Source organism: Pistacia vera, unplaced genomic scaffold (assembly GCF_008641045.1).
Source record: "Pistacia vera cultivar Batoury unplaced genomic scaffold, PisVer_v2 Contig176, whole genome shotgun sequence".
NCBI lineage: Eukaryota > Viridiplantae > Streptophyta > Magnoliopsida > Sapindales > Anacardiaceae > Pistacia > Pistacia vera.
In genome coordinates, this window is record NW_022195855.1 from 120,952 (window position 1) to 189,641 (window position 68,690).

Consider the following 68,690-nt stretch of genomic DNA (forward strand, 5'->3'; position numbering starts at 1 on the left):
TGCCAGTTCTAAGGTCCTAGAGCACACACACACAACATTGATAAAATGCTCTAGGAAAGGCTCTATGCCTAATCATTTAATTTTATTATTATTTAAGGATGGTATATAAGTTATCATATCATTAATTTTACTTATCATATAGTTTATTTAGCATCATTCTTTTAAATTAAAGAGCAAGTTGACGTAAGATGATGAATTAACTAATTAGATGATGGGCCGACTTATTTCTTTTCAATTAGATGTTAATTAAATAAATTCCTTCTTACGGCCTTACGGGTGAAAAGGGTTTAGGTTTTGACGTTGATTCTCTCTTAATCAAAGTTTTATTTCAATAAAATACAAAATTGTGACTAATAATCAGTAATAAAATAAGAATAGGAAGAAGGAAGAAAATATCAACCACATATGTTTATTAACAAACATGGATTATGAGAGAAAATAAAATAAGTTTATAAATTGGCCGCATTAGGAAAGAATACTGAATTGTTATTTATGGATACCCTTCAATGTGATGTAGAGAAAATACTAAATTATAGACTAACATTATAAATGTGATTATGATACAATGAATTTGTAATATAATCATATCATATTGATATTAGAAAATGTTAAACAGTTTTCTGCGATATCTTATGATTGCCATAAAATTTTACAAATTTTATGTTAAATATTATATTAAATATAATATTACATTCAATTTTATATTAATATTATTTAGATTGGTCAAAATTTACAAACCTCTTATCTTATGAACTATATATTTAATATGAGACGATTTTCATTCATTTTAACATTAATATTAGAATATTAATTATTATACTCAGTAGTATGTCTCACATGTCTTAGCTTGTAACAGCCCAAACCCAACCACACTTTGGGCCTAGCCCATATAGTTTTGGATATAACCCATATAAATCTGTTAAATTGAGAAAATCGAAAACAGTCACTTATAAAATAGTGAAATTTAAATTTCATGTCATTGAAATCATTTCTTCATGATCATAGAGATCAAATCAACTAAACTAATTGGATTATATAAACCGGTTTCTTTTTTTTTTTTTTTTTTTTTTTTTTTTTTTTGCTTCCTGGATTGTGTATAAATCTAGCCAAAAATACTTTACTTTTTAGACTGGAATTGGATCTTTACATTAATTTCAATGGGTTATCTTCATTCGATTTTTTATAAAACAAACACCCTTTACAGAAGGAAAGAATATGCGAAGAGGAATAGCTTGGTATTGGAGAAAGCAACATGCTTAAACCAGAATCAAAGCAAGGTTTCACTTTCCGAGTAAGTTATTCCAATTGTCTCTTTTCATACGCTATAAAAGTTGACAGGATTGCATACGCATAGTTTTCACAAAAAACAACCAAAATTCATATTCCAATTTCTTCTCTTTGATTTGTTACTATTACCAATGGCTGATGCAATTGTTTCAATTGTCTTGGAGCAGCTGACTTCTTTTGCTGTCAAAGAAATAAAAGGTGGGGTGAGCCTTGTGGCGGGTGCTGGCAAAGCGGTTAAGAACCTACACAACACTCTCCGAACCATCCAGGCCGTGCTCAGGGATGCTGAAGAAAAGCAAGTGAAGGAAGAGGCTGTGAAACTTTGGTTAGATGAGCTCAAAGATGCAGCCTATGACATGGAAGACGTGTTGGATGAGTGGAGGACTTCAATTCTGAAACTGAAAGCTGAAGAGGCAGCTGGAAATGCTTCTATAACTGAAAATGCTTCTATTCCTAAGAGGGTACGTTCATTCTTTCTCTCCTCTGGCTTTACTTTCAGACAACTTGTTTTTCGTTATAGAATTAGTCTTGAGATTAAGGATATAAACGAAAGACTAGATGCTATTGCCAAAAAGAAAGATAGCTATAGTCTTGCTAGTAGCAGTAAGAAAGATGGGTATAGTCTTACTAGTAGGAGAATTGAACAACCTCAACGTGACCCAACTACCTCCTTTGTTGATGTTTCTGAGATTTATGGTAGAAATGAGGAGAACGCTACTTTAGTAAGCAAATTGTTGGGTGAGAGTACTAGTCGTGAGGGTAGAAGCCTCCATATCATCTCAATTGTGGGCATGGGAGGTATGGGTAAAACAACTCTAGCTCAACTTGCTTATAACAATAATGAGGTGATAAACAAATTTGAAAAAAGAATGTGGGTCTGTGTATCAGACCCTTTTGACGAGTTCAAAGTAGCCAAAGAGATCATTGAGGCTCTAACGCGTAAGCCCTCTAAATTAGATGCATTACAATTGGTCCTAGAGTCTATTAGTGAATCAATTGAGGGAAAAAAATTTCTTCTTGTCCTAGATGATGTATGGACAGAAGATTATGATAAATGGGGACCATTGTACAACTGTTTAAAGAATGGTCACCATGAAAGTAAAATTTTAATTACCACACGCAAGGAGACAGTTGCACGAGTGATGAAATCAATTGACATCATCACTATTAATGAATTGCACGAAGAGTCATGTTGGTCATTGTTTAAAAGTTTAGCGTTCTCTAATAAATCTTAGGATTTTGAGAGATAAATTATAGTTCAAGTATATATATGGGGGCTTAGACGTTAGACCAATATCGTGAGAGAATTTAAGGATTTCCATATTTGAGAGGGGCCCGGGCCCCCTTCTCTGTAACGTGGGCCCGCCATGGCACGGATGATGGTTTTTTCTCTTCTGTTGCACATGCCATTCTTATACATTAATTTGAATTAAACAAATTTTTTTGACAAATTTATATTCCAGAAAAAATCAAAATCCAGAAAAAAAAATTGAGCTTGAATAGACATAGAATAAGAATTTTTATTATTAAAATCAAAATCAAAGAAACATAGCTGAACTTGAATAGACATAAACATGAGATGCGTTGGTTTAATTGATACGAAAATTAAATTAAATGGAAGAGTGTCGAACACAAATTGAGCGACAATTGCGTTAGGATCAAGAGATTAGGTAAAATTAATTAACAGAGGATCCAAATCCTTGAACTGCCATGGTTGATGATTATTAATTAGTTATTTTTATGTCATTTTAAACCATTTAATTATGATTTATCAATAGTTATAAATCAGTGTTTCAAATTAAATAAAAAATTTAAGTTACTATAATATGACCTTTATATTAAAGTATAACCGACCAAGAGATGGACTCTACTGTTTTAAGCTATTGGACAAATTAAAACGGTGTAGATAGATATTTTATAACCCAATTTTTTATGATAAAATTTTGTTTCACTTGCGGTTGAGTAGATTGGCCAAATATCAAGTAACCAATTGCTGTCATGGACATAAAACCAACAGTTCTTAAGCCAAAGCTGAATATGGTTAGGATTTTTAAAAAAGTTGATTTATGTGTTATCCGAGGTAGAGTTGAAAATAAACAAAATTATCCTCTAAGTTTTGTAAATTTAACCAAACACCTCTATAAAAATATTAAAAATTAACAAAAACACTATCACCCACCATTAAGTCGACAACTTGCCACCATCGCCGAAAGTGGTCGAAAGTCACCGTAATGATACACAATCGATTGGATCTCCGGTCGACGCTGACATGACTTTTTTGGGGCCAAATCTACCATGGATCTAATCAAGAAATGCCAATCTATGACCAAATCTGGCTAAGTTTGGTCTTCAACGATGACTAAAGATATGACCTTCGTTGATGGTCATGACGACTAGTTATCAACGACAACCATATCCAATCGTAACACGACCAAGATCTGGCCGTCAACTTGTTGATAACGATTTAATTATTCTATGAATAAATCACATTAAAATTGATAAATTATCTAGCCATACCAAAGGCTCTAATTTTGATAAATTATTGGCACACAAACTTTGAATCATTAGCCAATTTAGGCATGTCAAATTGCATGATGCATCAACTTACGCAACCATTCATGCCTAACACTTAGTTAATTTGATGCCTAATTGTACAAGGATGTTATATAACCTATCATATCATTAATTTCACTTATCATATCCTTTCATTAATCATTATTTTAACAATTAATTAAAAGCAATATGAAGTAGATGATGAATTAATTAATTAGTTAATGTTTTAAATTTGGTGGGTGTTGATGATTTTACATCATTCTTATGCAAGAAGTCATGCGCAAGGCCAAGGCAGTGTAGTTCCATTGCATGGATGGACTAACATTCTCACACTAGTTTAGGATAATCTAGTGAGGAAATTATTTAATTATGGTTATTAATTATGTTTATGATATTCCTAATGCTATGTCTTCTAGTGTTAACTCATTTATTTTAATTGATTATGCAAAAGCATGCTTGTGTGGTGGATTGTGTGTAAATCCGTCATAAATACTTTACTTCATAGCCTGAATTGGATATTTACAGTACTTTCAATGGTTTTTTAACATCTTTACGTACAGAAGGAAGGAATATTGGAAGAGAATAGCTTGGAATTGGAGAACAACATCCAAACCAGAATCAAAGCAAGGTTTCACTTTCCCAAGTATATCCATTGTCACTATAAAGTTAAATTACTATTACGGAATATTTTTAACCGTTGATGAGAGGGTGAGTACATGATGAAAAAAAGAGAGAGCTTTCGTCCCTACATTTGGGTAAAAAATCAATTTATGTATGTTGTCATAATAGCAAATTTATAAGTGTAAGTCTAACTTGTGGATAGTGTTTAACCTAAACAATACTTGTAAAGGGATTAGCTCAAGGTAGGTTGACACTATTCACGTCACGTGTCCCAACTTTGCCAGTTCTAAGGTCCTAGAGCACACACACACACATTGATAAAATGCTCTAGGAAAGGCTCTATGCCTAATCATTTAATTTTATTATTATTTAAGGATGGTATATAATTATCATATCATTAATTTTACTTATCATATAGTTTATTTAGCATCATTCTTTTAAATTAAAGAGCAAGTTGACGTAAGATGATGAATTAACTAATTGCAATTGATAATTTATTTATTGATTAAATCTATAATTGTCTTATAGCAATGTGGATGTTAATTAATTAATTCCTTCCAAGTATAGTATAACTACAAAAAAAAAATAATGATAATAATAATAATTGAACTAGGATTATTGATCTAAAATAATTAAAATTTATTGAATGTAAAAATATTAGAACTAGAAAATAATAGATAATAATAATAATTTAACAAAATAAACTAATAAATTTGAAAGAAAAAAATACTTACTTGATTTTGAAGCAAAAAGATGGAAAGAGAATAAAATTGATTTTGTAAGATAGAAAATTTGATAAATGTTGCTGCTCAATTGTGCATCAACGTGAAGTATGTAGTGAAGTCTATGTAAGGATTTGAGAGAAGCCAAGTCAATATTTTGATGTTAAATCAAGATGAAACCTCAAAAGAAAAACCAAAGAACAAAGATGGAACAGTTTTTAAAACGATTCGGAAGCGATAAACAAATTCTACGTTCACTGTTATTGTATTTCTCTTTGTGTTTTTACACTTGTATTATGTTTACAAAGATGAACTCTCTTTCGCTTTGAGTTTTTTTTTCTCCGTGAATGGAGGCTCTCTCGTTTTTGTTCTCCCTCAGAGGGTGGTTGAGAGTTGTTTGAAGGGAAGTTTCTTATGTAAAATCCCCCAATCTAGATTTGGAGTCAAATTTCTCACTGTTGGATTGGTCATCTTGCAAGCGAAACAACTTTGCAAGGGAGTGACACGCGACATGAATCTAAGCGTTGATTGTTAGCACAGTTCGTGACAGATTTATTGCACAACAATAAATAATGATTGGGAGGAAGTAAATTTATAACAAAAAAATTGAATAAGATTATTTATTTAAAAAAAAAAATGAAACGTTAGATTAAATCTCGTGGTATGTGGGATTAGAGATGTATACGAGCCAAACCGAGCCGAGTATCTCGGTACTCGAGCTCGGCTCGTGATGAACAGTACCAAGCTCAAGCTCAAGCTCAAACTCAATCAAGCTTTAGTATTCATGTTCGAGCTCAAGCTCGGTACTATCGCTTAATAGAGCTCAAACGAGCTCGAGCCTCGAGCTCAATACAAACATATTATATTTTCTCTCTTCCCTTATTTTTTCTTTCATCCTTTCACAGGCTGTCACCTCATTTTTATTTTTTTTCTCTTTCTCCCCTCATTTTCTCTTTCTTCTTTTCACCTGTCACCTCATCTTTTTTTTTCTCTCCTTCTCCCCATCCTCTTCTCTTTCTGCCTTATTCCCTTCTCTTTTCTTACTTCTTCAAATCTTCTCCTTCATCTTTTTTTCTTTTCTTTCTCCCAATTCTCTTCTCTTTCTTCTTTCCTTCTTCCATATTCTCTTCCCTATTCTCACCTCCCCTTCTCTTTCTTCTTCTGCTCCTTCAGATTTTCTCCTTCATTATTTTTCTTTCACATTCTAAGCTTGAATGGAACCAAGGATGAATGAAGGTGAAAGAGAAGATGAATGAAGTTGGATTTTTGAAGCCGAAAGAAAAAATCCCAAATGGGTTTTAAGTTTTTGTTTGAGCTTTGAAATGGGTTTCTTGTTTTTTGTCTGGGAATGGGTCATGGGTGTTGGTTTGTAATGTTCACAACTTAAAAATAAAATTTTTAAAATCTTACAAATTGACCCCCAAAGCTTGTTTAAGCTCGCAAGCTTGACGAGCCAAGTTCAACTCGGATCGAACTCGGCTCGTTACTGTTCACGAACTGCTCGAGCCCGAGCTCGACTCGATTGGTTTCGAGTAGAACTCGAGCTTACAACGAGCTGAGCTCGAGTAGCTCGTGCGTGTCTCATCCCTATGTGGGATTAGGATTTTGAGGAGATAAATTATAGTTCAAAGTATAATATATGGGGGGCTTAGACGGTTAGACCAATTATCGGTGAGAGAATTTAAGGATTTTCATATTTGAGAAGGCGCCCGGGCCCCCTTCTCTGTAACGTGGGCCCGCCATGGCACGGATGATGGTTTTTTCTCTTCTTTTACACATGCCATTCTTATACATTAATTTGAATTAAACAAATTTTTTTGACAAATTTATATTCCAAGAAAAATCAAAATCCAAGAAAAAAAAATTGAGCTTGAATAGACATAGAATAAGAAGTTTTATATTAAAAATCAAAATCAAAGAAACATAGCTGAACTTGAATAGACATAAACATGAGATGCGTTGGTTTAATTGATACGAAAAATTGAATTGAAATTGAAGAGTGTCGAACACAAAATTGAGCGACAATTGCGTTAGGATCAGAGAGATTAGGTAAAATTAATTTAACAGAGGATCCAAATCCTTGAACTGCCATGGATTGATGATTATTAATTAGTTATTTTATATGTCATTTTAAACCATTTAATTATGATTTATCAATAGTTATAAATCAGTGTTTCAAATTAAATAAAAAATTTAAGTTACTATAATATGACCTTTATATTAAAGTATAACACCATCTAAACTTGCACCAAGAGATGGATTCTACTATTTTAAGCTATTGGACAAATTAAAACGTGCAGATTGCTATTTTTAACCCATTTTTTTTGGTAAAATTTTGTTTCACTTGCCGTTGAGTAGATTGGCTGAATATCAAGTAACCAATTGCTGTCATGGACATAAAACCAACAGTTCTTAGCCCAAGCTGATTATGCGTAGGATTTTGAAAACAATAAGCTAGGGACACCGAATTGTGTACCGGCCTACGTGTACCAGCTGCGTGAAATTTTTTTTAATTTTTTTTCTAGTGAATGGTCGTCCAAAAAATTTGGACGGCCATTCACTCACATGGACGCCCGTCCATATTATATGGACGGGGTCCATACCAGGGACGGCTCCCCATTTAAAGGACACCCGTCCATAAATAAAATATAATAAAAAATTTCAAACATTAGGGACGGTCGTCCATCCATTATGGATGGCCGTCCATTACTTTTGGACGGGCGTCCACAAATAATGGACCCCGTCCTTGACCCATATGAAAAAAAAAAAACAAAAAACTTTGGGGACGGCCGTCCATAAATTATGGACGCCGTCCCTATGTTGGACGCCGACCCTTACATTTGGATGGGCGTCCATACTGCTATTCAACCATTTTGAAGATACCACTCCAAATCTTCTTGACTCATCTTCTCCAGTTGTCGCTCCAACTCTTCTGCACTCATCTGCTTCTTACTTCTAAAGATCTTCATCTCTCCTCCTTTCAAGCATGATGTGGAAAGATTTTAGAATCCTTCGAAGAATATCTTCAGTTTTGTAATCTGGAGAGACTGAAACCCAAGCTCGATCTTGAAACTTATTTTTAGCTGTGACTGTAGTACCACTGACCAGAGGACATATATGATTTTGTAATCTGTAGTTAGATGACCATGTTGTTACCTAAACCACCCTACCAAAATAGAAATCACACCTCTCCGCGGCCCCGCCAAGATGTTTAGCCAACAATTTCTCACTCATCCTTACAGCCAATAACATGGTCATCTAGTACAAAGGAGGTGGCTTTTCTCAGTTCGTTCAATCTGTAAAAAGCATGATCCTTTCTTTCATCCTTGTTACCAATATCCTCAAGGCAGTACTGTTTGCTTTGCCGAGAAATATCATGAAGTTTCTGTCTGATATCTTCGATCTTCTTGCCTATGTTGCGTAGATGGGGAATGAAGACGAAGAAAAAGAGAGGAGATGGGGAATGAAGACGAAGAAGAATGGGTTTTTGTTTAGAATTTTTTTTTTTTATTAAAAGTATGGACGACCGTCCATTCTTAATGGACGCCCGTCCAAACGTAACGGACGATCGTCCAAAATTTTTGGACGGCCGTCCCTAAAGTTTTTGTTTTTTTTTTTTTTTTTCATATTTGGATCAAGGATGGGCGTCCATTATTGGTGGACGCCCGTCCAAAAGTAATGGACGGCCGTCCATAATGGATGGACAGCCATCCCTAATGTTTTGTAAAATTTTTTATTATATTTTATTTATGGATGAGCGTCCTTTAAATGGGGACGCCCGCCCCTGGTATATGGACCCCCGTCCATATAATATGGACGGGTGTCCATATGAGTGAACGGCCGTCCAAATTTTTTGGACGACCGTTCACTAGAAAAAAATTAAAAAAAAATTCACGCGGCTGGTACACGTAGGCCGGTACACAATTTCGGTGCAGGTTTTTCGGTGTCCCTAGCTTTATTGTTTTGAAAAAGTTGAGTTAGGTGGTTATTACGAGGTAAGAGTTAAAAATAAACAAAAACATCCTCTAAGTTTGTTAATTTAGCTAAACACCTCTACAATAATATTAAAAATTAACAAAAACACCTCCATCCACCCATTAAATGCTGGCAGTTGGCCACCGTCACCGAAGGGTGGCCGAAAGTCACCATAATGGCACACAACCGATTCAATCTAGCCGGTCGTGCGCCGATATGGTCTTTTTGGGCTCGGTTAGATCTACGGCCAAATCTGACGATGTTTGGTTGTTAACAATGACCAAAGATATGACCTTCGTTGATGGTTAACGATGGCCAAGATATCAACGACAATCATATCTTGGTCGTCAACACGACCAAAGATCTGGCCGTCAACTTGTTGATAACGATTTAATTATATTCTATGAATAAATCACATTAAAATTGATAAATTATCTAGCCATACCAAAGGGCTCTAATTTTGATAAATTATTGGCACACAAACTTTGAAACATTAGCCAATTTAGACATGTCAAATTGCATGATGCATCAACTTACGCAACCATTCATGCCTAATCACTTAATTAATTTGATGCCTAATTGTACAAGGATGTTATATAACCTATCATATCATTAATTTCACTTATCATATCCTTTAATTAATCATTATTTTAACAATTAATTAAAGATCAATATGAAGTAAGATGATGAATTAATTAATTATTAGATTAATGTTTTAAATTTGGTGGGTGTTGACGATGTTTTACATCATTCTTATGCAAGAAGTCATGCGCAAGGCCAAGGCAAGTCTAGTTCCATATGCATGGATTGACTAACATTCTACACTAGTTTAGGATAATCTAGTGAGGAAATTATTTAATTATGGTTATTAATTATGTTTATTGATATTCCTAATGCTATGGCTTCTAGAGCTTACATCATTTATTTTAATTGATTAATGCAAAAGCATGCTTGTGTGGTGGATTGTGTATTAATCCAGTCACAAATACTTTACTTTATAGCCTGGAATTGGATCTTTACAGTACTTTCAATGGGATATCTTCATTTCTTCAACCTCCACATTCGTTTTTTGTATAAAACAAACATCTTTTACGTACAGAAGGAAGGAATATTGGAAGAGGAATAGCTTGGGATTGGAGAAAGCAACATGCCTATACCAGAATCAAAGCAAGGTTTCACTTTCCCAAGTAATATATTCCCATTGTCTCTTTTCATACACTATAAAAGTTGACAGCATTGCATATGAATAGTTTTCACAAAACAACCCTTTTGATGAGTTTCGGGTCGCCAAAGCGATCATCGAAGCTTTAATTGGTAGTGCCTCTTATTTAAGTGAACTACAATTAGTTTTAGAATCTATTAGTGAATTTATTGTGGGAAAGAAATTTCTTATTGTTCTAGATGATGTGTGGACATAAGAATATGATAAATGGGGATCATTGTATAACTGTCTAAAGAATGGTCATCATGGAAATAAAATTTTAATTACTACACGCAAAGATACAGTTGCACATATGATGAAATCAATTGACATCATCACTATTAAGGAATATTTTTTAACCGTTGATGAGAGAGTGAGTGGACCATAAGACTATGATAAATGGGGACCATAAATCTTATGGACAATAGTGGTGGTGATGGTGGTGGAAGTGAGAGAGTGAGCGAAGGCATATTTTTAACCGTTGATGAGAGAGTGAGTGGATGGTTGAGATCCGGTGGTGATTGAAAAAGAATAAACTATTTTTGAGAAAAAAATAATTTAAATAAATGAAAACGTGAGTTGATTGTTACTAGAAGGTTTGGTATATGATGAAGAAGAAAGGAGAAAGTGTTCGTTTTTGTTAAGCGGTTAGGGTGTCGGTTGGGAATTTTAATAATTCTTTTCGGTGATTTTATCCTTTGACCATGAGTCGATTTAAATTTCTTTTTTTGTCTTGTTACAAAATATAATAGTATTAAGATAACAATATCATATTTTTTTATTTTTTTTATTTTAGTATTTTTTATATGTAAAATTAATCTCAACTTTATCGTTGAACTTGCTATCTACATAAGTTTAATTGACTATTTATGGCTATTTATGCAAATGACGCCTTAAAATCGTTACTTCTCGGTAATTATTTGATTCTTATCGACTCGCTGCCGTTGAACCATTGAATAGAAGCGGGAGATACACTTGACATTTGCGAGAGAAGCCATTGGAGACACGAAAGTTTGTTGAAATAACCATTTTCAGAAAGGATAATTTGCAAAAGTAACCATTTGAAAATGTAGTCACTTTTAAATTTGATCATTTTCAATAATAGCCATTTTGTAAAATGACCATTTGCATAAATAACCATTTCTTATAATAATATTTGCAAAAATAACCATTATTGAAATCTTATTATTATTATTATTATTATTTTGCAAAATCCTAATTTTTTTTTTAATAAAAACTATACCATTTTTTAAAGAATTATTTGAAAAAAAATGACCATTTCTACCATTTGTAGAATTAATTATTTACCAAAAAATTAAAGAAAAAACCATTTGCAAAATATCCATTTAGAAAAATAATCTTATTCATAAATAACCACTTCCAAAAGCAGCATTTTCTACCACATATGTTTATTAACAAACATGGATTATGAGAGAAAATAAAATAAGTTGATAAATTGGCCGCATTAGGGAAGAACACTGAATTGTTATTTGTGGATACCCTTCCATGTGATGTAGAGAAAATACTGAATTATAGACTAACATTAGAAATGTGATTATGATACAATGAATTTGTAATATAATCATATCATATTGATATTAGAAAATGTTAAACAGTTTTGTGCCATATGATTTCTATAAAATTTTACAAATTTTATGTTAAATATTATATTAAATATAATATTACGTTCAACTTTATATTAATATTATTTAGATTGGTCAAAATTTACAAACCTCTTATCTTCTGAACTATATGTTTAAAGTAAGATGATTTTCATTCATTTTAACATTAATATTAGAATATTAATTATTATATTCAATATGTCTCATATGTCTTAGCTTGTAACAGCCCACATCCAACGACACTTTGCACCTAGCCCATATAGTTTTGGGTATAATCCATATACATTTGCTAAATTGAGGAAATCGGAAAACAGTCGCCTATAAAACAATGAAATTTAAATCTCATGTTATTGAAATCATTTGTTTATGATCATAGAGATCAAATCAACGAAACTAATTGGATTATATAAACTGGTTTCTTTTTTTTTTTTTTTTTTTTTTTATTTGATTACTGGATTGTGTATAAATCTAGCCAAAAATACTTTACTTTTTAGACTGGAATGGGATCTTTACATTAATTTCAATGGGTAATCTTCATTCGATTTTTTATAAAACAAACACCCTTTACAGAAGGAAAGAATATGGGAAGAGGAATAGCTTGGTATTGGAGAAAGCAACATGCTTAAACCAGAATCAAAGCAAGGTTTCACTTTCCAAGTAATTTCTTCCAATCGTCACTTTTCATACGCTATAAAATTTGGAAGGATTGTGTACGGACTCTTATTCACAAAAAAAAAAACCAAACTTCATTACTCAATTTCTCCTCTCTGATTTATTACTATTACCAATGGCTGATGCAATTGTTTCAATTGTCTTGGAGCAGCTGGCTTCTTTTGCTGTTCAAGAAATAAAAAGTGAGGTGAGCCGTGTGGCAGGTGCTGGTAAAGCGGTTAAGAGCCTAACCAGCACTCTAGGAACCGTCCAGGCCGTGCTCAGGGATGCTGAAGAAAAGCAAGTGAAGGACAAGGCTGTGAAACTTTGGTTAGATAAGCTCAAAGATGCAGCCTATGACATGGAAGACGTGTTGGATGAGTGGAGGACTTCAATTCTGAAATTGAAAGCTGAAGAGCCAGCTGAAAATGCGTCTACAGCGGCAAATGCTTCTATTTCTAAGAAGGTACGTTCGTTCTTTCTCTCCTCTGGCTTTACTTTCAGACAACTTGTGTTTCGTTGTAGAATTAGTCTTAAGATTAAGGATATAAACGAAAGACTAGATACTATTGCCAAAGAGAAAGAAAGGTATAGTCTTACGACTAGGAGTATTGAACAACCTTCACGTGTAATAACTACCTCCTTTGATGTTTCCGAGATACATGGTAGAGATGAGGAAAACAATACTTTAGTACACAAATTGTTGTCTCATAGTATTAATCATGGCCTTGATATCATCTCACTAATAGGTATGGGAGGGATAGGTAAAACAACTCTAGCTCAATTTGCCTATAACAATAACGAAGTGAAAAACAAATTTGAAAAAAGAATATGGGTTTGTGTATCAGACCCTTTTGATGAGTTTCGGATCGCCAAAGCGATCATTGAAGCTTTAACAGGTAGTGCCTCTAACTTAAGAGAACTACAATCAATTTTAGAATCTATTAGCAACTTTATTGTGGGAAAGAAATTTCTTCTTATCCTTGATGATGTGTGGACAGAAGATTATGATAAATGGGGACGATTGTACAACTGTCTAAAGGATGGTCACCATGAAAGTAAAATTTTAATTACCACACGTAAAGAGACAGTTGCACAAGTGATGAAATCAACTGATATCATCGCAATTAAGGAATTGCATGAAGAGTCATGTTGGTTATTGTTTAAAAGTTTAGCATTGTCTCATAAGTCTCTTGATGAATATGAAAAATTAGAAGGAATTGGTAGGCAAATTGTAGGCAAATGCAAGGGTTTACCTCTTGCCGCAAAGATTATAGGGAGTCTCTTGCGTTTTAAAAAAAGTAGAGAAGAGTGGGAAAGTGTCTTACATAGTGAAATGTGGAAACTAGAAAAGTTTGAAGAAGATTTATTTCCCACTCTGTTTCTTAGTTATAACGATTTACCATCTATAGTGAAACGATGCTTTTCATATTGTGCTATCTTTCCAAAGGATTATGATATAAATAAAGATAAATTAATACAATTATGGATGGCTCAAGGTTATCTTGGTTTAGAACAAGACAAGGAGATGGAATTAATTGGTGAAGAGTATTTTGATATTCTAGTTGCACGATCTCTCTTTCAAGATCTAAAAAGGGATTATGATAATAATAATATTATAGGGTGTAAGATGCATGATATAGTACATGACTTTACGCTATTTCTTACTAAGAATGAGAAAGGTCATCATGCAATGTTGGTTGGTAATGAGGTCTCATTAGCTAAACTTGTCTCCATTTGCAATGTCAAAAAGTTACGTAGCCTCCTTGTTGAATATCAGAGGGATTTGTCTGAGCATAATGTCTCCTTTCCAAAGTTTATAGCTAAATTGACACATTTAAGGGCACTAGGTATTGGAAGGCAATTTCAACCTATCTCTATTAAAAAAGTTCCAAAAGGAATAAAAAACCTGATACATTTGAGATACCTCAGTTTAAGTGATAATTGGGTATTGGAAGAATTGCCGGAAGTAGTATGTGAATTATATAATTTATTAACCTTAGATGTCAGTAGATGTTACAATCTCATGAAACTACCTCAAAAGATGGAAAAATTAATAAACTTGAGGCATTTGATAAACAAGGGAACTATAGGATTAGAGTACATGCCAAAAGGAATGGAGAAATTAACTTGTCTTCGGACGTTACAAGAATTCGTAGTGAGTGATAATACGAAAGCATGTAGTCTTGATTGTTTACAACACCTTAGCAATCTTCATTCTCTGGGTATAAAAGGGTTGGGATATTTGAGAGACGTGGGTGAGGCGAAAAGAGCACAACTTAAGAATAACCAAAATCTCCTTTCTTTGGATTTATATTTTGAATATATAACTTACTCCCTGCGTTTTCAGAAGAGAATAAATGAGAATGATAAGGTAATTCTTGAAGCCTTACAGCCACCTCCAAATTTAAAGAAATTAAATATTCAAAACTATAGAGGTAGCACATCATTCCCCAATTGGATGGTGTCATTAACTAATCTGAGAGTGTTAAGTATTGTTGATTGCGTAAGCATTGAGCATTTGCCTTCTTTAGGGAAATTATCATCCCTTGAAGTACTCGAAATAAGGTACGTCACAAAAGTGAAAAGTGTGGGTAATGAAATTTTAGGAATTAAGAGTGATGACACATCTGCAATTGCCTTCCCCAAATTGAAATCTCTCACATTTAAAAACATGAAAAAATGGGAAGAGTGGGATTATGAGATTACAAAGAATGATGAAAAAGATATTAAAATTATGCCATGTCTGCGTTCCTTGCACATTTCTTGGTGTCATCAATTGAAAGGAATACCAAACAGTCTTCTTCAGTCAACCACACTAGAGAAATTGCAGCTCGTTCATTGCCGTATTTTACAACAGCGTTGTGAAAAGGAAACAGGTGACTATTGGGCCCAAATCTCTCACATCCCTCACATCGAAATTTCTTAATCCGCAAGTTGAATTCTCCCACCAGCATGTCAAATCATCCAACTCTGTCACTGACGATTCTTCCTAGTGGTAATTTCTTTCCCTTCTTTATTTCCTTTTAATAGATGGTACTTTTTTAGGTAATCAAAGTAATAAATCAATTTTTTAATTGATTGCATGTTGTGATATTATCTAGAACAAGCAGCAATTTTATTTTATCATTATTATTTTTAGGGAAATTATCATCCCTTTAAGTACTCAATATAAAATGGGTAAGCAAAGTGAAAAGTGTGGGTAATGAAATTTTAGGAATTAAGAGTGATGACACATCTGCAATTGCCTTCCCCAAATTGAAATCTCTCACATTGGGAAGAATGGGATTATGAGATTACAAAGAAGGATTAAAAAGATATTACAATCATGCCATGGCTGTGTTCCTTGCACATTTCTAACTGTTATGATTTGAAGGAATTACCGGAAAATCTTCTTCAGTCAGCCACACTAGAAAAATTGCGGCTCAATTACTGCCCTATTTTAGCACGGCGTTGTGAAAAGGAAACAGGTGACTATTGGGCCCAAATCTCTCGCATCCCTGACATCCAAATAGTGAAATAGGTTCCCTATCCTCCGTCTTTGTTGCTGAAGATTCGTCTAGTGGTAATTTCTTTCCCTTTTCTATTTCCTTTTAATAGATTTACTTTTTTTAAGTAATCAAAGTAATAGATCAATCAATTTTTTTAATTGATTTGCATGTTGTGATATTATCTAGAACAAACAGCAGTTTTAATTTATCATCATTATTATTTTTAATATTTATTAACTTCAGTACAAATTTCCATTCACTGTTTTATCCCTTAAATATAATATGATATATGAATATATCTCACTCTTAGTTTTATTGGTTTTCCTTTTTTTGAATGAAACAAAGAAAGCGTCATATGATGATGTGGAGAAAAACATGCCGGCAAAAAGAGGTAACTACTGGGTGTATTTTTCAGTCAATTGGCACAAATCTTATATGCTCTCTATCAGGTTTGCATTTTCTCACTTTTATAAGAAAAAATCTTGAATATAAACGCTTCTCCGCTTGCTTTTAAGCGCCGAAAAATCAAAGACTGATTACTATTTGTTACCATGCCTAATGTTAAAGGTTTGCTTAGAGAGTCTTTGTGTCTAATAAAAGTAGTCTTCAATTTAATACTTGAGGCAAGGAGTTTGAGGTGTAAACATAAAATCCCAAGTTTGTTCTATTAGCTTTTATGTGATTTAATTTTGAGCCTTTATGGTCTAGTGTAAGTAATGAAATCAAGTATAGTTATATCTTTGATTATTATCATTTTAACCAGGATTCTTTTTTTTTTTTTTTTTTTTTTAGGGTTAAGAAAGAAAATTCCTTGTGCAAATTGTAGACCGGACATCAAATTTCAAGAGGAGATCAAACTGTCATGCCTGGATGCATTGTTAAGAAAGGTAACCACAATTGAGATATGCTTGGCTACATTGTGTAAAACAGCGTTGTAAAAAAAAAAATGACTGATTTTGGGTAGAAAATGGACTCTGAATTCTCCTACACTTTTCCTGGTTATCAATCTAAGGGTAATTTCTTTTCCTTCTTCATTTCCTTTATATACAGGTTTTACTAGTAATCAAATAAATGGATAGATTTGCATTTTGTAATGTTAACTAGAATAAGCAGCAGTTTCAATTTGTTTTTAAAATATCGATAAAAGTAAACAATTTGATTGAATGTTTATCAATTTCGAGTGTGTATTAAGTAAAACTATTTAATGTTAAAATAAGTATATCTGATCCTACTTTGTTTCATTTCTAGTATGTATTAAGCAAAACAATTTAATGTTAAAAGAGATATGGTTGATTTCAGAGGGAAATGTATCTCTATTAGCTTTATTGTTTTGTGGCATGCAGAATGCGAGAAGCTAGACAACAGAGGAAGCTTCAGAATAACATTTTTTACTTTGTTCACAGTTGGAGTTTTGAAATAGTTCTTCACCTTCAATTTTCAGGTACAAAGATCCCGGATATGTAAGCATTTTGGATGATGCTTTTATTTATAATGGTAAATACATCTGCTCTGTTACCATTTCTTAGCAGAAATACCATGTCAAATGATAAAGACTTGCTTAGAGAGTCTTTGTGTCTAACAAAAGAAAGTAGTCTTGAACTTTTACAGTTTGATGCATGTAGTATCAATTGTAAAGCTAAAATCCCAAATATGTTATATTAGCTTCCATCCCATTTATACTTGAGGCTTGAGGATATATATTTTCTTATTGCACTGAAATGGTTGAGTTCATCTCTTAGCAAGCAAGTGTTTATTTAATGCGCAGGGTAAAGGAACAAACTCTATGGTCAGAATACTACTTGGATTATTCAAGAGACAGGAGACATTCATAAATCTGTTTAAAATGAAATAAATAGGAAGATCAGGTAATTCCTTAATGTGAATGATCTTGTTACTATATCTTTCATTTCCATTTTCAGATATTCTCAAGAATCTTAAAAGCATTCTTATTCAAGAAGCCATTTTATCAAAGTATGTACTATTTGCAGAATCATTGTCATCAAATGTGTGCCCCTAAACCAAGGCAAGTGGCTTTTACCTTTGAGCATTACATTTAGTAATTGACCGTCGTCGATCATAGAAGGTATATATGTATATATCTTGATTATTATGATTTTTGACAAGCTTTTTTTTTTTTTTTCCCCTTCTTTATCAGCACAACGCTTCTTTGTGCTACTTGAACTCCAGACATCAAATTTCAAGAGAAAAAGCAAATTGTCATGCATGGATGCCTTTTTAAGAGAACTTCTTTGTGCTCATAGTATAAAGTTTCAACCTGCTCGGGATATTTGGGTGAAATGGCTTAACTCTATGTCCATTTTGCGAGGAAGTAATTTGATCACAGACAAACATAGATGGGCTAACGTCGATCTTCAATTTTGCTTGTTTATTAGTTGGATGTTTAGTGCGATAAACGTTTATTTCATGTTTGGAATTTTTTACACTATTGTTCCTCTTAGGACTAATTTTTTTTAGGTGTATTTTTTTTTTTTAACATGAATGTATTGCATGCATTTGCATTCCATATTATGTATTTAGACTCTTTTGAAGGGTAAGACTCATTACGTCCCCCCTTGTCTAGGTGTTATCCTTCTTTTTCATTCAATAAAACTCTCCTCGTACCGTCGAGGTTTCCCCAAAAAAAGATGTGTATCAGATTTTAGAGGCATGTAAATTATTGTCTACTTGGCTGATGTTTTGTTGTTTGAAGATGAAAGAGAGAAAAAAATAAAAATAAAAATAAAAATAAAGATGAACATCAAGAGAAGAAGAATTTTACTGGTAAAGAAAGGTAAACATGGGATGGAGACTTCAAAAAGTCATTGTAATAAACTATAATCCAAATATGTTCCTAGTTTTAAGAGGATTCGACATTGTTACATACAACAATAATCTTGCAAAATATAACAATAAATTTTAAATAACATTGAATTATATATAAACAAGTATTTTCTTTGCAGGGATAAAACAATTAATTTGTTGTTTTTGTGGTATCAATGGAAGCCAATGTTTTCAACTTATGAACAATACAAACATCAATATATTGATGGTTTGATACCCCAGGCTTAATCTGAATGGAGGCTGTAAGCCCTATGGCCTATAGTAAAGTGATTCTTAAATTTCATATTTATTTTAAAAACTATCCATAATACTTTTTTATGATTAATCAGAAAGAAAATACATAAGTTTGAAATTTGAATGTTTTGTATAATTTTATCATTCATTCATTAGTATCTTAGACATAGGGATGATAATAAAACTCGATAAGGTGGGTACCCGGAAAAACCTATTCCTACTCGATGAGAATTACTCAAAGATAAATTCCAAGGTTGTGGGTAAGGATAGGAAACATTTTCATCCCCATACCGAGGATAGGTACGAGGGCAAGTAGAGGTGTCAAGTGTAAAAACCTGTAGTTGTATCTATACCTGCCGTTGGTCAATGATTTATTTATATACGTGTTAATTATTTTTCATTTAGTTTATTTAATATATGTTATATACATATGATTTGTATAAGTTTTTTCTTCATTCATATATAAAAATAGGATAAAAGCGACTTTAAATATATTGATTAGTTGTTTAATATATATGTTGGGTGTGGTTTTTTAATTTAAATAATGTTAGTTTCTTTTTCTAATAACAAAGTTTAAAATTATTATTTTGTTTTCTTTGCATTAAAATGACCAATAGTTAGTCAAAAGATTTCCCAATAATAATTCAATAAACCTACGAAGAGTATTATAATTATTATTAATTTGATTTCTTTTCATTTAAAATAAAAAAAGAAAGAAAAATATGTTGAAATTTATGGGAAAGAGACAAATTTTGCCTCTTCCGTATGAGTTTATTTGCTCCCGTCTTCAATCCCCGAATTTCGAGGACGGGGAACTGTTCGGGGATTTCGTTGGTGTCTGACGACGGGGACGGGAAACCACTACCTGTTCGCATGCTCGGAAGTTGCTGGCCCTACTTAGGTAGGCTACTTGTCGTCCTATAGTCTTTTAGTAAAACGACATATAATTTGTAAATCCAGTAGATATGCTGACATGGAAAGTTCACAGACAAAACCACACTTTAACATCATGCACTTCACAGCAGAGAATCCTAACAATCTAGTCCCCCTTCTTCTTCTACTGAAGGCAGCCCTTGTTCGGTTTTCTCTTTTGCAAAAACCTTCGAACGTTAAAAGAAACACAAACAAGTAACAGTTTTTAGGGTTTTCTGAGAAGCAGTGACTATGTACAGAACTGCTTTTTCGAGACTTAGGTCTCATAAGGTCAGTATCAGCTCAATCCTTTAAAAAAATTCTTAACTTCCTTTTTGTTTCTACAGAAAATTCATGAACTCGAAACAAAGAAATAAAAAAATGGTTAAGGTTTTCTGTGAACTGGGTTTGAAGGAAAGTTCTGTTTAGATTGAAAAACCGATTGAAAAGAAACAAAGATTGACCTTCATTTTCTAGCGTTATTGAAGGTTAATGAGGGTTATATTTGAGGATTTTGGATCCGGTATTTGTTCATGCTTTCTGGGTTATGACGATTACGTATGATTTTTTCTTTTTCAGTTATATTAATAAGGATGTTGTTTTAATTGTGCTACATTTTACTGCGTTTAGATGTGGTTTTGTAGCTTGAAAGACCTTTTCTTCTTTCTTTCTACTTTAATTAGCAATATTTGGGCTTGTTTGATTGGAGATATTCTATTTATCAATCTCTTTTGTTTTCTTACTGAAATTATCTAGCAAGTGGTTGCATTGATTACAAGGGGGAACTTTTTCTCTTTGTCTGTTTTAAAAGGTTTTTTCATGGTACCTCAGTTAGTAAAGTGAAATGTATTATTCTATATTATGAAATGGTTTGAGCAGGGCCTTCTTGGGAATGTTCAAGCCATGCGGTATGCAACTTCGAGTGCAGCTGCTGTGAGGCCATCATCAGCAGGGCTCTTTAGCTGGCTGACTGGAGAAAGATCTAGTTCTCTTCCTCCTTTGGACACAGTACTTGAAGGTGTTTCCCTTCCACCTGTACTGCCTGATTATGTTGAACCAGGAAAGGTTAAGGTTACAACTCTTGACAATGGGATCAGAATTGCCTCAGCAACATCAGCGGTATGTGTGGGTTGCAGCAATGTTTTTATGCTTTGTTTTATTCAACTCCAAATTGCCGTTTGGTAGTGCTTTACTGTCTTATTTTTGTTTGGTTGTTTGCTATTTTAATGAGTGGTATGTGTCTCATTAATTAGAACCCAGTAGCCTCCATAGGGATATATCTTGATTGTGGCTCTGTTTATGAGACACCAATGTCATGTGGGGCCTCCCACTTGCTGGAGAAGATGGCATTCAAGAGCACTAAAAACCGGAGCCACTTGCGCATTGTGAGGGAAGTGGAGGCAATTGGAGGTAACATATCAGCCTCTGCATCTCGGGAGCAGATGGGGTACAGTTTTGATGCTCTGAAGACCTATGTCCCTGAAATGGTAGAGTTGCTTGTGGACTGTGTGAGGAATCCTGTGTTCTTGGATTGGGAAGTCACTGAAGCGGTAATCTTTTTCATCTTGCCACTCTTCTGTTAAATTCTTAAGGTCTTTTGGTGCAGAGTATCTTGCAGGTTTTTCAATTACTCTTTTACAAGTCACTTGCATAATTTTTTTTACTGTATTCCTTATCTGGTCATGTTTGATGCTTCCCACTGTTGGAAGTAGCATATTTGTGCATGCTTGCTGCACTTTCTGAACTCATGTATTGAATCAGGTGACCTCCAAACTGGAGTCTAAGGAACTGATGCTAATTTAGTATTTTTGTCTCCACCATTTCATCTAAAATTAAACACTGATAAGTATGTATGTCTATAACATGATCAATTTCCATGTCATTACTCTTGGATGTTAAAAATTCACAGTTGGTGTCTGTTAGCTGTAATCTTTATGAGGTCCTTTCCTGTCAAGTACTCTGTTCTTGTTACAATTTTCTCTGCATTTATACAGTTGTTCAAATTGAAATCAGAGCTTGGGGAAGTTCGTAACAATCCACAAGGTCTGCTCTTGGAGGCTATTCACTCTGCTGGTTATGCTGGTGCTTTAGCAAATCCTCTTTTGGCTCCCGAATCAATGCTGAACAGATTGGACAGCACGGTTTTGGAGGAATTTATTGCTGTAAGAACAAAAAACTCATTGATATATATATATATACATTCCATAATTTTAGTTAGATCTTTGTTTTGCTCTTGTATACATGTTTATTTTGTTGAATGGACTAACTACACTCTTAAAGTCCTCTTGATGTGCCGAGGAGCAGTAGGCCTGGCGGCATCTAGCATTGATCTTGATGAGCTTTTACCAATTGCAGAGCCGCTTCTTTCAGACCTTCCAAAAGTATCCCGTCCAGTAGAGCCAAAATCTGTTTATGTTGGAGGGGATTATCGCCAGCAAGCTGATTCACAGGTATGAATCACTAATTGCCCTTAAGTTAATGAGTTTGTCTTGCCCCAGTCAAAGCGAGGAAGAAAAGATTTTTTCTTCCTCATCAGCTCTTAATTTTATAGAGGTCCGTTAACTGTGTTGTTTTTTTCAGAGCACACATGTTGCTCTTGCCTTTGGATTGCCAGGTGGCTGGCTGAAAGAGAAAGAAGCTGTCATTTTGACTGTTCTTCAGGTGCTGCATTTTCAACTTTGCTTCTTCGAGATATTTAATGCATTTTCTACTTTTCTTTTCTTCTCATGATCGTTTTCACACTAGTTCAATCATTTCAAAATTTAACCTGCTACTATATCTCCGTCTTGATCTGATATCCAATTATGGTGTATTAAATTAACAATTTTGATAGTTCTGCAGATGCTTATGGGAGGAGGTGGTTCATTTTCAGCTGGAGGCCCCGGAAAAGGGATGCACTCACGTCTCTGTAAGTTGTACTTATTGCTGCACTGTTCACTTTGCTTGTCCATTCTTCTTTTTACTCCTTAAAATGTGCTAATATTCTTTCTATTCGGTGCAAAGTTCTTCTCGAGTTTTAAAATTGTTTATTTCATGCATTTTGAATGCAGATCTCCGCGTCTTGAATGAGTATCAGCAGATTCACTCTTTCTCTGCATTCAACAGTATCTTCAATAATACTGGATTGTTTGGCATTTATGCTAGCACTGTAAGGCACCTATTGCTCTCTATTGTGTTGGTGGATTAAATATTCTCCAAACGTTAATGGGCTGATTGTTAAGATCAATTCCTTCACTTTTATGGATTAAATATTAAATGATCTTGATTTAAATGAGAAACCTCAAGCTAAGTATGCATCTAAATAATTTTCCTTTTATGATCATCTTAATATTGAGATCCCTGGATGATTATAATCAGATGCAATGATTTTGCAATCCTTATCTTGATCACATCTCTTTCGCTTTGCAAGTAATTCTTGTTTGTCTCCTGTCGTAACAAACTTAAGTTCAAGTATGTTCCATTTATGGTCACAGGATTCTGATTTTGTTTCAAAAGCAGTTGATTTGTCAGTAAGAGAATTAATTGCAATTGCAACGCCTGCACAAGGTTTGTTCTATAACTACCACAATTGTGTGTTTCATGGAATCTGCAGCAAGTCCTGCCATTAAATTCTAAATTTTTGCTAATATTTTGTGTTGGTGACAGTAACTGAAGCACAGCTAAATCGTGCCAAAGAAGCGACAAAATCTGCAGTACTGATGAATCTGGAATCTAGAGTATGTTCTCTCTCTCTCTCTCTCTCTCTCTCTCTCTCTAGGGTGTTCCTCTTCTTGTTCTTTTGTGTGTTTCTTTTATCCTTGTTTCTAATACGCGCTTTGTGTTTTCATTTCTATTTGTTATAGCATGTTATAATTATTGAATGGCTCTATTATGCAGATGATTGTTTCAGAAGATATAGGCAGACAGATTCTAACTTATGGAGAGAGGTATGCCTGGAGTATATGCACCCTTTTTCTCCTATTCTTGTTATCTTTGCATCTTTGAATTGCAATTGCATAAATCAGAGATGGAACGGGAAAAGTTTTTTCAAATTTTTAAATGCTTCATCTCAGAAGAATACATGTTATGATCGGAGTCTGGTTACAAGTCATGAAGAGAACAGGTTGAAAGAAATAAAGAGAAAACCCTGTTGAAATTGACATTCGTTTCTTATGCCATGAATTTATATGATTTCACCAGGAAGCCTGTGGACCATTTCCTAAAGGCAGTAGATGCAATCAACTTGAATGACATTACAAACGTTGGCCAGAAAATTATTTCATCACCTCTAACAATGGCGTCTTATGGGGACGGTAATTCCTTCATATCTGAAAGAGCTCTCTGATCTTGATTTTCTGATGTTTCGATTCTGATGATTTTTTCCCTTATTTGTCACAGTGATAAATGTCCCCAGCTACGAATCTGTTAGCAGCAAGTTTCGTCCGAAATGATAGAGCACCATGGCATTTCAAGCTCATCCCCGGCCCATGGCAACTTTTATGCCCTCTGCAACCTGTTAAAACCTATTAAAATAAAATAGAATCAAGAAAATTTTGCCATAGATCAACAGAAAATGATTTGCGCATAGCCATCCAGATATCTTTTCGGTTTTACCTAATTGCTTGCCCGAACACGAACACAAGTTCACTTTCATGGTCATATCATGAAAAATTTTCCATGTTTACATTTCATTTTAAAGTTTTTTGTTACTTCAAAAGGAAATGAAATTCAACATACAGTTTTTCTCCATGTGTTGTATTGTTGCCAGATTAGTTATACTTTATTTTGTTAGTGCCATGTTCATTGTTTACTGAAACAACTCTCTTATCTTCACTAAAGCTTATTCACAATATTTTTTTTTTTAATTGAATTTAAGCTCAAAACAAATTGCTTATTTGAGGTGCAAATGAAACTGAAATATTTTTTTTATTTTTTTTTATTTTAAAGTCCTGTAATTTTATAAAGAATAAAGAATAACAACTTAAATATGGACAAAAACTAAGGATATACAGTCCTTATACACAAAACAACCCAGACTCAAGACAACAGCCTATACCATCTTGAGCGCCTGTTAAAAGAACCAGCGAGATAGGCAAGCCACACCCTATATTTCCAATCTCTCCTGGGAACACCTAACAGGAAACAAAAAAATCTGCACAGTAAGAACTCTTCAGCACCCAGCACCAGCAGCCGCCCCTTGTCACCGAAAATTTTCATATACAGCAGCCTGGAAATTTGTAAATTTCTGCTGTTATCGCTCCATCAAACTGCAGCTTACGCTGCCTGCCAGCATTTGGCCAGAACCTGCAGTCAACCCAGCAATCAAAATGCCCCTCCATACATATAACAGCATACCACTCTGTAGACCAACCATGCGCCGCAGCCGCCCGCACCTCGATTTCCTACGCGCCACTATCACGCGGCGTCACTAAGCCACAAAATACATAGCCAAAATCACCTCAACCTCCCCCACCGGCCGTTCCCTCACTGCCGAAGTCACATCACCTCAGCCCATCCCCTCCGACTCTCGCGGCTACCCAATCCCGCGCCACCTTATCATCTGCAAGGCCACTCGCCTCATCCAATCCCGTACCGCCACGTCATCGCNTTAAATATGGACAAAAACTAAGGATATACAGTCCTTATACACAAAACAACCCAGACTCAAGACAACAGCCCATACCATCTTGAGCGCCAAAGAACCGGCGAGATAGGCAAGCCACACCCTATATTTCCAATCTCTCCTGGGAACACCTAACAGGAAACAAAAAAATCTGCACAGTAAGAACTCTTCAGCACCCAGCACCAGCAGCCGCCCCTTGTCACCGAAAATTTTCATATACAGCAGCCTGGAAATTTGTAAATTTCTGCTGTTATCGCTCCATCAAACTGCAGCTTACGCTGCCTGCCAGCATTTGGCCAGAACCTGCAGTCAACCCAGCAATCAAAATGCCCCTCCATACATATAACAGCATACCACTCTGTAGACCAACCATGCGCCGCAGCCGCCCGCACCTCGATTTCCTACGCGCCACTATCACGCGGCGTCACTACGCCACAAAATACATAGCCAAAATCACCTCAACCTCCCCCACCGGCCGTTCCCTCACTGCCGAAGTCACATCACCTCAGCCCATCCCCTCCGACTCTCGCGGCTACCCAATCCCGCGCCACCTTATCATCTGCAAGGCCACTCGCCTCATCCAATCCCGTACCGCCACGTCATCGCTGTCGGATTACTTCTCCTCTCTATCTCCCCCTCTCACTTCAGCCGAAGCCTCCGAAATTCTCAAATCCCTAAACTGCCCTCGTCTCGCATATAATTTTTTCCAGTTTTGTCCATCACTTTCCCCTAATTTTCACCACGACGCTTTTACTTACGCGCGACTCATTTTGATTCTATCTAAATCGACTCTCCCCGACCGGTTTGATATCGTCCGTGCATTACTGAGCGACATGGAGAGGTCCAAGATACGTGGCAACATCTCGACCGTGAACATTTTGATCGGCTTCTTCGGTAATTCTGATGACTTGAAAAATTGTATTGGGTTGGTTAAAAAATGGGACTTGAAGATGAACTGCTACACGTACAAGTGTTTGCTGCAAGCTTACTTGAGGTCACGCGACGTGCACGAGGCGTTCAGGGTTTACAGTGAGATGAGGACGAAAGGATACCAGTTGGACATCTTTGCCTACAACATGCTGCTGGATGCTTTGGCAAAAAATGAAAAGGTTCTTGTTTTGAAATTCTAACCCTTTTTTTTTTTTTTTTTTTGTATTAATGTTGATGTTTGTTGAATTATTCTGCCTTATAATTATGAATGCATGGAGCTCAAAGCATGTTTTATAGCCTTTCCTGTAAGCATTAATCTTCTGTGAAGTTGAGGTAGCCATGAAAGTGGGTCTGAAGGGAATGTGTAGGAATTTTAAACTGATGAAATTGGTGTAAGTTTGTGCTATTAGTGCTGTTTAGGATTGTCAAAAGTAGAAGAATATTTTGATTTTGTTTCTGAATAGTGAGGCATACTATGAAAGGAAGTGTTTGGATGCTGCCAGGCGATTAACTTTTAGAGTAACCCAGAAAGTAATATAAGAATTCATCAAATGACAAGAAACAATTGCAAGCCTGGTTTTGACATACTATTTATTTAAATCCAGATGTTTCTTTAAGATTGGTGTGTTGTAGTTCATTCATACAAGTGCAATTTCCTGGTGGTTGCTTTACGGTCCATTGTCAGTTTCATGGATCCTTATTATCTGATCTGCAGTATTTTGACAGGTTGATGAAGCCTACAGGGTTTTTGAAGACATGAAACGGAAGTTCTTGTGGCGCCTGATGAGTACACTTACACAATCATGATCAGAATGACTGGAAAGATGGGTAGCCTGATGAATCACTGACTCTTTTTGACCAAATGATAAAAAGGGCTGCACTCCTAATTATTTGCTTTAACACTATGATCCAGGCACTTGCAAACGGACGGATGGTTGACAAAGTTATTCTTCTCTTCTCTAAAATGGTGGAAAGAGAATGTGACCTAATGAACTTATAGTATCATTTTAAATGTTCTGGCCGCAGAAGGGCAGCTTGCTAAACTAGATGAAGTTGTGGAAGTGTCAAAGAAATACAGACTAAGTCAATCTATGCATATCTTGTTAGGACTCTGAGCAAATTGGGCCAATAAGTGAAGCTCACGATTGTTTTGCAACATGTGGAGCTTAGATGATAGGGGAGATCGGGATGCTTACATTTCCATGTTAGAAAGCCTGTGCAGTACAGGGAAAACAACAGAGGCTATGGACCTGCTGACTAAGATTCATGAGAAGGGAATATATCCAGATACAATGATGTATAACACAGTATTATCAGCTTGGGCAGGTTGAAGCAAATATCTCACCTCCATGATCTTTATGAGAAATGAAAAGAGATGGCCCTTCCCCAGATATATTTACATACAATATTCTGATCGCAAGTTTGGTAGGGCTGGAAACGTTGACGAGGCTGTTAAAGTTTTTGAAGAACTTGAGAGTGGACAACTAAAACCAGATATCATCTCTTACAATTCTTTGACAATTGCCTTGGGAAGAATGGTAATCTTGATGAAGCACACATGAGATTTAAGGAGATGCAAGAGAAAGGGTTGAATCCCGATGTTGTACATACATACACTCATCGAGTGCTTGGCAAGACGGACAAAGTTGATATGGCTTGCGATTGTTTGACGAGATGCTAGCTGAAGGCTGCTGTCCAAACATTGTCACATATAACATCTTACTCGACTGTCTTGAGAGAAGTGGGAGAACTGCTGAAGCAGTGGATCTTTATGCAAAACTCAAGCAACAGGGGTTGACACCTGATTCAATCACATATGCAGTGCTTGATCGATTGCAGAGTGGTTCTCACAGGAAAGTCAGAGTTCGCAGGCAGAATCCAATTACAGGTTGGGTTCGGGCATGGCAATATCATCATGTCACTGCTGGTGACTGAGATGCCTTGCCCGGGTAGAGCAGTTTTTGGTAACAAATCAGGATTAGTACTTGGGTTTGGGTTCTAAGTTAATCCCTCTAATTCATGATTGAAACCCAGATGGATTAAGTGACACTTAGCCTGACTGCCATGAAGTATTGCAATGCATACCCAGAAATAGTCATAATCTATTGTTACTCTTGTGAATGGTTGCAAGCTAGTCATGGTGGGAAATTGTTGTTCTTAATGGTGCACCAGACCAGAAAGGTTGAGGTTCTTCAACAAAAGCACACCTTCATTGTCACAGTTATTAAGCTGACAATCTTGGATAAACAAAAGTCCACTGCAAAATATGCAGCTGAGTTTCTTCTCACCAACAGAGATTGCATTTTAAAGACAGAAGTTACATCTCAACTCAAGATCAATGTCTTCATTGTTCGCAGAAGCAACACCAACACAACACAGACGATGCAGTCAAGTTAATGCTCAATATATTATGTGTTGTCTCTTCTATCATGAATATGCAGGATAAAGTGAGCTGATTGACTGTAACATTGCATAATTAATTGGTTTCTTTGGCGATTCTTTCCAACAGGTCGGTTTTACTTCAGTAAGAATGTTACATTTTATAAATGCATAAAATTATGCTTTTCACTGTATACTAAATTGAGCAATTTCTTTATCCATGGAAGAGATTGTGGAATATTGAAGATGCCAGCAAGTTGATGTAACAGGCGGGCCAAGTCCGCTTTGGACACGAGCTCACCAGTTACTGGCCATCCAAGTTGAGTGATGGGCCTGATATCAAAATATTGTGTGTTTTGGACACATAGTCCATCATGGTTTTGTCTTAGGGCTTTATAACCCAAAGTGCATCTTGATGGTTTAAGAGCTCCTAGGTTATTTTAACTTTCATATTTCCTTCTCAAAAGAATATTTTTTGTTTTTTTTTTGTTTTTGTTTTTTTTTGAAACATGGTGTCTGGATTAGTTTGTGTGCATCTCTACTAATCTTTAAAAGTGACTAATATTATATCTCATCGTCATGATCATCTACTTAAACCTTGAGAACCAGGAGAATCCGAACTTGAGACTGTGCGTTTTAACCACACATTCCAATGCTCGTCCTTCTCAAAAGAAGTAGGATATCATAGTTGAAAGACATTTCATCGACAACAAATATAAGTTTAATTTTCAGAGTTTTTATCCTTGAAATGTCTCCATCTTGGAAACTGTTTTGCAAAAGATAGAAGCAACATGCAATAGATTACAAAAGGAAATCTGAAAGCTAGTTAAAATTGGATAGGAATTTGAGCTTTTGCTAGTAATTTTTTAATTTGTATTAAATTTAACCCAACCTCGTTTGGTAAGAAAAAAGGGTGAGTTTGTGCTTATAATTCCAAAGAGTTAATTACATTGCTCAGTTGGTAAGAAAACAGGTTATTTTAACTAGCTTTCATATTTCTTTCTCATCGTGTTTGTTTTTTTTTTTTTTTTTTTTTTGGGAAAGCAAAGTGTTTATGTTAATTTGTATGTGTCTCGACTAATCTTTATAGGTGACTAATATTGTATCCCGTCATTATAATCATTTCTTAAATCTTGAGAGCTAGATAAATTCAAACTTAAAACTGTGTGCTTAATCACATAATCCATGCTAATCCTTCTCAAAAATTAAAAAAAATAAAAAATAAAAAAGGATATCATGTTGAAAGACATTCCACTTCCACCGACAGCCCCCCCTCCTCCCAATTAAGTTTAATTTTCAGAGTTTTTATCCTTGAAATGTCTCCATCAACTGTTCTGCGAAAGATAGAAGCAATAATATTACAAAAGCAAATTTCCTCCACAAATGTCACCACTCACCAGTACTTTCATCTCTTTAAGTAGACCAGTTATCGAGGCAAAGGAAAGCCAGGGAAAGTAACAAACAAAAACAGGGCCCAATTGGCAATTAAATACTGCCCATGGGGCCCTTCAAAGATGGACCACTATCTCAACATTGAAAACGTGTGTTATCTTCCTGTAATTTAAAGTTTTCATTTAAACATTTTTTGGAATATTCTATTGCTAATTTTTTTATCCCTTCCAGAATTTTTCAAGGAAACATTGAGTCACATATTTATAATCAAACTCATTATTTCTTTTTTAAATTAATTTTTGTGGCTTCTGTGAGTTTAATTTTCCCTCACGTGATGAATATCGAATGATACCAATAATTAAATTTATATATCTTTTTCAGTAGAACACACAAATTAATTAATTGTTGGACCACATATTTTTGTGGTTTTCAAAATCAGTTGTTTCTTTACAAATAAAATATAAAATTTCATTAATAAAACATAATTTTTTTAGCTTTTTTTTTTAGAGTAATCTAAGCATAATGTACCGGTTTTTTTTTTTTTTTTTTTAATGACCAATGATATCTAGACTAGCTTATACGCACCTTAACTAATCTCTCGATATCTGTGAATTACTCATCAAGTAAGAGCTCCATTAGCTACCTCTATTAGCAGCCGAGGAAGAACTCGAACTCAGAACTTCTTGAATAATACATCTAAGAGTCTCTATCGAATCACTTGACCACTCAAATATGGTTAAGCTTAATGTGTTTGCTCTACTCTGCAAGATGTGACAGTAAAGTTGTATCACAGTTTATTAAATAATTAAAAATTAATTCAGAAAACAAAATCCTATAGAATGTGTAATTAGTAAATAATATACAAATTTGGGGTCATTTTGACAAGATAGAATTTATTTAAACAACCATTTTGGATGATAAATCCCATCAAAATTATTTCCAAATATTTTCTCCCTTAGTATGAGTATGAACTTTCTTTCACTCTTTTTCTTTGCTACAATAGCAGCAACTTCTCATGCAATTCCCCACCAAATTCACCTTCTCCGCCCACAATCCGGCTCCGCAGGCCACCGCATTGCCGGTGTCAACTGCCTCAGCTGGCGGCTAGCCGTCGAGACCGACAATATCCGCAACTGGGACTTGGTTCCGGAAGCATGTGAAGACTACGTCGGACATTACATGCTAGGGCACCAGTACCGCAAAGACTGCAACATCGCCGCTGTTGCTGCTTTCGTTTACGCCAAAAACGTTACACTCAAAGGCGACGGCAAGGATATCTGGGTTTTCGATATCGATGAAACTGCCCTCTCAAATCTTCCTTATTACGCTCGCCCTGAAAACGCTTTCGGGTAAGTCATGCAAGAAAATATTACAATCTTATTAAACAGTTAATATCTATAACCCATTGATCTTGACTTCCAGGGCGAAGGAGTATAATGAAACGTCGTTCGATGAATGGCAGCTCGAAGGCAAAGCACCCGCCGTGCCAGCTGTCCTTCATCTATACGAGAACTTAATGAAACTGGGATACAAGATTGTCTTCATTACAGGAAAATCTGAGAAAATGAGGAACGTAACAGAAGCCAACCTGAGGAAATCGGGTTACCATACTTGGGAAAAGCTTGTACTAAAGTAATTAATCAATTAACTATATCAATACTGCTAATGTGTTTTAGAGTTTTTAATTTTAAGTTTTTTCTTTAAATTTTTGGTGGCAGGCAAACGTCTGAATCGGGAGAAACAGCAGTGGTTTACAAATCTAAGGAAAGAGGGAAGCTGGTGAAGGAAGGATATAGAATAATTGGAAACATGGGAGATCAATGGAGCGATTTGATGGGGAATTTTACAGGCCAGAGGACATTTAAAGTTCCAGATCCCATGTACTACATTAGTTAATTACTTTAATCAACCTTCTTAATTTTGTAGTTCAATTTTCAAGTTTGTCAGTGTGGAAGATTTTCGTCATCAAAACGACAGACTACTTATTTTTATCATATGTATCTCTCGCAATAAAAAAAATATTAATGTAATGTTCGTCGTACCAATAATTTGAATAAAGTCGGATCAAATTTAACATATTCTAAAATGCATGTGATAATGATTCAGAAAGGATTGAAGAATATTGGAAGCTGTCCATTCCAAATTTGGGCAAGCATAATTCTATCAGTTTGAGCATGCCACCTAACAATTTATTAAATTAATTAACACACATGATTTGTACTAAGTACGATCATATTCAATTAATTTGTTCTAATGATCAATGCAAGCTGTGTATTCCAAATTTGGACAAGCAGCTTCTGCAAATCATGAAGCTTGTGCATAATTAAAACATTGTATTTAGGATGTGTTAAACATGCTTTTCCTCGAGTATATATATTAAATATATAATGGATTAAGGTTTAGTTTGAGATTGTTAATTCCAATTTTATATTAGCTTGTTTGGCAGGCAAGACTTATTTGCGAGCTATAATGTTGGGTTTGTGAGAGAATGTCTATGTCTAGGCTCCGTTTGTTTCAATATTTTTATATTATCTTATTCCTATAATTCTGAAAATATACATTTGTTTCCCTATTCTGAAAATCATATTCTATTTTATTTAATTACTTTTAAACCCCTAAGTTTGTTAATTTAACTAAACACCTCCCAAAAAATGTTTAGAAATTGATAAAAACACCCTCACCTACTCACATTTGCCAGATTCCAGCCACCACCGTTGGAAGGTGGCCGGAATTTGGTATAATGGCGTATTACCGGCGGGATCTGGCTGGTAGTACGCCGATATAGCCTTTTTGGGTCAGATCCACCATGGATCTAGCAGGAAAATACTAGATCTATGGTCAAAGATCTGGCCGTTGATGACCAAATCTTTAGCCATAGCTAGTCATCAACGACGACCATATCTTTGGCCGTCGTTGACAATCAAACGCGGCTAGATCTAACCGTAGGTTTAGCCTTCTTCGGCCAAATCTACGATGGATCTGGCTGGAAAAGGTCATCTCGGCGTACTATCGACCAGATCCGACCGGTCATGCACTAATACGACGACTCCACCCTTTGGCAGTGGTGGCCGGCTATCGGTATTTAATGGGTGGGTGTGAGTGTTTTTGTAATTTTAATGTTTTTGTTACGGGGGTGTTTAGTAAATTAACAAATATAGGTGGTGTTTTCGTTAATTTTTAAATTCTACCTCATTATTACCACTCAATTCTTACTTTTTTAAAAATACTATCCCAAATATTAAAACAAACGCACTTATGAGATTTGGGTTATAAATGTAATATTACCCAATTTTAATTGACTGGAAAAGATTGGACCAAACTTTTTTCATAATATTTTTTTCTAATGTTAAAGTTGTAAATCCGGGTGTAAATAGAATATGAAAGCAATAATTTTACTTTGATAAGCATAATTAGTGGATAAATATAACCAAAAAAAAATTAAAAAAAATCAACCACCTTAAAGAAAACATATGAATTCAATCAATCAACCATTGGTCCTATCATGACGTGAGTACAAAAACGTTAAAATATTGTCCAAAAATCTGACAACTAATTTCATCTTTATGATACCTAATTGGATACAGATTCATGATAGATAGCCAGCTGTTATGACGAAGAACAAAAAGCTAATGGGCCATTACTTATTTTCATAAAATGGAAAACGTGTACTAAATATGAGGTGTTACAAAAACCTTATCTCTTCCAATACTAATAGAAGCCATACTTATTCTTAAGAAAAAATAAAAAATAAAAAAATATTGGAACTTGGAAGTATTTTTTTTTTTATTATTATTAAGAACTTTAATTTTAATTTTTTATAATTGCATTTCACATAGAAAAAATATATATATTTTTAAAATAAAACTTAGAAAACAACTTTTTTAGATAATATTTAATTATTATTTAAAATTATTCTTTGACAGATTTTTTTCTAATGTAGTTCCTGCCAAATTACATGAAACCCCCTGTTAATTTTAAAATAAATATAAATTATGAGGGTTAAAATAAAATTTTATAAAATTTAAAAAAAAAAAAATCTTCCAGGTCTAAAAAAATTATAAAATTTATAAATTTTACCCCTAAAAAATACTAAAAACCCCCTATAAAATTTTGTTTTGCCCCCAAAATATAAAAAAATTGAGGGAGGAAAATAAAATTATCCAAGGCCCATGGGACCAGCCCCGACCAGGCCTAGGGCCTGGTCCAGGTCCTGGTTTTTCTCATGGTCCCAGGCCTAGGCCCGCAAGGGACTGATCCCTTGCCCACCTCTACTTTGTCATTTCATAATCAGCTGATTTTTTTTGCATCTAATTTTGTATAATATTATTATTCCACCTATGTGATGGAGATCATTCTAATAAAAACAAGAATTATGGTAGCCTCAATAAATAATTCTGCCGCATGTGAAAATTACACTGCACATTTATTTGAGCTTTTTTCACTTTAATTCTTTTTTGTAAATCACTAATCATAATATAATTAATACACACGTTCGCGTCAATCCTTATTTTTTAGGTATAACAACAGTCAAACCGTCGATCCAACTAGTCAGATGGGTCAACCTGGGAACCGACCACTTGACCCGAGCTAGGTTTAAAAACATTGGACATTGGTTTAAGTAATACAATGTATCCACTCTACGGAAAAGTTTCTCATTTTGGAAAAACTCAATCGGCAAGAATCAAGATATAGAATTTAATGTTCCTAAATAAGGTAATCTGGTAGGTCATCTATGACTATGAAGTCACCATACAAAGCTTAATTAGGCTATATAAAGTAGGCAAATTGTGCAAATCAATGTATCAAAATTTGTTCAAATCTCTTCTCCAGATTTCAGAAACACTAATATACAGCTATATATCATGAAAATGTTTTCATTCTTTTTTGTTCTAGCCACACTTGTAGCAACGTCCCTGGGTTTTTCATACCTGAGTTGGGTCGTGGGGACTTATAAAATTATGCGAACAAACACAGTTCCTAAACATAAAAATTACTTGAACTTGAAGCATTACATGTTAGGCCATCACAGTCAGTACATGAGAGACTCGAGAGCCGTCGCTAAGGAGGCCCTTCGCTACGCTAAAAGCCTGAAGCTCGCTGGCGACGGCAACGACATATGGATCTTTGATATAGACGATACCTTGATCTCTCATTTGCCTTATTTTGCTAACCATGGACTCGGGTAATTTTTTAAATTTTTAACGTACTTTAATGTTATCTAGATTTATACATTATTTATACGGTAATGTTGTTCTAATTGTAGTGTCTACTGTTAGGACGGAGCCGATTAATTTGACGTCGTTCATTGAATGGATGAACAAAAGCAAAGCACCAGCCTTGCCGGCGAGTCTTCAATTGTACAGAGAATTATTGTCACTAGGGTTTAAGATTGTCCTCCTGACGGGAAGGCCTGAGGAGTGGAGAATGGCGACAGTCACCAATCTAAAGAAAGTTGGATACCATACTTGGGAGAAACTTATCCTCAAGTAAGCCTTAATTTCTTGAACAATTTCATTAATGTTTCCTCTTTCTTTTCTATCATTTTAGGGAGGTTATAATGTATAATAATAAAAATATTTCGAAAGTAATAAAAGATAAAACAGGAAACAAGTCATTATAAATATTGTAATATTAATTAATAATATCCCTAAAATAAACAAAAAGAAAAAGGAAAAAAATCATTGTAATTAAGGAAATAATTAAAGCCATAAACATGGTATTTGAAATTAAAAATCTCGTATTTTGAAATCATTCTATTTGGGTTGATCTAATTAATTAATCTTTTGGTTGCAGGTCATCATCTTATCCAGGAAATATAACACTTCAATTATATAAATCAATTGAAAGAAGAAAGCTTGAGGAGATCAATGGATACCGAATCATTGGAAACATGGGGGATCAATGGTCTGATATCAGTGGGATTCATCCAGGCAATCGGACGTTTAAGCTCCCTAATCCTATGTACAACATATCATAGTTAAATGTTCCAAATATGAAAATTTTTATGCCATTATTCTAGATAAGAAAATTATGAATTTTCATGCATGAATCCTGATCTAATATATGTGAACACACCAGATATTCTCTGAGTTTTGACAAAATAAAAATTGAATGACACAAGCAAGCTGAAAATTTAACAAGTTGTGAAGGACTGACACTTGTTAGGATCCGGGATCTCATACCAATCAAGTGTGGTACTTAAGTCGAAGGGTTCTCCCATCTATTAGGCTAGTCTTTTGGGTTAGGTTATCCTTTGGGTTTGAGTTCTAACATTAATTGGTATTTTCGTTGAGAGTTGAGCTATAGAAAAGACTATCTATAGGTTAGATTAAAGTACAGTGTCCTCTTCTTGGGAGGAGGTGCTATATCAAATAACTGACAGATAGAGTAAAAACCATCGTGAAGGTCGACTCTTGAAGGGGGGTGCAATAACAAAAACAAAAACATTATTTTAAAATCTTGCTTTCTATTATTACGCGAGAATGCAGGGCCAAAACGCATTGACCATATGCATGTGCATGAGATAATCAAGACCTAGCGGTAGGATCAAATATTCATCGAGATTTTGTGTAGTTTAGTTGAATTCTGAGGCCAATCTACAAATCTTAATTAGCCTATATAAAGGAGGCAAGTTTTGCAATTCAAAGTATCAGAAAAACTGTTCTCTGAAAGATCAATTTCATAGCTACCACGAAAGAGTTTTCAATATTCTTGTTTCTTCAATCTGCAATTCTATCAACATTCTAGGGTTCAGACTACTCTTGCCTGAGTTGGCGACTTGGTGTCGAAACTAATAACATTATCGGATGGGACACAGATCCGCAAGAGTGTGGAAAGTACGTGGAGAAATACGCGGTTGGCCATAAACAACAATACAAGAAAGATTTTGAAACCGTCGTTGATCAGGCTTATAGCTATGTTACAACCCTGAACCTCACTCAGGACGGCAAGAACATCTGGGTCTTTGACGTAGATGAGACAACTCTCTCCAATTTGCCTCTTTTGGCTCAAATGGGATACGGGTATTTTACAACTAAGATTCAATTATACGCAATGCATAATTATAATCAGTACAATTTATTTTATATTGATATGGTGTGAAAATTAAGGGTCCGTTTGTGTTATTATTTTGAATAGGATTTTGAGAATAATATTGGGTAGTTGAATAAGGGAGTATTATAAGGTAAAATTTAAAAATTGACAAAAAAACCCCTAGGTTTGCTAATTTAACTAAACACCCCAATATATAAAATTTTGTAAAATAACAAAAACACCCACACCCACCCACACCCACCCACAGTGCCAGATTCCGGCCACCACCGCCAGAATCTGGCTGGAAAATAGCGTTACGATGCAGACCGATCGGATTTGGTGGGTAGGACGTCGATATGACATTTTCCGGCCAGATCCACCACGGATCTAGTTGAAAAAGACTAGATCTACGGCCAGATCTGGCCGTCATGGTCGAAAAATTTCAGATTTGGTCTTCAGTGATGGCCAGATCGATGAATTATCCGTCAGTTCCGATCATTTGTAGGCCATTGTGATATATTCCGGCTATCACCGATGGTGGTTGCCAGCATATGACAAGTATGGGTGGATGGGGGTATTTTTGTTAATTTTTAAACTTTTTTGGGGTATTTAATGAAATTAATAAACTTAAGAGGTTTAAAAGTAATTAAAAAAATATACTAATATTTCTCAAATAACAAAACAAACAATATTTGGGGAAGAGGATTGGAAAGATGGGTAGAAATAATGTGCCAAATGGAGCCTAATATTTCAGGACTGATCCGATGAACACAACATTAATGATTGAATGGAATGAGGAAAGCGATGCACCAGCTTTGCCGGCGAGCCCTAAGTTGTACAATGAGTTATTGTCTCTTGGGATAAAGGTTGTCTTCCTCACAGGAAGATCTGAAAGCTTGAGAAATGCTACAGCAATCAATCTACAGAAAGAAGCGTACACCAATTGGGAGAAACTTATCCTCAAGTAAGTAAGTATATATATATATATATATAATTGAAATTTATTTGTTTCTGTATTTGGATTGCTATAATATTTTTTTGGTGCAGGGGATCAGATTATCCATCAGGTGTACCAAATGTGATATTCAAATCAAATGAAAGAAGAAAGCTCGGGGAGATTGATTAATACAGAATTATAGGAAACACGGGTGATCAATGGTCAGATATCTCGGGAATCCATACAGGCCAACGGACCTTTAAGCTGCCTAATCCATGGTACTACGCACCATAATTAATTTAATGTTACAATTAGTATGAAACACGTTTTTCATTCTGAATAAGAAAATTATGAATTTTCATGTATTAATAAGGAAAAACAATTTTCATTATCTCACAGGATTTGTTGACGTTCGCCGGTTTATGTAAGACAAGTTATGGCCAAATGTTAATTGAGTAAAACAATTTTTGCCCATCCAAGTAATGGCTTAATAACAATTTCTTATCCTCGGACTTTTAAAATATTATTTTACTACTTAAATTTATATTCCGTTTTCAATTTAAACATCGTTACGACCTCACACCACCATCATTCTTTTCTCTAATCATCACTCATCAAAACCCTTAAAACTTTACTCCCGTTGACCCTGTCAGCCTGTAATCGAAATTAATATACTAGCAACCGTGTGCGGCAGACCAAACAATTTCTATAAGATCAAAATCTAATTTATTTTATAGAGAATCATAACACCTGCTATATACACAATGAAGCATTTTATATCTAATATATCTTATGTTGTCAATGATATATATATATATAAGCATATTTTCACCTGTTAATAAGATAGTTCTATTATTCAGTTAAAGTTAACCATGGGTGAGTGAGAAAGTATCATTTTGAATCTTTTTGGGTAGAAAAGTGTCTTTAGGTGAAACATTGGGTGGGAAAATGTCGTTTACTCTTTATTATTATTATTATAAAATTGGAGGTGTCTGGATCAATTTACATGTGTCTCAATTAATCCCACGAGACCCTGAAATTACTAACCGGGTAAGAGTTATAATAGCTACCCGTATTAGCAATCAATGAGAGACTCAAACTCATAACCTCTTAAGTAATACATTCAAGACTCCTTATCAAATCACTCAATCACCCAGAGGTGGTTGTTTACTCTTATTATTGTTTGAGCCGTGCGGCAACGACACAACATGTATAAATCAAGCTTTGCTTTTGTAAAAATATTTCAATAAATAAATTAGACTTCTCAGTAAATTAAAAGTTAGGCCACCTAAGTTTTGTCATTTTCAGATATCTTTTAGCATCCCAAAATTCATATAATTTTCTTATATATATATATGTTCCACCTACGTACGTGATAAATATACGTTGATCATGAACCCAAATCGGGACCAATAGAGGCTTTTGACCCCACTGTACAAATACATGATTCTCAAACATTCTTGCAGTAATAATCTTTCAAACATGAAAAACATTTTGCATATGCATCTGGTTGTTCATAATGTTCAACTAGATAAAGTAATTTCGGTAGAACTCCAAGGTCAATAGGCAAAAGCTTATTCTATATAAAGGATGCAAATTATGCAATTGAAAGCATCGAAAACAGTTTCATATCTCCTCTGCAAAAAAAAATATTATAGCACTCAATCATGAAAGTGTTATCATTGTTCTTCTTTATTCTAGCTACACATGTAGCAACATCCCAGGGTTTCTCATGCCCAAGTTGGCGACTTGGTATGGAAACTAATAATATTAGAGGGAAACTGGTTCCTGAAACCTGTGGAGATTACGTGAAGCGTTACATGTTAGGCCCTCTGTACATGAATGACTCAAAAGCCGTTACCGATGAGGCTCTTCTCTATGCTAAAAGCCAGAAGCTCGCCGGCGACGGCAAGGATATATGGATCTTTGACGTAGATGAAACCGTAATCTCTCATGTACCTTATTTTTCTGAGCATGGATTCGGGTATGATTATGGATTAATTAGTAGAATGACACTGAAATAATTATCCAATTACATTTTTTTTTTTTTCTTACTAATTAATGCTCTATTTTCAGGACTGAGCCAATTAATGGGACGTCGTTTTTTGAATGGATGACCGAAGCCAAAGCACCAGCTTTGCCATACAGTCTGAATCTGTACGAAGATTTGTTATCTCTAGGGTTCAAGGTTGTGTTCCTGACGGGAAGACCTGAATATTTGAGAGAGACCACAGCCACAAATCTGAGGAATGTTGGATACCGTACTTGGGAGCAACTTATCCTTTGGTATATAAGACTTAATTATTGATATTTTATTGAATTAGATATATATTTATGCATCAACCTGATTAATCTTTTGGGTGCATGCAGGTCATCATCTTATCCAACCAATACAACACTTGAATTATATAAATCGAATGAAAGAAGAATACTGGAGACAAATGGATACAGAATTATTGGAAACATGGGCGATCAATGGTCCGATATCAATGGGATCCATCCAGGCGATCGAACGTTTAAGCTGCCTAATCCAGTGTACTATTCAGCATAATTAAATGCTACTCTACAAATTAATATGAAAAACTTGTATGCCATTCTAAATAAGAAAATCATATATTTTCATGTATCAAATTTGACCAATGAAATATGAAATAACTATTGAATTGAGTGAATCTCAGGGAAGCCGTGGCGTGGTTGATCTTGATATTTATGTGAAACAATGTTTATTGGGGACCAAAGGAGTCTAACATATACATTGTACCGTAATGGGTAACTTTTAAATGCAGGTTTTAATTAGGGGTGGGGGTGGAAAAATTTCAATCTTTTTCGAACCGAATCGGATATCGGTTTATACAGATTTTCAAATCGAAATCGGACTAGATTTCTACCTAAACAAATTATTAATCAGTTCGGTTAACCGGTTTTCAACTAATGGAATTAAAAAAATAAAATTAAACCTCATTATCATTGTTTTAAATTTCATGCCTTTAAATTGATAATTAACACGTGGACAATCTTTTACTTGAAATACTTCTTGATGTTATATTTACAAGTTTTGCCATTCATTCTTGTTCCTTTACATTTAGTTTGAACCATTCTTCTTATTCCAAAATCATTTCATTTTCTTCTCCACAAAGACGAGCAACTCCACACAACAAATTCACACAAGATTGACAGAGAAGATTTTTTCATCTATAGTCAGTTTAAACGTGAAAGCCCTTATTTTTTGTGGTATTTTCTTATCTTCTTGTATTGGATCCTAAAGAGACGAATCAAAAGAGAGATGTTTACTTTGCTGAATCAGCAAATCGCAGACGGCATAAGGCGTAAGCTTTGAAGAAGCTGACGATTGAAGGAGTGAGGACCGGCGGGCAACGGCGATGACTGGTTGTGAAAGTCAAAAGGAAGAAAGGAGGCAATCGACAGAAAGAGTTGAAAGAGAGGCAGATGTTTGAAACTTAGGGTTTAGGTTGAAATTACTCACATTTTATCATTTAGGATTTTTAATAAAAACTGGTTTAGAAAACCGATTTTCATAATTTCTTGAACCAGTAATCGAACCACGAAATCAGCTTAAAGAATTTTTAAATCGAAACCGACTTTTCGGTTTGGTTTTCCGATTCAGTTCGATTTTCTTTTTCTTTTTTTTCACCCCTAGTTTTAATGCTAGTTGAATGTAAGCTTGTGTTTATTGGCATGCCGTCCTCTCTGACGCTTAAGTCAGTGCTTTTTGCAACAAAAATATTTGTAATTTAGCGTATATACAAAGAGGAGAAAAAGAAATAGCATGGAAGTTTTTTTATTTATTTATCAATGATATTCGAACCCACTTATCGTATACTTCAATTAATACTTAGAGGTTTTGTAACTGTCGGTCCAGTAAGAGTTCTAATAATTACTCTTATTTTTTTTTTTCTTTTTTTGTGTTATCATTGACGGTGTCTAGGTCAGTTTATGTGTATCTCAATTAATTCTCTGAGATTCTGAAACTGTCGACTGGTTAAGAGTTTCAGTAGTTATCCAGATTAATGTCTAGAAAGACTCAAACTTAAAAATTTATAAAACCTTATTTTGCTCTTTTACAATTAAACCATCCAGTGAAATCATCCAGTGGAAGGTGTTGTGAAAACTAATATAGAGAAAGCTGGATTGATATGGAAACTGGAAAGGCTAATACTTAAGTATTTATTTGTTGGGCAACAAATTAAGTTACATATATGGTCCTTATAATTTATATAAGCGGTGAGATATTTCTCGAAATTTAAACTTTTTACAATATAATATGGGTTTAGCAATCTTAATCTTTCAGTGTAATTTTTCAAATATAATTTGTTTATACGACATCACTTTATAGTTAAATATTTAATAATTTAATATTTTCAAATTAAATGATTTCTTTGCATTATAATATTTATAAATTTATATAACTCATAGTTAAGATAAATTAGATGTGACGTGAACATATTATTTAGGAATCCTAGGCGTCACCACAATAGGTAGTGAAAGCGGCCACAACTATCACATTTTTATTCTATTTCTATATAACTATCGTTTTAAATCTCTGCATAATTTTTAATGAATCAATTTCATCTCTCCTTAAATTGACTTTTTCCTCTGACATTGTAGGTGGGAAAATTTTGTTTTTCCCACTGCATACATGTGTAAAATATTGAAAGAGAGAGAGGATATGTGGGCCATAAAAAAAAAAAATGAAGAGAAAAGATAAGGTGGAGAGTAGAGAAAGGAGTTGCGGGGCGATGGAAAATGTGGAAGAGAGGATATGAGGTGAAGAGAGAGAGAGAGAGAGAGAGAGAGAGAGAGGAGATGTGGGACATAGAAAAAAATGAAGAGAGAAAATGGGGGACAATGTAGAGAATGGAGGTGTGGGTCAAAGAAACATTGAAATAGAAAAGACAACATTTATTTTAAAAAAAGTTAATACCCTCGTAACGACATTTATAACAAAACAGAGGGAGTATATAGTTTCAAGATCATCATAATAATTAATTAATAAATGACTTAATTTATTCGCTGTCCTTAAGGTTTGATGTAAAAACGTTTTAATTAATAAATGACTAGTTTCACGATCATCATAATTATTAACTAATAAAATGTGTGATTCCTAGGATCGAGTGAATAAATTCTAGAAAGTGAAACTTTCTAGAGAAGCAAACAGAAAGTTTAAGAGAATTTTTTTTGGAAAGTAGATCTTTAACAAAAGCAAAGCACCAGCTTTGCCGGAGAGTCTTGATCTTTGCAGGAAGCTATTGTCTCTTGGGATTAAGGTCGTGTTCCTGACGGGAAGAGCTGAAGAGTTGAGGAAGGTGACTGCAACCAATCTGAAGAATGTTGGATACCACACTTGGGAACAACTTATCCTCATGTAACCGAAGTTTTTAATCAACTAATTATTCCTTTTCTTAATTAAATCATTTTCGTTTAATCAATCCTTTTGCCTTTTGGTTGCAGGCGGAATTCTAATTTTTTTTTTTTTTTTTTTTTGTTGTTATTCAAGTATATCTTTTTGTCTGTGTTACGATTAGAGCCTAAATATCAATTATATTCTTTAACATTCATACACAAACCAATCAAGAACAGAACATACATGATTTTACCATGGTTCACTTGTTCAATGAACAAACTGCGTCCACGTTAGCTCTAGAATACTAAGACTCACTGCACTAGGATTATGACAGTTACAGAGTACAATCACAACCAAACAATCGCAAAACCCCTATACAGACTAATCACTCAAATCAACCACAATAACCCTTATCCTAAGAGAAAACTATCCTAGCTTCTCTACCCTTGAAGGGAACACAACCTTCTAACCACGATTCAAAGATTGCACAATGGATTACAGATTTAGAGTGTACAGATGAACCTTAGCAAGAGAAAGTTTTTAATCGAAGAAGAGGACATGTGTTCTTTAAAAGCTGAAAAATCACGCTTATATACCTTGACCAACAAGTGGAGTAAACCATTGGATTAGTACAGATTGACAATCAGATTGCAAACAATAAAGGACCAAACGGCAACGCATGGTGTTAATCCATACGCAACATTTAAGGCTTCACAATTACAGTCTGTTTGGTTGATGAGTAAATGAGGAAACGTTTGTTAAAATTTTATCTAGACTGTTGAGTTTTGATTTTAATGTTGGATTTAGGTTATACACTTAAGTTTGATTGCTTCTTTGGCGATTTTAATCCATCTCTTTTAAACATTTATGTATTTTATGTTTTGAGTTGTGATTGAGTTTTAATTTGTGTGAAATATTTTTGTGGATTGTATTGTGTAACCTTTTGATTATATGTGATTTAAGTGAATCTTTAGATCTCATGTTTTTTCTCTCTCTTCACATTGAAGAGGTTTTCCACATCAAATTTTCTTGTGTTTTCTTTGATATAAATTTCAAGACCCTTGAAGATCTATGGGATGAGGATTCTTAACCTTTTATATATCAATTTTCACTAAATGTCATCTATCTTTAGATCTGTTTGTGTTTAGTCTTGATTGTTACTTAAGGTCTTGAATGGTTGGATGGGAAGATGAAGAAGATAATACAGGAGAGAGCGAGATAAGAGAAGATGATGGGAAGAGGAGATTGAAGAAGTAGAAGATAGAGACAGTTTAATAATAACCCCTTCGTATATTGTTAGAATTTAACGGTCACTATATATATTTAATAATGGAATATGGAATATTGAAATTAGGGTGGAACTTATAGATTTAGGAAACCTTGGGTGGAACATGTCGTTTACTCTAACAAATATTTTCAATCTTCTTATTTGAACTTATCTGGCTAGTTTATTAATAATAAGTAAAGATTCTTTTAACAGTGCACGTTTGTATGGAAAATCTGTCTAAACATTGTATTAAATAAATGTAAAAATTTTTTCTATCTTCTAACTTATATAATATAAGACTCATTTACCATGTGTTTTTAGTACATAATATTAAATAAAATAAAAATAAATATGTATTTGCGCCTCAAATATCGAACACTTTGATGGTCAAAATAAGCTACCTATATAAATCGAACACTTTGATGGTTAAACTTAGCTATTGCAACTGAGTGATGCTATTGGCTCTTCGCATTTTTCTTACTAGACTCCGATTATTTTTCCTTCTTTATTATAGTTTTATCCTTTATAAAAATTATAAGGAAGATAAAGTATTTAATAATATTCACATACATTATTCTCTTACAACATTTTTCATACACATTTCTCTACAACATATGATTATATGAAAGTTTAATTTAACTTAATTAACCAATCATATCTTTCACATAATGTTGTATGAAAATTATGTATATGTAGTATTGTATTACCAACTCATCTAGAATGAATCTTTTGCTATTAATTAAATTTTTTTATTTACTTTCTACATCGTAAATCCAAAATATATAGATCATGACTAACGAGTTTCTTATAGTACTAATAATATTTTTTGGGTTTATTTTTTATCCTTTTTTATTATTTCTAATTTCAATTGTTTTGTACATTTATCAGATTTATATATTTATATATTTTTTTCTTTTATTTTTCTTTTTTAAGAAAATATTTCATATGAATCAGATTGAAACTTAACAAAGTGTGCAACCGATTATATGTTTGATTGATATTAATTGAAGATAAAAGATAATAGTATATATAAAGAGAAAATATAATATGAATGGTGAAATATTTATAAATGACTGGGTTTATTTAGACATTTAGATATGTTTTTTAAAAAATTATAAAGGATAAACTTAGAAATAGGGTTTATAAAGATAAACGATGGGTCAAATAACATCACTTTTACTATAAAAATATTTTAGAGCTCGTCTGCTTGAATTAATTTTTTTTCATACCAACTGTTAAGATTTTCTCTTCATATGGGGCTGATCGCTTCAAGATTCTCCCATGAATCCATGATGCATTCATTTAATACTACATTAGATAATTATAAACAAATATTTTTTCTAGTCAACAAGCTCTATTGTTCAATATAAGTGCTTGTAATAATCTTGAATTTCTGATTTAACACACATCATTTAGTATTTTCTTTTCTTTTGGTAATTAAGCTTAAAATAGAAAAGGAAAAATAATGTATACAGTGGCCTATAAAAGCAATCAATCTACCACAGGACAAACTCCTAATATAGAATCAAAAATAAAAGTTTACCAAGATTAAAGAGTTATACAAAAACACTATCTTCCAAACACATCTTACCATCGACAAGCAGTGGGTTAGGACAGACAAAAGCTATACAAGACCACATGGACGGAGGGAGGGGGGTCAAGGAGGGTCATTGACCTTCATTGACTTTGAAAAATTATCAAATATATATGGACTTTACTTTTAAATTCATCAAATATTCAATATATAAAATTAAATTCTTAGTTTTTGCAAAAAAAAATCCCACACAACATTTAATAAATTAATAATGAATTTATATCTATTATTTAATTGTACAAGAACAAAATGAAGAAGTTTGTATATTTTTTTACATATTTTATAAAATAAATATCATTTCTAAAATTTGTTTTCAAACTAATTATTTCAATTGTTTTGGATTTCAATACTTCTTACTATATATATTTCTACAGTGGCGGATTCAGAAATTTTTTTAGAGGCCAAATAAAAACTAATTTATTTAATATTTTTGTTAGGGTAGCCAATCCAAAAATTATATATATTATATTAAAGAAAAAAATTGAGGGTGGGCCAAGTGGGCTGGATCCGCCCATGTTTCTAAGGGCTAGCTTACAACCCCGCCACAACCTCTCACTTAAATTGCGATGCTCAGATGAAAATCAAACCTAAGACTATGTACTTATCCACACTATCCCCACTTGTGTTTAAACTATTAGACACCTACAGTAGTCACATCAAAATATTGAAGTTAGGAAAAAAAAGAACAAATATCAAAAATCTATATTTTGATGCATTATTTTAAGAGTCGAAACATAAAAATGAAATTATATAAAAGTTATGATATTTTACTATAAAAGCTAGATAAATATTTTGAACTTTTATAATAAGAATTTTATTGTAGTTTAATTTGAAGGTGTTATTATTTGTGTTGGCTTAATAACTTGTTCATTAATAAATTTTCTTAGTTTTGTTTTACACAATTATTCCTATTTTAAACACATCATAAATATATTATTTATAAAGAGTTATAAATAAATACTCATATTTTTTTATAATATATCCAATATATTATTATTATAAGCTTTTTACAATTGTATGTGTTTAATTCACGTCTTTACCCTTATTATGAGTTTTTAACCCTCTTCAAAACATACGCAATATAATCATTACCAAGGACAACACAACTTTTGTACGTGGTTCAGTGTATCCATCACTTTCATATACCTATTTTATAAACCAAAAAAAAAAAAAAAAAAAAAAAACTAAAATTAGAAGCTCTAACTCATACAAATTTATTTAAATTAAGTTTTTGAAAATCACACCTTGATGTCAAGTTAGCGTTTTCATTGCCGTATCCTGCAAACTAACAGATTACGTACTCACATGCATGCTTAAAAACGTTTTTGATACATCCATCGACTTAACTATTTTTAATCACACATGATCTAAAAAACACCCCTGTTCTTACTCATGTGGTGCCTATCTGGCTATCTCAATGTGAACTTAATTTTATATTACCCTCTTTTCTCGATATTCATTGATTCTTGTGAACTTGGAAACAAGAGAAATGACAAAGAAACTGGCAACTTTAAGTATCATCCCAAAAGCTCCACTTCAAAGGATCAAGATGCACTTTCCATTTTCTTATTCATCAATTTGGTGATTTAATCAATCGATCACCACTCACCAGTTTCAGGCAGTTATATTCTCTAACCCCGAACAATGTAAAATAAAAGACAAAACTTATAAAATATGAAAGAAATTGTGAGAACTCAACCAAATGAATCTGTATCTTCTAAATAATATTATAAGAATATATATATCGATCTTTGGAGTATATATTAATACACCATGCATACATATGCGTTATAAGGTTATGGTCAAAGTCGCAGGTTTTTAAATTATAAAGAAAGAGGTCATTACACAAGAAAGAGGCTATGAAAGGAGGCAAATTGGCAACAATTAAAGTATCAACTCTAAAATATTTCCTTCTCTACAAAACAATATTATTGCCAATGTTCCCACTGCTCTTATTATTCCTAGCTACACTTGTGCAACATCCCAGCCCAGGTGATCATATCCACCTTCTCCTGCCGCAATCCGACGCCAGAAAATACGATATTCCGAGCTTGTCATGCCCGAGCTGGCACCTGCCATGGAAACTAACGACACTGTCGGATTCGAAACTGTTCCAAAAGAGTGTGAAAACTACGTGGAGCAATACGTGTCAGGTGACCAATCAAGAAAGATTCGGCCGTCATTATTGATCTAGCTTTACGCTACGCTAGAAACCTGAAACTCGACGGCGACGGCAAGACATTTGGTCTTTGACATAGATGAAACACACTCTCTAATTTGCCTTACTATGCTAAGCATGGATACGGGTACGTAATCATAAAATAATTAATTTAGTTGAATTATTATCATACATTATTACCTATATATTCCTTCACATCTAGCCTAGATTTGTTTACTGTTGTTTGAGATTATAACAATGTCAACAATTGATATTAAACTTAGAAAAATATTCGAAGATTCGGCATAGATAAAGTCTAGTCTTCAATATTCTAATTAATGACTAGAAATTCCGGGTGGTTGAGTGACCAAGAATTATTTGTATAAAACTTTGGATGATGAGACCACCTCTAAGTTTGCCTGAACCTCACCCAGGACGGCAAGAAACTGGTCTTTGACTTAGATGAGACCACTCCTCTATCGCCCTTTTGGCTCAAATGGATATGGGTACCTACTCATATTTATTTTTTTTATCAAGATTATGTTAAATAATGTTATATATATAATTCTAATTACTACAATTTATTTTATATTGATATGGTGTGAAAATTAATATCTCAGGACTAAGCCGAGGGACACGACATCGATGAAGGAATGGTTTGAGGAAGCGATGCACCAGCTTTGCCGCGAGTCTTAGGTTGTACAATGAGTTATTGCGTCTTGAGATAAAGGTTGCCTTCCTCACAGGAAAATCTGAAAGCTTGAAAGATGCTACAAGAATCAATCTAAAGAAATCTCGGTACACCAGTGGGGAAACTTATCCTCAAGTAAGTATATATATTTCTAAATTGAAATTTTATTTGTTTGTATTTGGTTCCTCTAATATATTTTTTGGGTGCAGGGATCAGAGTCCCATCAAAGCTATAAATGTGAAATTCAAATCAAATGAAAAAGAAAGCTCGAGGAGATTGATGGAACAGAATTATTGAAACATAGGTGATCAATGGTCCGATATCACGGGAAATACCCTTAATAGTTTATTTCTTAATTAGTTTATTCAAATTAAATTAGTTATTCAAATCTTTATTCGATTATTTATTAGTTCAAGTAGTGATGGCAATGGGCCGGGCCGGACCGGGTACCCTTGGCCAGCCCAAGCCCAAGCCCGGCCTCATAACACAGACCCAAGCCCGGCCCAAGCCCACTACGAGTATGATAGGCAAAGCCCAAACCCCCGACGGGTTTTTATAACCGCAGGCCCGGCCCAAGCCCGCCTTTTTTAATAATGTTTATTTTTAAATATTAATAATTCAAATTTTTTTTTTATATTTTAATTTTAGAAATAATTTTTAAATATTAATTGAAGCTATTTCTGCAAATAATTTAAGCAATAATGAACAATTAAAACTTCATAATATTTGATTATACTAACTTTTCAGCTGTGCATATATGTTATGGTGAAATCCACTTTTATAGTTGAACCAAACCCATCTAACCATTTAAAGGCAATTTTAACAGGTTAAACCTTCAATATGGGATGAAAATTGAGGTTGGTTTGGGAAAAAGGATATATATATATAATAGATAATATTGCAATTAAATATATAGTATAATAAATGGTAATATAAAATTAATACTAAAATTTTTGGGGACGGGCTAGGCGGTCGAGCCTAAAGATATACCTATGCCCACCCGTACCCGAGGTCGGGCCTTAAAATCAAGCCAGGCCCAAGCCCAAGCCCGCCAACCTCGGGTAAAACCCGCCTCTTTTGGGTCGGGCCAGGTACCCAAAATATCGGGCCCATTGCCATCTAAGTCCAAATAAAGATATATTTTTTTCTTTATTTATTTAATTAATTAGGAATATTAGTTTTTTATGTTAATTAGTAAAATGAAAAACATTATAATAATAGTGATGTGATATTAATGACATTATAAATAATATTAAGATTATTTAACTTTAAAAACATTTATAGCATTATTCATAACTTTTTAGGTGAGGTTAACTATTTTTTCTTTTTTGAATTTTAATATTTGACTTTTGGCTAAGTTTATTATTGTTTGAGCCAAGCGGCAAGACACAACATGTATAACCAAGCTTTACTTTTGTAAAATTATTTCAATAAATTAAACTTCTCAGTAAATTAAAAGTTAGACCACCTAAGTTTTTCATTTTCAGATATCTTCTAGTATCCCAAATTTCTATTTTCTATATATATTCCACCTACATGATGAATATATATTGACCATGATGTTGGAAATGTTTTAATTCACATAAGGTGGCACATGGTTGTTTTGAAATAATTAAATTAGCTAAAGGGCATGACGTCATTTACTTGTGAATAGAGGTTTTATTACCATTAATAAAGAACTGCAATTTGGCAATTAATAAAGCTGCATGCTAGTAAAATGTTTCTCTCTCTCTATTCCTTAATGTTTTTTTCTTTCAGCAAAAGAATTGACAGAGGAACAAAGGGAGAAAATACACTACTTTCTTTCACATCATCAAGAATTTAATCATGAAACTAGGTATGTATTATTCTTTAATAAATAGTAAAATTCATTAAGTTTCCGATATTAAGATTTATGTTTATACAATTTAAGGCATATAAATATGATTATATTATAATTTTGTCTGATGAAATTGATATTAGTTTTTTTTTACCTGTGGTTAGAGTAAATCCAGGTTTAGAAGCTGATGTATTTTTCATTAAATTAATTTTTTATATATTAGGGTTCTTATGGTATAAAAAAATTAGATTGGGTTTGGAAATTGACAAATAAGATGACTGTCAAATTAGATTGGATTTGTAAATCTCTTAAATGGTTGGAAGTTAATGGAATCGAATTTTCTGAGTTGAAACATGATTTTCAGACATGTTTCAATAAAATTTCCAAAAGTTTGGGTCAAACATTGACCCATAATACACTATTCTTTAGTTGATCCAGATCTTTTAAAGCCTTTTTTTTTTAAAAGTTTATAAAACCCAAATAAAAAGCCCAGCCGTTTTATAAGTGAGCCAGAGCCCAATTCAAACCCAAACCCAAACCCATTAAGAAAATCCATAAAGCCCAACTCATTAAGTATAAACGAGTGAAACTGATCCGGCCAAACGTCAATAGTTCAAACCGATCAACGGGTCAAACCAGTCCAGCCCGTTGACTAAACTAGTCAAAGGGCAAAAAGGGCTAATCGACTCGTGAGGGCATGTGCCCAACATGTGAAGCACATGCCCAACATGTGACAATGCACGACAATATGTGACGACATGTGTCTGGCGCGTGAGGGCATGTGGCAGTGCGTGGTAGGCGTCAGGTGCATGAGGGCACGTGAAGGATTTGTATAGGTTTATAAGTATAATTTTCTTTAGAGAAAGATAGAATGTCACTTAGGATATAATTATAGTTATTATTTAAGTTTGATAACTATATTACGTATAATTTGTTAGTCACGAAAGTGGCCAAATTAGAATGATTATCCCATAGATACAAACTAATTTAGATTCAATTACTCAAGATCATTAGATGCTTTAGTGAGATGACATGATGTATTTGACATGAATAATTTGAAATTCATAATTGTAGGATAGTTAAGGATCCTACAGTAGTAGATTAGTTAACCCTATAATTATAAACATCACTGAGGTTAATTAATGTACTTGATTAAGTGTGTTTAGTCATTCAAAGATAACGAACAGTCTAACGAAGTACATTTGATTACCAATTAAGAAAATTACATCAACTAAGTTTAATTATCATATATTTGTTATATCTCCCAAAAGAGTTTTCAATATACATTTATGTTTTAATAATAATAAATTTTAATATCTAAATCAAAATTATGTATTAGGCATAAATGTAACCCCTGCACCCATTGTATTACGTGTATGTTTGTATATAATTATGCATCGGCATGACTTTTGCATATTTTCTACTTTTTGTGTCTGGATGAATGAAAAAATTGTGTGGTTGGTTGTGAGTGCCTTTTTGGTAGTATGTTTATTATTTGAGTGTGTTGGATTGGTGACTGTAATAGAATTCATATTGGTAGTTATTAATGTATATCATGCGTATGCATAACATATGTTGAATGGAGTTGTAGTCGAATATTATTTGTTAGTGATTTCCTGATTTGAGTTGGTGAAAGAAATCCAGTCATTAGTGGGACTGGTTTGTTTGATGATAATGAAAGTGTTTTGTTAACATTTGTCTTGATAAGGACATTATTGTTGAACCATTAAGAACATTATATGTGTTTTGATATATAATTTGTATTGTAATACATGGAAGGGACTGTGTTGATTCAATGGCATATGACTTTCATGATCCTTATAGGTTCTTGCTCAATAATGTTTATATTCTGATCATTTTAGAATAGCAATGCTAGTTTTACAAAGACACATACAAAGGGGACATATAATGTTTATATGCTGAACGCGACTTGACTTTACTCATTAATACAATATCAATGGGCGTAGAATTCGCCTTATAAGCATCCAAATCACTTTAAACATTGTTCTTATCCTTTATTCAACTAAATACTTCCATAACCACGTGTGACTTCTGAGTCCACTTAACATTTCTCACATGCTAAAATTGGTTCAAAATCAAGCACAACAATTTCAAACTTAATTTTCTCCTCATCTAAGTCTTTATTAGGAAAATATCAGTCTTCATAGTTAGTAGTTAATTAAAAAATATATTAAAGAAAAAAATATTGATTATACCAAAAAAGAAAGAAAAAAAAAAAAAAAAACCTGACCTGTATCAGAAAATTCTTCAAAGTTAAAAGATAAGCTTGAACGTTGTGGAAAAGTTGGATTCTTCCTGGGCATGAGCCCTCAGTAACATGCCTTTGTTGACAATGAAAATATTAAAACGATTGAGGCAAGAAATATGAAATTTATTTATTTAAGTTTTAATTTTTTTTTTTCTCATTTCTGCTTGCTTGTTTGATATAATACTTTTACAATAACATTATTCTTCCTTCATTTCTCATACTGAAAAATTAGATACTGATACATATTTAATGTTATTTAAAAAAAAAAAAAAAACTTTATTACAGTAAGTATTCAACTCATAAAACCATAAGTTACAGTCAACACCCATATTATATATACAAATTTAAATTTCGAGAAATATGTCTGCACCTGTGTAGCTTAATTTTGTTGCCCAAAATATATATGCTAAACTGTGAATATTTGTTAGAAAAACCATTGACTTAAGCTTCAGAGAGTACACTTTATATCAGACCCTTTGGTCCCCCAATAAATATTGTCTCACATAAATATCAGATCAACCGCGCTTCCCTGAGATCCACTCAATTCAATTGCTATTTCATATTTCATATAATTAATGTGGCTAGTAGAAATAACGTGCCCAAATTCTGACCTCAATCGTTTAAATATTTTCAATTGTCAACAAAGGCATGCTACAGAGGGCTCCATGCCCGGAGAAAGAATCCAACTTTTCCACAACGTCCAAGCTTATCTTTTACTCTCGAAGAACTTTCTGATACAGGACAGGTTTTTTTTTTTTTTTTTTTTTAATCAATATTTTTTCTTTAATATATTTTTAATTAACTAACAACTATGAAGACGATATTTTCCTATAAAGACTTAGATGAGGAGAAAATTCAAATCTGAAATTAATATCATGTATAAAAATCAAGTTTGAACTTGTTCATCTCTATTTTCTCTTCTCATTAGTTTGATCAGGTCGAATATACACCTTGCTTTAGCCTATATACAGAAGAAAAATTATGCAAATTCAAAATAAAAAAACATTTATTAGCCAGCTACCATGAAAGTGTTTTCAGTATTCTTCTTCCTGCTAGCTACAGTTGTAGCAACGTCCCGCGGTAGCCAGGATTCTTCAGACTCTCATGCCTCAGTTGGCGATTTGCCGTGGAAGCTAATATATTAGAGGATGGAAAACAGTTCCCAAAGATGTGAAAAGTACGTGGGCATTAACTGCTAGGCTATCAGTACAGGAAAGACTCCAAAGCCGTCACTGATGAGGCTGGCGCTATGTTAAAGCCTCAAGCTCCCCCGCGACGGCAGAAACATATGGATCTTGACGTTGACGAGACCTCTATCTCTCATGTGCCTTTTTTTTCCAAGCATGGATTCGGGTATGTATTCATAAACCGTTACGTTACAACAAATATAATTAAAAGATTTGATTGAATCATGATAGTATAAGGGTTTAGTACGTGTGATAACATAGAGATATGACCATGGCTGAAAATTTCAGGGCAGAACCGATTAACAAACGTTGCGTATGAATTGGTCTCCACTCAATTCAATTGCTATTTCATATTTCATATAAAGGCCGAACGACTTGTGCATACTCAAGGTTTACTGTAATGATAAGTTGGTACTCAAAAGGTTTTAAAACGATAAATAGGTACCTTCCGTCATATTCTGTTAGTGATTTTTGTTTATTAATAGGAAAAGACTAAAATGCCCTTCAAAGTTTCAATTTTAGTTTTTTATAAATTTAAAAATTTCTAAAAGGCCCCCTAGGTTTGCTAATTTAATTAAACACCCCCATATATAAAAAGTTTGTTAAATAACAAAAACACCCCCACCACCCCAGTGCCAGATTCCGGCCATCATCGCCGGAATCTAGCCGAAAAATTGCATTACGACACAAATCCATCGGATCTGTGTCGTAACTTGCCGATCTGACCTTTTCCGGTCAGATCCGCCATGGATCTGGTCGGAAAAGGTAAGATCTGGCCGTCAAAGCAGCAGCCAGATCTGGCCTTTTCCGGCCAGATCCGTGGCTGATCTGGCTGGAAAAGGCCAGATCTACTGCCAGATCTGGCCGTCGACGCCGTAGATGGAGTTTTACGGCGTCGACGGCCAGAGCTGGCCGTAGATCTGGCCTTTTGCGACCAGATCAGCCATGGATCTGGCCGGAAAAGGCCAGATCGAAGCGTTACGACACAGATCCGACGGGTCTGTGTCTTAACGCAACTTCCCGGCCAGATTCCGGCGGTGATGGCCGGAATCTGGCACTGCAGGTGGCAGGGGTGTTTTTGTTATTTTATAAAAATTTTATATATTGAGGTATTTAGTTAAATTTGTAAACTTAGGGGGTTTTTTAAAAATTTTTAAATTTATAAAAAACTAAAATTCAAACTTTTAAGGGCATTTTAATCTTTTCATTATTAATAAACAGTAATAAACAGAAATCACTAACAAAATATGACGAAAAGTACCTATTTATCATTTCAAAACCTTTTAGATACTAACTTATCGTTACGATAAACCTTGGGTACGTATAAGTCGTTCTCCCTTCATATAAATTAATGTGGCTAGTAGAAATAAGTGCCCAAATTCTGACCTCAATCGTTTTAATATTTTCAATTGTCAACAAAGGCATGCTACAGAGGGCTCCATGCCCGGAGAAAGAATCCAACTTTTCCACAACGTCCAAGCTTATCTTTTAACTTCGAAGAACTTTCTGATAAAGGACAGATTTCCGGAGAATTAATAAAAAAACAAAATCCCTTTGATAATTTCATTAAAAAAAAAAAAAAACTTGTACATGCAATTTTTAAACTCCTTATAGACAAATTATGTCATATAATTTTATGTAAAAATTAAGGGGATCGGGGATCTTGCTCAATCCACTATCATGGAATAGTATATACTTGTAGTCCAATTTAACTTATTTGTGGGTATCCCAAATGGTAAGGACAAATTAGAGATAGTGTGAATATACATATAATCTTCAGTTCGATTCTCTATCTACATTATCCACAATTTAAACGAGAGGTTGTGGTGGTGGGTTGTTGCTAGGGGTGAAATCAATTCGAGTATATGGGTACTCGAACTCGACTGCTACAGTACTGAGTTCTAGTTTGAGTTCAAGCCTAGTCAAGCTTGATGAATTGAGTTTGAACTTGAACTTGGTATCTAAAAGTCGAATTTCAGTTCGGTTAATCAAGTTTTAATTAAGCTTTTCAAGCTTAATCAAGTTTTGGTCGAGTTTAATCGAGCTTTTTGAGTTTTTTGTCCAATGATCAGACTCGACTCGTGAGATTATTCGAGCTATTGGAACTCAACTCGACTAATATGGAGTCGAATTCAAGCCAAAGTCGAGTTGCACAAGCAACTCAACTCAATTTTTACCCCTAGTTGTATTGGCTAGTCTCTCCTGAGAATTAGTCGAAGTGCATGTAAACTAACCCAAACACTTTGGTCAAAAAAAAAAAAAAAAAAAAAAAAAAAGATATAGTCCAATTTTTCATATGGATATGTGCTTAGAATATAAGAAATAAATCTAGCTATGAATTGATGTTCACGCAATTAATGACCAATAGATTGGCTTAGTGGACACGATTGGATACGATTAAATTAATAAAAACATAATTAAAAAAATATTTTGTTCTATTTCTTCATAATTATTATTATTTTTTGCTGTCTTTATCTTTTGTAATTTGCTCTTAATTCTACGGTTTTTATTTTATTTGATTAAATTAGTCAGTTAGGTTGATGAGATAATGAGGCTAAGTTTTGTTCATTTTTTTTATAGTCTTTTTGTTTTGTATTTTTCTCTTAATACTACGGTTTTTTATTTTAATTTGTTATGGTCTTTTTACTTTTTAGTCTGTTAGATTGATGAGAAAATGAGACAAACTTTTGCTGTTTTTTTACCTCCTTTTTGTTTAGTAATATTGCTCTGAATTCTAATTTTTTTTTTTTTTTTTTTTTTTGTTATTCAAGTATATCTTTTATAGTCTTGTTACGATTAGAGCCTAAATATCAATTATATCTTTAACATCATACACAAAACCAATCAAGAACACGATTTTACCATGGTTCACTTGTTCAAGATTGAACAAACTGCGTCCACGTTGAGCTCTAGAATACTAAGACTCACTGCACTAGGATTATTGAGAGTTAACAGAGTACAATCACAACCAAACAATCGCAAAACCCTCTATACAGACTAATCACTCAAATCAACCACAATAACCCTTAATCCTAAGAGAAAACTATCCTAGCTTCTCTACCCTTGAAGGGAACACAACCTTCTAACCACGATTCAACAGATTGCACAATGGATTACAAGATTTAGAGTGTACAGATGAACCTTAGCAAAGAGAAAGTTTTTAATCGAAGAAGAGCGACATGTGTTCTTTAAAAGCTGAAAAATCACACGCTTATATACCGTTGACCAACAAGTGGAGTGATAACCATTGGATTAGTCACAGATTGACGATCAGGATTGCAAACAATAAAGGACCAAAACGGCAACGCATGGTGTTAATCCATATGGCAACATTTAATGGCTTCACAATTAACAGTCTGTTTGGTTGATGAGTAAATGAGGAAACGTTTTGTTAAAATTTTAATCTAGACTGTTGAGTTTTGATTTTAATGGTTGGATTTGGAGTTATACAGCTTGAAGTTTGATTGCTTCTCTGGCGATTTTAATCCATCTCTTTATAAACATTTATGTATTTTATTTGTTTCAGAGTTGTGATTGAGTTTTAAATTTGTGTGAAATATTTTTAGTGGATTGTAATTGCTGTAAACTCTTTTGATTATATTGGATTTAAGTGAATCTTTAGATTCTCATGGTTTTTTACTCTCTTCACATTGAAGAGGTTTATCCACATCAAAATTTTCTTGTGTTTTCTTATGAATTAAATTTCAAGACCCTTGAAGATCTATGGGATGAGGAGTCTTAACCTTTTATATATCAAATTTCACTATAAATGTCATCTATCTTTAGATCTTGTTTGTGTTTTAAGTCTTGAATTGGTTACTTAAAGGTCTTGAATGGTTGGATGGGAAGATGAAGAAGATGAATACAGGAGGAGGAGGGCGAGATGAACAAGAAGATGACGGGAGGAGGGAGAGATGAAGAAGTAGAAGATAGGAGGGCAGTTTAATAATAACACCTTCGGTATATATGTTAGAATTTAACGGTCACTAATGATATTAATTTAATAATGGGAATATGGAATATATGAAATTAGGGGTGGGAACTTATAGATTTAGGAAACCTTGGGTGGGAACATGTCGTTTACTCTAACAAATATTTTCAATCTTCTATTATTTGAACTTATCTGGCTAGTTTATTAACTAATAAGGTAAAGATTCTTTTAACATGTGCGACGTTTGGTATGGAAAATCTGTCTAAATCAATTGTATTAAATAAATGTAAAAATATTTTCTATCTTCTAACTTATATAATATAAGACTCATTTACCATGTGATTTTAGTACATAATATTAAATAAAAATAAAAATAAAATATGTATTTGCGCCTCAAATATCGAACACTTTGATGGTCAAAATAAGCTACCTATATAAATCGAACACTTTGATGGTTAAACTTTAGCTATTGCAACTGAGTGATGCTATTGGCTCTTCGCATTTTATCTTACTAGACTCCGATTATTATTTCCTTCTTTATTATAGTTTTATCCTTTATAAAAATTATTAAGGAAGATAAAAGTATTTGAATAATATTACACATACATTATTCTCTTACAACATTTTTCATACAACATTTCTCATACAACATATGATTATATGAAAGTTTAATTTTAACTTTAAATTAACCAATCATATCTTGTCACATAATGTTGTATGAAAATTATGTATATGTAGTATTACTGTATTTATGCACAACTCATCTAGAATGAATCTTTTGCTATTAATTTAAATTTTTTTATTTTACTTTCTACATCGTAAATCCAAAATAATATAGATCATGACTGAACGAGTTTGCTTAATAGTACGTAATATTATATTTTTTGGGTTTATTTTTTATCCTTTTTTATTATTTCTAATTTCAATTGTATTTGTACATTTATCAGATTTATATATTTATATATTTTTTATTCTTTTATTTTTCTTTTTTAAGAAAATATGTCATATGAATCATGATTGAAACTTAACAAAGTGTGCAACCGATTATATGTTTGATTGATATTAATTGAAGATAAAAGATAATAGTATATATAAAGAGAAAATATAATATGAATGGTGAGAATATTTATAAATGGACTGGGTTTATTTAGACATTTAGATATGTTTTTTAAAAAATTTAAAAGGATAAACTTAGAAATAGGGTTTATAAAGATAAACGATGGGGTCAAATAACATCACTTTATAACTATAGAAAATATATTTTAGAGCTCGTCTGCTTGAATTAATTTTTTTTCATACCAACTGTTAAGATTTTCTCTTCATATGGGGCTGATCGCTTCAAGATTCTCCCATGAATCCATGATGCATTCATTTAATACTACAATTAGATGAATTATTAAACAAATATTTTTTCTAGTCAACAAGCTCTATTGTTCAATATAAGTGCTTGTAATAATCTTGAATTTCTGATTTAACACACATCATTTAGTATTTTCTTTTTCTTTTGGTAATTAAGCTTTAAATAGAAAAGGAAAAATAATGTATACAGTGGCCTATAAAAGGCAATCAATCTACCACAGGACAAACTCCTAATATAGAATCAAAAATAAAAGTTTAACCAAGATTAAAGAGTTATACAAAAACACTATCTTCCAAAACACATCTTACCATCGGACAAGCAGTGGGTTAGGACGAGACAAAAGCCTATACAAGACCACATGGACGGAGGGAGGGGGGGTCAAGGAGGGTCATTGACCTTCATTGACTTTGAAAAATTATCAAATATATATATGGACTTTACTTTTAAATTCATCAAATATTCAAATATATAAAATTAAATTCTTAGTTTTTGCAAAAAAAAAATCCCACACATACATTTAATAAATTATATAATGAATTTTATATCTATTATTTAATTGTACAAAGAACAAAATGAAGAAAGTTTGTATATTTTTTTACATATTTTATAAAATAAATATCATTTCTAAAATTTGTTTGTCAAACTAATTATTGTCAATTGTTTTGGATTTCAATACTTCTTACTATATATATTTCTAAGCAGTGGCGGATTCAGAAATTTTTTTTAGAGTGGGCCAAAATAAAAACTAATTATATATTAATATTTTTGTTAGGGTGAGCCAAAATCCAAAAATTATATATATTAATATTAAAGAAAAAAAAATTGAGGGTGGGCCAAGTGGGCTGGATCCGCCCATGTTTCTAAGGGCTAGCTTACAACCCATCGCCACAACCTCTCACTTAAATTGCGAATGCTCAGATGGAAAATCAAACCTAAGACTATGTACTTATCCACACTATCCCCACTTCGTTTTAACTATTAGACTACCTACAGATAAGTCACATCAAAATATTGAAGTTAGGAAAAAAAAAGACAAATATCAAAAATCTATATTTTGATGCATTATTTTAAGAGGTCGAAACATAAAAATGAAATTATAATAAAAGTTATGATATTTTACTATAAAAGCTAGATAAATATTTGAACATTTTATTAATAAGAATTTTATTGTAGTTTAATTTGAAGGTGTTATTATTTGTGTTGGCTTAATAACTTGTTCATTAATAAATTTTCTTAGTTTTGTTTTACACTAATTTATTCCATATTGTTAAACACAATCATAAATATATTATTTATAAAGAGTATTATAAATAAATACTCATATTTTTTTTATAATATATATCCAATATATTATTTATTATAAGCTTTTTACAATTGTACTGTAGTTTAATTCACGTCTTTACCCCTTATTATGAGTTTTTAACCCTCTTCAAAACATACGCAATATAATCATTACCATAGGACAACACAACATTTTGTACGTGGTTCAGTGTATCCATCACTTTCATATTACCTATTTTATTAAACCAAAAAAAAAAAAAAAAAAAAAAAAAAAACTAAAATTAGAAGCTCTAACTCATACAAATTTAAATTTAAATTAAGTTTTTGAAAATCACACCTCTTGATGTCAAAGTTAGCGTTTTCATTGCCGTATCCTGCAAACTAACAGATTACGTACTCACATGCATGATTAAAAACGTTTTTGATACATCCATCGACTTAACTATTTAATTAATCACACAAATGATCTAAAAAACACCCCCTGTTCTTACTCATGTGGTGCCTATCTGGCTATCTCAATGTGAACTTAATTTTATATTACCCTCTTTTCTCGATATTCATTGATTCTTGTGAACTTGGAAACAAGAGAAATGACAAAGAAACTGGCAAAATTAAGTATCATCCCAAAAGCTCCACTTCAAAGGATCAAGATGCACTTTCCATTTTACTTATTCATCAATTTGGTGATTTAATCAATCGATCACCACTCACCAGTTTCAGGCAGTTATATTCTCTAACCCTTCGAATCAATGTAAAATAAAAAGACATAAATCTTATAAAATATGGAAAGAAATTGTGAGAACTCAACCAAAATGTAGATCTGTATCTTCTAAATAAATATTATATAAGATATATATATATCGATCTTTGGAGTATATATTTAATACACCATGCATATCATATGCGTTATAAGGTTATGGTCAAAGTCGCAGGTTTTTAGAAATTATAAAGAAAGAGGTCATTACACAAGAAAGAGGCTATGAAAAGGAGGCAAATTGGCAACAAATTAAAGTATCAACTCTAAAATATTTCCCTTCTCTACAAAAACAATATTATTGCCAATGTTCCCACTGCTCTTATTATTCCTAGCTACACTTGTAGCAACATCCCAGCCCAAGGTGATCATATCCACCTTCTCCTGCCGCAATCCGACGCCAGAAAATACGATATTCCGAGCTTGTCATGCCCGAGCTGGCACCTTGCCATGGAAACTAACGACACTGTCGGATTCGAAACTGTTCCAAAAGAGTGTGAAAACTACGTGGAGCAATACGTGTCAGGTGACCAATACAAGAAAGATTCGGCCGTCATTATTGATCTAGCTTTACGCTACGCTAGAAACCTGAAACTCGACGGCGACGGCAAGGACATTTGGGTCTTTGACATAGATGAAACAACACTCTCTAATTTGCCTTACTATGCTAAGCATGGATACGGGTACGTAATCATAAAATAATTAATTTAAGTTGAATTATTATCATACATTATTACCTATATATTCCTTCACATCTCAGCCTAGATTTGTTTACTGTTGTTTGAGATTATAACAATGTCAACAATTGATATTAAACTTAGAAAAATATTCGAAGATTCGGCATAGATAAATGTCTAGTCTTCAATATTCTAATTAATGACTAGAAATTCCGGGTGGTTGAGTGACCAAGAATTAGTCGTATAAAACTTTGGATGATGAGACCACTCTCTAAAGTTTGCCTGAACCTCACCCAGGACGGCAAGAACATCTGGTCTTTGACTTAGATGAGACCACTCTCTCTAATTTGCCTCTTTTGGCTCAAATGGGATATGGGTACCTACTCATAATTATATTTTTTTATCAAGATTATGTTAGAATAATGTTATATATATAATTCTAATTACTACAATTTATTTTATATTGATATGGTGTGAAAATTAATATCTCAGGACTGAGCCGAGGGACACGACATCGATGAAGGAATGGTTTGAGGAAAGCGATGCACCAGCTGTGCCGGCGAGTCTTAAGTTGTACAATGAGTTATTGCGTCTTGAGATAAAGGTTGCCTTCCTCACAGGAAAATCTGAAAGCTTGAAAGATGCTACAGAAATCAATCTAAAGAAATCTGGGTACACCAAATGGGAGAAACTTATCCTCAAGTAAGTATATATATTTCTAAATTGAAATTTTATTTGATTTTGTATTTGGATTCCTCTAATATATTTTTTTGGGTGCAGGGGATCAGAGTCTCCATCAAAGCTATAAAATGTGAAATTCAAATCAAATGAAAGAAGAAAGCTCGAGGAGATTGATGGATACAGAATTATTGGAAACATAGGTGATCAATGGTCCGATATCACGGGAAATACCCTTAAATAGTTTATTTCTTAATTAGTTTATTACAAATTAAAATTAGTTAATTCAAAATCTTTATTCGATTATTTATTAGTTCAAGTAGTGATGGCAATGGGCCGGGCCGGGACCGGGTACCCCTTGGCCCAAGCCCAAGCCCAAGCCCGGCCTCATAACACAGACCCAAGCCCGGCCCAAGCCCACTACGAGTATGATAGGCAAAGCCCAAACCCGACCCGACGGGTTTTTTATAACCGCAGGCCCGGCCCAAGCCCGCCTTTTTTAATAATGTTTATTTTTAAATATTAATAAATTTCAAATTTTCTTTTTTATATTTTTAATTTTAGAAATAATTTTTAAATATTAATTGAAGCTATTTCTGCAAATAATTTAAGCAATAAGTGAACAATTAAAACTTCATAATATTTGATTATACTAACTTTTCAGCTGTGCATAATATGTTATGGTGAAATCCACTTTTATAAGTTGAACCAAACCCATCTAACTCATTTAAAGGCAATTTTAACAGGTTAAACCTTCAATATGGGATGAAAATTGAGGTTAGAGTTTGGGAAAAATGGATATATATATATATATAGGATAATATTGCAATTAAATATATAGTATAAGGGTAAATTAGTAAAATTAATACTAAAATTTTTTGGGGACGGGCTAGGCCGGGTCGAGCCTAAAGATATACCTATGCCCAGCCCGTACCCGAGGTCGGGCCTTAAAATCAAGCCCAGGCCCAAGCCCAAGCCCGCCAACCTCGGGTAAAACCCGCCTCTTTTGGGTCGGGCCAGGTACCCGAAAATATCGGGCCCATTGCCATCTCTAAGTCCAAGTATAAAGATATATTTTTTTCTTTATTTATTTAATTAATTAGGAATATTAGTTTTTTATGTTAATTAGTAAAAATGAAAAACATTATAAATAATAGTGATGTGATATTAATGACATTATAAATAAATATTAAGATTATTTAACTTTAAACAATTTTATAGCATTATTCATAACTTTTTAGGTGAGGTTAACTATTTTTTCTTTTTTGAATTTTTAATATTTGACTTTTTGGCTAAGTTTATTATTGTTTGAGCCAAGCGGCAAGGACACAACATGTATAAACCAAGCTTTACTTTTGTAAAATTATTTCAATAAATTAAACTTCTCAGTAAATTAAAAGTTAGACCACCTAAGTTTTGTCATTTTCAGATATCTTCTAGTATCCCAAAATTCATCTAATTTTCTTATATATATTCCACCTACATGATGAATATATATTGACCATGATGTTGGAAATGTTTTAATTCACATAAGGTGGCACATGGTTGTTTTGAAATAATTAAATTAGCTAAAGGGCATGACGGTCATTTACTTGTGAATGAGAGGTTATTACCATTAATAAAAGAACTGCAATTTGGCAATTAATAAAGCTGCATGCTATGTAAAATGGGTTTTCTCTCTCTATTCCTTAATATATGTTTTTCTTTATCAGCAAAAGAAATTGACAGAAAGGGAACAAAGGGAGAAAATACACTACTTTCTTTCACATCATCAAGAAATTTAATCATGAAACTAGGTATGTATTACTTCTTTAATAAATAGTAAAAATTCATTAAGTTTCCGATATTAAGATTTATGTTTATACAATTTAAGGCATATAAATATGATTATATTACTAATTCTTTGTCATTGATGAAATTGATATTAAGTTTTTTTTTACCTGTGGTATTAGAGTAAATCCAGGTTTAGAAGCTGATGTATTTTTCATTAAATTAATTTTTTATATATTAGGGTTCTTATGGTATAAAAAAATTAGATTGGGTTTGGAAATTGACAAATAAGATGACTGTCAAATTAGATTGGATTTGTAAATCTCTTAAATGGTTGGAAAGTTGAATGGAATCGAATTGTTCTGATGTTGAAACATGATTTTCCAGACATGTTTTCAATAAAATTTCCAAAAGTTTGGGTCAAACATTGACCCATATAATAACACTATTTCTTTAGTTGATCCAGATCATTTTTAAAGCCTTTTTTTTTTAAAAGTTTATAAAACCCAAATAAAAAAGCCCAAGCCGTTTATTAAGTGAGCCAGAGCCCAATTCAAACCCAAACCCAAACCCATTAAGAATAATCCATAAAAGCCCAACTCATTAAGTATAAACGAGTGAAACTGATCCGGCCAAACGTCAATAGTTCAAACCGATCAACGGGTCAAACCAGTCCAGCCCATTGACTAAACTAGTCAAAGGGCAAAAAGGGCTAATCGACTCGTGAGGGCATGTGCCCAACATGTGAGAGCACATGCCCAACATGTGACAATGCACGACAATATGTGACGACATGTGTCTGGCGCGTGAGGGCATGTGGCAGTGCGTGGTAGGGCGTCAGGGTGCATGAGGGCACGTGAAGGATGTGTATAGGTTTATAAAGTATAATTTTCTTTAGAGAAAGATAGAATGTCACTTAGGATATAATTATAGTTATTATTTAAGTTTGATAACTATATTACGTATAATTTGTTAGTCACGAAAGTGGCCAAATTAGAATGATTATCCCATAGATATCAAACTAATTTAGATTCAATTACTCAAGATCATTAGATGCTTTAGTGAGATGACATGATGTATTTGACATGAATAATTTGAAATTCATAAATTGTAGGATAGTTAAGGATCCTACAGTAGTAGATTAGTTAACCCTATAATTATAAACATCACTGAGGTTAATTAATGTACTTGATTAAGTGTGTTTAGTACATTCAAAGATAACGAACATGTCTAACGAAGTACATTTGATTACCAATTAAGAAAATTACATCAACTAAGTTTAATTATCATATATTGTTATATCTCCCAAAAGAGATTTTCAATATACATTTATGTTTTAATAATAATAAATTTTAATATCTAAATCTAAAATTATGTATTAGGCATAAATGTAACCCCTGCACCCCATTGTATTACGTGTATGTTTGTATATATAATTATGCATCGGCATGACTTTTGCATATTTTCTACTTTTTGTGTCTGGATGAATGAAAAAATTGTGTTGGTTGGTTGTGGGAGTGCCTTTTTGTAGTATGTTTATTATTTCGAGTGTGTTGGATTGGTGACTTGTAATAGAATTCATATTGGTTACGGGTTGATTAATTGTATATCATGCGTATGCATAACATATGTTGAATGGAGTTGTAGTCGAATATTATTTGTGTAGTGATTTCCTGATTTGAGTTGGTGAAAAGAAATCCAGTCAATTAGTGGGACTGGTTTGTTTGATTGATAAATGAAAGTGTTTTGGTTAACATTTGTCTTGATAAGGACATTATCTCTTCCAATACTAATAGAAGCCATACTTATTCTTAAGAAAAAATAAAAAATAAAAAAATATTGGAACTTGGAAGTTTTTTTTTTATTATTATTAAGAACTTTAATTTTAATTTTTTATAATTGCATTTTACATAGAAAAAATATATATTTTTTTTAAATAAAACTTACAAAACAACTTTTTTAGATAACATTTAATTATTATTTAAAATTATTCTTTGAAGGTTTTTTTTTTTTTTTTTCTAGTTTTTGTTGGTCTTTTTCATTTGTGCTTTAATTTTTTGTCGTGTGACTGAACTCAGACTGTACAAATGATCAGAGTTTTCCATCAATTAAATAGGAGTTGGAGGACCAGCTATGGTTTGTGATTTTCATAATCAGCTGATTTTTTTTGCATCTAATTTTGTATAATATTATTATCCCACCTATGTGATGGAGATCATTCTAATAAAAACAAAAATTACGGTAGCCTCAATAAATAATTCTGCAGCATGTGAAAATTACACTGCACATTTATTTGAGCTTTTTTCACTTTAATTCTTTTTTGTAAATCACTGATCATAATATAGGATTCATATATATAATTAATAAACACGTGTATATATATATATATATACACAAAAGGCAGCATCGCACGTTCTCCCCGCCCAAGCCCAACATCCCAACACCACTCTCCCTGGTGTGTTGCCGTCGCCCAACCAGTCGACCGTCAATCTGTAGCCTCAAAAGCCCAGCACGTTTTGTCGCACAACCGCAACACCTCTTGCCGCACAACCGCAACACCTCTTGCCGCTCAGATAAGTTTGAGTTGTGGGTTTTGTCTGCTAGGGTAAGTTTGTGGGAATTGAAAAAGGGAAAAAGAAATGGACCGGTGGAAATTTGTAGATCAAAGATTAAAAAAACCCATATAATTTGGATTTGGTCAGATCGTAGGGGTGTTTTTGTCGGATTTCAAATCTATAGAGACTGATGCGTAATTTCTCAGGGGTGTGTTTGCTATATTTCAAAACTACAGGATATAACAATCGCCGGTCCAACTGATCAGACCGGTCAACCTGGGAACCGTCCCCTTGACCCGGGCCGGATTTAAAAACATTGGACATGGGTTTCAAGTAATACAATGTATCCACTCTACGGAAAAGTTTCTCGTTTTGGCAAAACTCAATCGGCAAGAATCAAGACATAGAATTTAATGTTCCTAAATAAGGTAATCTGGTAGGTCATCTATGACTATGAAGTCACCATACAAAGCTTAATTAGCCTATATAAAGTAGGCAAATTATGCAAATCAATGTATCAAAAACTGTTCAAATCTCTTCTTCAGATTTCAGAAACACTAATATACAGCTATATATCATGAAAATGTTTTCATTCTTTTTTGTTCTAGCCACACTTGTAGCAACGTCCCTGGGTTTTTCATACCTGAGTTGGGTCGTGGGGACTTATAAAATTATGCGAACAAACACAGTTCCTAAACATAAAAATTACTTGAACTTGAAGCATTACATGTTAGGCCATCACAGTCAGTACATGAGAGACTCGAGAGCCGTCGCTAAGGAGGCCCTTCGCTACGCTAAAAGCCTGAAGCTCGCTGGCGACGGCAACGACATATGGATCTTTGATATAGACGATACCTTGATCTCTCATTTGCCTTATTTTGCTAACCATGGACTCGGGTAATTTTTTAAATTTTTAACGTACTTTAATGTTATCTAGATTTATACATTATTTATA

General features: G+C 33.4%; 6 protein-coding genes, 1 long non-coding RNA gene and 1 pseudogene across 8 annotated transcripts; all 8 read left to right on the forward strand.

Annotated features, from left to right (window-relative positions):
• Positions 1–16,925: 16,925 nt before the first annotated feature.
• On the forward strand, positions 16,926–18,145 carry LOC116126161. Its single transcript, XR_004127440.1, has 3 exons — positions 16,926–17,010; positions 17,467–17,564; positions 17,889–18,145. It is a non-coding gene; the product is annotated as an uncharacterized LOC116126161 (long non-coding RNA).
• Positions 18,146–20,045: 1,900 nt separating this feature from the next.
• Positions 20,046–24,926, forward strand: LOC116126165 (mitochondrial-processing peptidase subunit alpha-like). Its single transcript, XM_031411865.1, has 13 exons — positions 20,046–20,401; positions 20,990–21,229; positions 21,364–21,660; positions 22,105–22,295; positions 22,419–22,560; positions 22,691–22,771; positions 22,952–23,018; positions 23,161–23,258; positions 23,584–23,656; positions 23,756–23,826; positions 23,987–24,036; positions 24,290–24,402; positions 24,488–24,926. The coding sequence occupies exons 1-13, from the start codon at positions 20,363–20,365 to the stop codon at positions 24,538–24,540; spliced, it is 1,515 nt and encodes a 504-aa protein (XP_031267725.1). The 5' UTR covers positions 20,046–20,362; the 3' UTR covers positions 24,541–24,926.
• Positions 24,927–25,728: 802 nt separating this feature from the next.
• On the forward strand, positions 25,729–29,396 carry LOC116126150 (pentatricopeptide repeat-containing protein At1g51965, mitochondrial). Its single transcript, XM_031411851.1, is given in 12 exon segments — positions 25,729–26,821; positions 27,369–27,422; positions 27,425–27,473; positions 27,476–27,632; positions 27,634–27,716; positions 27,719–27,770; positions 27,772–27,956; positions 27,959–28,003; positions 28,006–28,059; positions 28,062–28,157; positions 28,160–28,297; positions 28,300–29,396. Coding segments are annotated over 12 exon segments (1,974 nt in total). The 5' UTR covers positions 25,729–26,038; the 3' UTR covers positions 28,578–29,396.
• Positions 29,397–31,333: 1,937 nt separating this feature from the next.
• Positions 31,334–32,489, forward strand: LOC116126167 (acid phosphatase 1-like). Its single transcript, XM_031411867.1, has 3 exons — positions 31,334–31,762; positions 31,836–32,045; positions 32,132–32,489. The coding sequence occupies exons 1-3, from the start codon at positions 31,374–31,376 to the stop codon at positions 32,307–32,309; spliced, it is 777 nt and encodes a 258-aa protein (XP_031267727.1). The 5' UTR covers positions 31,334–31,373; the 3' UTR covers positions 32,310–32,489.
• Positions 32,490–35,371: 2,882 nt separating this feature from the next.
• Positions 35,372–36,409, forward strand: LOC116126155 (acid phosphatase 1-like). The gene is made up of 3 exons (XM_031411857.1): positions 35,372–35,595; positions 35,690–35,899; positions 36,207–36,409. The coding sequence occupies exons 1-3, from the start codon at positions 35,372–35,374 to the stop codon at positions 36,388–36,390; spliced, it is 618 nt and encodes a 205-aa protein (XP_031267717.1). The 3' UTR covers positions 36,391–36,409.
• A 48-nt stretch (positions 36,410–36,457) lies between these two features.
• Positions 36,458–38,676, forward strand: LOC116126156 (annotated as a pseudogene).
• Positions 38,677–39,991: 1,315 nt separating this feature from the next.
• On the forward strand, positions 39,992–41,054 carry LOC116126166 (acid phosphatase 1-like). The gene is made up of 3 exons (XM_031411866.1): positions 39,992–40,366; positions 40,459–40,668; positions 40,753–41,054. Exons 1-3 carry the CDS (start codon positions 40,050–40,052, stop codon positions 40,931–40,933), a joined length of 708 nt encoding a protein of 235 aa, XP_031267726.1. The 5' UTR covers positions 39,992–40,049; the 3' UTR covers positions 40,934–41,054.
• Positions 41,055–62,320: 21,266 nt separating this feature from the next.
• Positions 62,321–65,205, forward strand: LOC116126149 (acid phosphatase 1-like). 2 transcript variants are annotated; one of them, XR_004127439.1, is made up of 4 exons: positions 62,321–62,738; positions 63,225–63,434; positions 63,513–63,613; positions 65,123–65,205. XR_004127439.1 is itself a non-coding variant. In XM_031411850.1 (3 exons), exons 1-3 carry the CDS (start codon positions 62,506–62,508, stop codon positions 63,538–63,540), a joined length of 471 nt encoding a protein of 156 aa, XP_031267710.1. In that variant the 5' UTR covers positions 62,321–62,505; the 3' UTR covers positions 63,541–63,641. The 2 variants fall into 2 exon arrangements, 1 of the variants encoding a protein (XP_031267710.1); XM_031411850.1 differs by lacking the exon at positions 65,123–65,205 and having other exon boundaries at positions 63,513–63,641.
• The last annotated feature ends 3,485 nt before the right edge of the window (positions 65,206–68,690 follow it).

Bases quoted from the DNA above. Each gene is read 5' to 3' on its own strand.
- LOC116126165 (XM_031411865.1), top strand. From the start codon at position 20,363: ATGTACAGAACTGCTTTTTCGAGACTTAGGTCTCATAAG. The intron at 22,561-22,690 runs GTATGAATCACT...TGTTTTTTTCAG, and splicing joins GCCAGCAAGCTGATTCACAG to AGCACACATGTTGCTCTTGC. The intron at 23,259-23,583 runs GTAAGGCACCTA...TTATGGTCACAG, and splicing joins TTGGCATTTATGCTAGCACT to GATTCTGATTTTGTTTCAAA.
- LOC116126167 (XM_031411867.1), top strand. From the start codon at position 31,374: ATGAGTATGAACTTTCTTTCACTCTTTTTCTTTGCTACAATAGCAGCA. The intron at 31,763-31,835 runs GTAAGTCATGCA...CTTGACTTCCAG, and splicing joins CGCCCTGAAAACGCTTTCGG to GGCGAAGGAGTATAATGAAA. The intron at 32,046-32,131 runs GTAATTAATCAA...TTTTGGTGGCAG, and splicing joins TGGGAAAAGCTTGTACTAAA to GCAAACGTCTGAATCGGGAG.
- LOC116126155 (XM_031411857.1), top strand. From the start codon at position 35,372: ATGCGAACAAACACAGTTCCTAAACATAAAAATTACTTGAACTTGAAG. The intron at 35,596-35,689 runs GTAATTTTTTAA...GTCTACTGTTAG, and splicing joins TTTGCTAACCATGGACTCGG to GACGGAGCCGATTAATTTGA. The intron at 35,900-36,206 runs GTAAGCCTTAAT...TTTTGGTTGCAG, and splicing joins TGGGAGAAACTTATCCTCAA to GTCATCATCTTATCCAGGAA.
- LOC116126166 (XM_031411866.1), top strand. From the start codon at position 40,050: ATGAAAGTGTTATCATTGTTCTTCTTTATTCTAGCTACACATGTAGCA. The intron at 40,367-40,458 runs GTATGATTATGG...CTCTATTTTCAG, and splicing joins TTTTCTGAGCATGGATTCGG to GACTGAGCCAATTAATGGGA. The intron at 40,669-40,752 runs GTATATAAGACT...GGGTGCATGCAG, and splicing joins TGGGAGCAACTTATCCTTTG to GTCATCATCTTATCCAACCA.
- LOC116126149 (XM_031411850.1), top strand. From the start codon at position 62,506: ATGGAAACTAACGACACTGTCGGATTCGAAACTGTTCCAAAAGAGTGT. The intron at 62,739-63,224 runs GTACGTAATCAT...TTAATATCTCAG, and splicing joins TATGCTAAGCATGGATACGG to GACTGAGCCGAGGGACACGA. The intron at 63,435-63,512 runs GTAAGTATATAT...TTTTGGGTGCAG, and splicing joins TGGGAGAAACTTATCCTCAA to GGGATCAGAGTCTCCATCAA.